We start from the raw sequence: 72,089 nt of genomic DNA on the forward strand, positions 1-72,089 counted from the left end.
CTTCTGCACATGTGCACTTAGTAACCATCAGTAGTTATACCATAGAATGGCTTTTATGTGGCGGTGAGTAGTCAGTCAGCTCAGTCTTTGCTACCAGCACAGGGAAATGACATATATCAGATGACCCTGTCATTGGGGGTCATTCTGAGTTGATCGCTCTCTGGCTACTTTTAGCAGCCGTGCAAACGCTATGCCGCAGCCCACTGGGAGTGTATTTTCGCTTTGCAGAAGTGCAAACGCTTGTGCAACAAAGCGGCTGCAAAATCATTTTGTGCAAAACAAGACCAGCCCTGTAGTTACTCTTCGTGTGCATTAATTGTAACAATGGAGGGACGGCTTTTGACGTCACACACCCGCCCAGCGTCCGCCCAGCCACGTCTGCGTTTTTCTAAGCACTCCCTAAAAATGGTCGGTTGCCACCCAGAAACGCCCACTTCATGTCAATCTTCCTGCGTTCTGCTGTGCGACTGAAAGCTTCGCTAGAACCTGTGCAAAACCACAAAGTACTTTATATCCGACCTGTACGTCGCGCATGCCGATTTTTAGCCTGATCGCTGCGCTGCGAATAACAGCAGCTAGCGATCAACTTGGAGCCCCCATGTTAAATCTGTTACTTATATTTCAATAAGAGTATTTAATGTAACCAGGACACAGGGAGTGTTGCATGCTTCTTTACTGGAGAAGAACAGGAAACTAGAGAACACAGAAATAGATTCATACACCAACTAATACAAATACAAAATAAGATCCGTTGTAACCTTCCACCAGAACACATATACAGCAGTGGGAACTATATACACCACACTCCCCCCAACTTAGATAAACGCAGACATGAAAATGTTAGCACGAAGCAATGTATTTGTTACCCCAGAAGGCTACAAATCAAGACTTTGAGGTGCCTTACGAAATCTGTCTGGATACCGATGTTTAACTCCCAGAGTGACTGGATGCTCCACAGAAATCACACTAGAAGGTTCAGGATCAGTTGTTACTAAGGGAACCTCATGCTCAGGTGACTCCATAACAGGTTTGGGAACAGTCTCCGTATCTGACTCAGCGTGGTACATTTGCTCCACAGTGTCATGAACAGTCTCTGTATCAGTTCCAGAGGGGTATACATAAACCCCCACATCACTGGCTTGGCTATGTCTAGCTGCCAACGTACAGTCAGTTTGCCTCCCAGCCTCAATGATTTGATCAATGTGGTGACGCCACAATTCTCCTCCAACTTCAATCACGTACATCAGAGGGCCGGATTTGGAAGAAACTATTCCCGGTTGCCATTTGTCTCCTCTATAATCACAGACCAGAACCTCTTGGCCAATGTGGAAGAACCGAGTAGGTTTCTGATAAACTGATTGAAACTGCTTGTTATGTACCTTCCGCCTTACATCCGGTTTTATCAAATCCCACTGAGACCGTAAGTTCCGTTGCATAAATAGCACCGCGGGAGGCTGACCGGTAGTGGAGTGCTCAGTCCTACGATACATAAACAAGAAGTTGTCAATCTTGTGTTGCAAAGGTAGATGTTCATGGTGCATGGACTTCATAGTTTTTTTGAATGTTTGGACAAATCTCTCAGCCAAACCGTTAGTGGCTGGATGGTGTGGAGCTGATGTAAAATGTTTAATTCCATTGTCTTGCATTAACTTTTTGAATTCCATGGACACAAACTGTGGTCCATTGTCACTGCATACTTGCTCTGGTAGACCATTTCTAGCAAAGATGGTTCGCAGCACAGAAATTGTTTTCTCAGAAGTAGTGGATTTCATCTTTATTACCTCTGGCCATTTTGAATGAGCGTCCACTGCAATAAGAAACATACAATCCATGAATGGACCAGCAAAGTCAATATGTACCCACTGCCATGGAGATGAAGGCCATTCCCAGGAGTGTAATGGGGCTAAAGGTGGTGCATTTTGAACTCTCTGACATCCTTAACACCCTTTTGTCAAAGTTTCAATTTGACCATCGATTCCTGGCCACCACACATAGCTTCTAGCAAGATTCTTCATTTTTACTGTGCCTAGGTGACCATCATGCAAATTTTCCAAAACTCTGTTTCGCAGTTTAGGTAGTATTACCACTCGCGACCCACACAATAGAGTTCCTTGACAGACAGAAAGCTGATCTCTCCTGCCCGAAAACCCATAATATTGAGCATCGCCATGTTTAGGCCAACCTTTGAGAGTTAAGTCCATTACTTTTGATAGTACCGGATCTTTTCTTGTTTCCCGATTGATCGTGGCATTGGTAATAGGTAGCTGTTCCATCAACATATTGTGATACACTTCCAGGGGGTCTCGATCACTGTCCTCCTCACTTTGGGGCAAGGGAGAACACGATAGACCATCAGCGTTGCCATGTAGTTTTGTTCCTTTAAACTCAATGTCGTATGTATGAGCACCCAGGAATAATGACCAACGTTGAAGCCGAGCTGCAGTCATGGTTGGGACTCCCTTGTGGGGGTTAAAAATTGATACCAGTGGTTGATGATCCGTAATTAATGTAAACCTTTGCCCATACAAAAATCAATTAAATTTCTTCACTCCCCATACTAAACTTAAGGCCTTTCTGTCAATTTGAGCATAATTCTTCTCTGCCACTGTCAAAGACCGTGAAGCAAACGCTATTGGCTTCTCGCTACCATCTCTCAGTTGATGTGATAACACTGCTCCAATGCCATACGGTGAGGCATCACACGCAAGCCTGATGGGTAGTTTCGGATCAAAATGAGTAAGGACTTTATCAGATGTAATCAATCTTTTTTGTTTCTGAGAATGCTTTCTCACAGTCTTTTGTCCACTTCCATCGTGCATTTTTCTGTAGTAGGGCATTTAGCGGGTGTATTACTGTGGAGAGGTCTGGTAAGAACTTGTGATAATAATTAACTAGGCCCAGGTAAGATCTCAGTTGTGACACAGACTGTGGCTGGGGTGCTTGTTGTACTGCCTCAATTTTATCATTTGATTTGAGCAGGCCTTCTCTATCAATCACATGTCCACAATATGAAATGCTTTCTTGGAAAAATGCACATTTATCTTTATTTACTTTGAGTCCATATTCCTGTAGTCAGGTTAATACTTTTTCCAAATTATTTAAATGGTCCAAATCATCTTTGCCTGTTACAATTATATCATCCAGGTAACATTGCGGTACCTGGTATTCCTTGTAGGACTTGATCCATTGCTCTCTGCCATAATGCTGGGGCAGAAGAAAGTCCAAACACAAGACCGTTGTCAGGAATCGGCGCTCTGCTACGTCTCCCTTACCAGCGCGCTGGTGTGCGGGCCTCCGGAGGTCTTGGCCCCAGTTGCGGCTGCGTGGGTGTAGTAACCGTGAGTGTTCTATTTCACATTGCTGAGTACTCCTGAGTCCGGTCCTGTGTGGGTTTTGCGGCGTGCCGATGTCCAGCCTGTGTGGATGTTACCATGGCACCTGCACGCAGCTGATTCAGATGTTCAATCCAGCTAGTATCTCCGCCTGCAGTTTGTGTCCAATCACTGCTGGGCAGGAGGTATAACTTCCAGCTTGTGGCTCTCTCACAGTGCCTCGGACAACAAGTCACACACCGTGTGCATGAATTCTTCTGGTTCCTGTTTCCAGCGATCCCCGTCGTTACTTCCATTTGTTCCAGTCTTCATTCTCACAGCTCTCCTGTTAAACTCCGGACTCCAACTCCCTCCAGCCACAATCACCAGCAGCACAGACTCTCCTCAGGTGTTCGTATTACCATCCCATTTATACACTGGCTATCTGTGTTCCATCTGTGCATTTCAACAGCATTCTTATTGATGGCTTAGAGACTGTTTCCTGCTTGTGCCTAGTAAAACTATCTGGACTTGTGTGCTTAATAGAGACTGAGAGTTCCTTATACTTACCGGAGTCTCACCTTTCAAGTTACTTAATCTTACGTTATACAGAGACTGTGTGCTATCAAGTACTATTGGACTAGTTATATCATCTGCTTTCAGTTTTGTTATTTCACTTTTCATTTGCAAGAGACCTCATCTATTTAATCCAGTTATCAACCATTGTCATTTCATCACCGGCTTTTGGTTTATACGGTGTTATTCCATCTGCTCAGTGTCAATAAAACATCAGCGCCTATGCGCAAGACTATTATATTGCCTCCAAGTTTTATCCATCAGACCAATACTGACCCACTAGCGCCCCCGCCGGGGACAGACAAACCTAGAGACCTGACCACCGTTATATTGTAATAAACCTTTGTGAGTATTGATGGATAAATATTTCTTAGATGCCTCCTCAATTTCCATTTGCAAGTACGCTTGAGCTAGGTCAATTTTGGAGAAGCGGTCGCCCCCTGAGAAAGCTGCAAAGATGTCCTCTATTTTAGGCAAAGGATACTGCACAGTCCGTAGTACTGGATTTATTGTCATTTTGAAATCTCCGCAAATACGGACACTTCCCATTTTGTCTTTCTTTACTATCGGAACTATGGGCGTAGCCCATTCACTCCATTCCACTGGGGAGAGTATACCAGAGTCTTCCAGTTTCCGTTGTTCCTCCTCAATCGCTGGTCGGATGGCATAAGGTACTGTGCGAGCTTTACAAAACTTTGGAAAGGCATGTGGATCCAACTCTATACTGGCCTTAATGTCCTTTAACGTGCCTATCCCTGGTTGGAAAATGGGTTGTGTGGCAGCTAACAATTTAGAAAGTTCCTTAATAGCTGCGTCATTGTTGGATACATCAGATGCAGTAGATTGTATCCTGTGACTGGAATGCCAATCAAATTGGATTTTCCTTATCCATTCGCGGCCCAATAATGCCGGTCCACCATGTGGAAGTATGTACAAATACAGCTTATGGGTATTGCCTTTGTATTTCACATAAACTTTTATTTTTCCCAATGGGGACACCAGTTCACCCGTATATGTGCGGAGTGTTACGGATTTTTTCTTTAAAGGAATAGCAGCAAACAGGCATTTGTAATCACTTGCATTTAGCACTGACAGAGCAGAGCCTGTGTCTAATTCCATTTTTAAGTCAATACCTGCTACTTCCAAAGTGACCGAAATCACTTGACGCTCTTTTGCTATCATAGAGTACATCTCTAGGCTGCATAACCCTTTTTCTGTACCCGTACTATCAGTAGAGTCTGATTCATTTTCTGCTACTTTATGCACCTGGGATGTTGTATATTTTCTCCCGGGGACTTTGGATACTTGCGAGCGGTTTGGTGTTTTCCCCGACAGGCACACCCTTTCAATATGGCCTCTTTTCTTACATTTTTTTACACACTTTGGCCAAAATTTACTAATATTCGTGTTTTAGCCGTTTTTAAGGGTGTTTGAACTCGAATGGTATCGGGTGCATTTTACTGCAACTTTTTGAATCCTGATACGATCATTCACTAAGCTGCCGAGTTTTGCACATTAGTTTTTTCCGATGTCGATGTGATTCGTAATGTCAGGCAGTGTTTAACGGGAGTGATGAGTAAAACACTGCCTGAAAAAAACACAAGGAATCCTGGCCGGATCTGTGAGATCCGTGCAGGGCTACATTGTGCACATTTAAGAAAAAAAAATTAAAGTGTTAAAAATCCATAAAAAAATTGCGTGGGGTCCCCCCTCCTAAGCACAACCAGCCTCGGGCTCTTTGAGCCGGTCCTGGTTGCAAAAATATGGGGGGGGAAATGACAGGGGTTCCCCCATATTTGAACAGCCAGCACCGGGCTCTGCGCCTGGTCCTGGTGCCAAAAATACGGGGGACAAAAAGCGTAGAGGTCCCCTGTATTTTTGGAACCAGCACCGGGCTCCACTAACCAGGTACATAATGCCAGAGCCGGGGGACACTTTTATTGTGGTCCTGGCGGCCCTGGCATTACATCCCCAACTAGTCACCCCTGGCCAGGGTACCCTGGAGGAGTGGGGACCCCTTAAATCAAGGGGTCCCCCCCTCCAGCCACCCAAGGGCCAGGGGTGAAGCCCGATGCTGTCCCCCCCATCCAAGGGCGGCGGATGGGGGGCTGATAGCCATGTGAAAAAAATTAGAATATTGTTTTAGTAGCAGTACTACAAGTCCCAGCAAGCCTCCCCCGCAAGCTGATACTTGGAGAACCACAAGTACCAGCATGCAGTGGAAAACCGGGCCCGCTGGTACCTGTAGTACTACTACTAAAAAAAATACCCAACAAAAAACAGGACACACACCGTGACAGTAAAAGTTTATTACATATATGCACACCTCCATACATACTTACATATGTTCACACGAGGGTCGGTCCTCTTCCCCATGTAGAATCCATGGTGTACCTGTGAAAAAAATTATACTCACATAATCCAGTGTAGATCGGTCCTCTTCTGTTCTTTGTATAATCCACGTACTTGGCAAAAAAAGAAAACGAAAAACCCGATCCACGCACTGAAAGGGGTCCCATGTTTACACATGGGACCCCTTTCCCCGACTGCCGGACCCCCCGTGACTCCTGTCAAAGAGGGTCTCTTCAGCCAATCAGGTAGCGCCACGACGATTGGCTGAAGGGACCCTCTTTGACAGGAGTCACGGGGGGTCCCGGCAGTCGGGGAAAGGGGTCCCATGTGTAAACATGGGACCCCTTTCAGTGCGTGGATCGGGTTTTTCGTTTTCTTTTTTTGCCAAGTACGTGGATTATATAAAGAACAGAAGAGGACCGATCTACACTGGATTATGTGAGTATAATTTTTTTCACAGGTACACCATGGATTGTACATGGAGAAGAGGACCGACCCTCGTGTGAACATAGGTAAGTATGTATGTATGGAGGTGTGCATGTATGTAATAAACTTTTACTGTCACGGTGTGTGTGTCCTGTTTTTTGTTGGATATTTTTTTAGTAGTAGTACTACAGGTACCAGCGGGCCCGGTTTTCCACCGCATGCTGGTACTTGTGGTTCTCCAAGTACCAGCTTGCGGGGGTGGCTTGCTGGGACTTGTAGTACTGCTACTAAAAACAATATTCTGATTTTTTTCACATGGCTATCAGCCCCCCATCCGCCGCCCTTGGATGGGGGGGGGGGGGGGCACAGCCTCGGGCTTCACCCCTGGCCCTTGGGTGGCTGAAGGGGGGTACCCATTGATTTAAGGAGTCCCCACTCCTCCAGGGTACCCTGGCCAGGGGTGACTAGTTGGGGATGTAATGCCAGGGCCGCCAGGACCACAGTAAAAGTGTCCCCCGACTCTGGCATTATGTACCTGGTTAGTGGAGCCCGGTGCTGGTTCCAAAAATACAGGGGACCCCTACGCTTTGTCCCCCGTATTTTTGGCACCAGGACTAGGCGCAGAGCCCGGTGCTGGTTGTTCAAATATGGGGGATCCCCTGTCAATTTCCCCCCCATATTTTTGCAACCAGGACCGGCTCAAAGAGCCCGAGGCTGGTTGTGCTTAGGAGGGGGGACCCCACGCAATTTTCCCCCCCCGTTTTTACATTAATCAGACCCTTTCCCATAGATAACCATGCACAGATCTCACTGATCCGTGCATGGTTATCCAACCTCGACTGGAAAAAGCAGGTCTATTATTTTGCTGCTTTTTTTAATGATTCTCAAAAAAAATACACCCGCACTTGAGCACTCAGAGACTAACACCCAAATACGAATGAATAGTGGAATACCCGTGTTGTATGAAATAACAGCCGCATTTGACCGATGGTCTATTCATTCGTATTTCTCAACATTGTCATTCAAACCATTCCGAATAGTCAAAACACTGCCAAGATTGGTGCTTAGTGAATTCCCGTGTTGGGACTTAGAAAAAAAACAAACACAAAATCGGACAAACTCGATTTTTTTGTAAATATTGGCCTTTGTCTTTAAACCAGCACTGACTGACATCATGTGAGGACTTCCCAAAGCAAACACAGGACTGTTTCTGATACCAATAAACTGGAGTGGGAGTACATTCTGGTGCCTTTTGTTGCAATTCTGATGCATCCCTGGTTGCGGTCTCCAGTGAAATAGCTATGGACAGTGGTGGTCATTCCGAGTTGTTCGCTCAGTATTTTTTTTCGCATCGCAGCAGCGATTTTCCGCTTATTGCGCATGCGCAATATCCGCACTGCGACTGTGCCAAGTAAATTTGCTATGCAGTTAGGATTTTTACTCACGGCATTACAAGGTTTTTTTCTTCGTTCTGGTGATAGTAATGCGATTGACAGGAAGTGGGTGTTTCTGGGCGGAAACTGGTCGTTTTATGGGCGTGTGGGAAAAGACGCTACCGTTTCTGGGAAAAACGCGGGAGTGGCTGGAGAAACGGAGGAGTGTCTGGGCGAACGCTGGGTGTGTTTGTGACGTCAAACCAGGAACGTCAAGCACTGAACTGATCGCACTGGCAGAGTAAGTCTGCCGTAATGTTAAAGGGGACGCTGTCTGCTGTAATGTGTAAAAAAGGGGGAAGCTGTCTGCCGTAATGTGTAAAAAAGGGGACGCTGTCTGCCGTAATGTGTAAAAAGGGGGACTGTCTGCTGTAATGTGTAAAAAGGGGGATGCTGTCTGCTGTAATGTATAAAAGGAGCTCTACCTGGTGTAGTGGTGCTACTGTGCAGCGTAATTTGAATAATGGAGACTACTGTGCACCGTAGTATGAAAAGGTATTATTTTGTGGCCACACCCCTTCTCCATGAAGCCACTGCCCCTATCTTACATGGGGGGGCGCCAATGTCGTTTCTTGCACACAGCGCTAAAATGCCTAGTTATGGCACTGCATGTATATATTATACATAAACATTGGTGGGCAGTGGTGCCAGTAATATATACATTGCTGACTTGTGCCAGCAATGTATATATTACTGGCTTACATCATTGGTGGGCAGTGGTAATATATACATTGCTGGCCTGTGGTATACACATTGCTGGTAGCCAGTGGTATATACATTGCTGGTGGCCAATGGTATATACATTGATGGTGGCCAGTGGTATGTACATTGCTGGCCTGTGGTATATACATTGCTGGTGGCCAGTGGTATATACATTGCTGGGGGCCAGTGGTACAGTACATTGCTGGCCTATGCCAGCAATGTATATAACCGAGGGAAACAGGTCATGCAGCGACTCAATGATAGCTTTGCTTGAATGATGATCTGTGCCGCTGCGTCTGGAGCACTGAGCACGCAGGAGCTTGAGGGAGCAGGTGGACCGCGGCACCGGAGCAGGTGGGAATTGGGACGAGAGCAGGACGAGTCCGTCGGGCAGATTATGGTTCATCTTCCAGCCATCATCACTCGCGGCCGTACACACTGAGCAATGATGGCTAGAAAATTAACCATCATCTTCAAGCATGCTGGTTTTATCAGCTGACGGACTACCTCGCTGGCGATGCATCATCGCCAGTTGTCAGTTGCTGGGCGACTTTGACCACAAAATCGCTGAAAACTGTAAAAAATTAACGATTTTGAGGCCAAAATCGCCCAGTGTGATGGGCCTTAAGCTGTGCAGTAACTGGGGATATACCAAGCGGTATAGTGGGAGCATAATACAGTGTAAATGGAGGAAGGAGGAGACAATATATTCATAGTAGATTTACCTCTGCTTGAACATTTTTACTTTCCACACAAGGGGGTATATTTACTAAAATTCGTATTTTCCCGTCTGAGGTCAAAGTTCAATCACGAATGACATCGAAAGTGTAAAGTTGCAACTTTTTGTATTTATTACGACTAATTTACTAAGCTGTCGTATTCTGCGTTTTCGGATTTACCGATGTCGATGTCATTCGTTTTTTTTGGCAGTGTTTTACGTGAGTGACTTGTAAAACACTGCCAACTTTAATACAATGAATCTCGGCCGGATCTGAGAGATCTGTGCTGGGCTTCATTGTGCACCTTTTGAAAAATTGTAATCAGTGTTAAAATAAAAATAAAAAATTGCGTGGGGTCCCCCCTCCTAAGCCAAACCAGCCTCGGGCTCTTTGAGACGGTCCTGGTTGTAAAAATATGGGGGGAAAAATGTCAGGGGTTCCCCCATATTTAAACAACCAGCACCGGGCTCTGCGCCTGGTCCTGGTTCCAAAAATACTGGGGACAAAAAGCGTAGGGGTCCCCGTATTTCTGAAACCAGCACCGAGCTCCACTAGCCAGATACATAATGCCACAGCCGGGGGACACTTTTATCTAGGTCCCTGCGGCCCTGGCATTACATAACCAACTAGTCACCCCTGGCCGGGGTACCCTGGAGGAGTGGGGACCCCTTTAATAAAGGGGTCCCCCCCCCTCCAGCCACCCAAGGACCAGGGGTGAAGCCCGAGGCTGTCCCCCCCATCCAAGGGCTGTGGGTGGGAGGCTGATAGCCTTTTTGTCAAAAAATGAATATTGTTTTTAGTAGCAGTACTACAAGTCCCAGCAAGCCTCCCCCGCAAGCTGGTACTTGGAGAACCACAAGTACCAGCATGCGGTGGAAAACCGGGCCCGCTGGTACCTGTAGTCCTACTACTAAAAAAATACCCCAATAAAAACATAAGACACACACCTTGAAAGTAAAACTTTAATACATACATCCACACCTCCATATACACATACTTACCTATGTTCACACGAGGGTCGGTCCTCTTCTCCATGTAGAATCCATGGTGTACCTGTTGAAAAAATTATACTCACAAAATCCAGTGTAGATGGCTCCTCTTTTAATCCATTTGTAATCCAGGTACTTTGCAAAATAACAAAACGGACACCCGACCTCGCACTGAAATGGGCCCCATGTTTTCACATGGGACCCCTTTCCCCCGAATGCCAGGAACCCCCTCTGACTTATGTCTAAGATGGTTCCATCAGCCAATCAGGGAGCGCCACGTTGTGGCACCCTCCTGATTGGCTGTGTGCTCCTGTACTGTATGACAGGCAGCACACGGCAGTGATACAATGTAGCACCTATGCGCTCCATTATAACCAATGGTGGGAACTTTGTGGTCAGCGGTTGACCGAAAGTAACCTCAACGCTGACCATAAAGTTCCCACCATTGGTTATATATCATTTTTTTCCCCATATTTTTTCAACCAGGTCCGGCTCAAAGAGCCCGAGGCTGGTTTGGCTTAGGAGGGGGGACCCCACGCATTTTTTTTTTTTTTTAAATAACACTTTCCCACCCCTTCCCACTGAAAAACATGCACGGATCTCATGGATCCGTGCATGCCTATCCAATCACGGGGGAAAAAAGCAGGTCTGTTTTTTTAGCACTTTTTCACGAATTGTATTTCAGCACGGCAGTGTTTGGCTATTGTCGGCAGTGTTTGTGATTTGCACTTTTTAGTAAATGACCGATTTCTACCAAATTGCAGGCGTATTTGACCGATGGTATATTGATTCGTAATTTTTTCCTAGGACTTCCAAAATATTACGAATGCCCTCATCACTGCCGAGATTTTTGCTTAGTAAATTCCCGAGATGACACTTTGAAGAAAAAACGTCATCTCGGTCAAAATCGGGACCATGGTAAATATACCCCAAGGAATGTGCATCTGTGTCCTCATACACCTGGTGACTATACACCATATGGCACGAGACTGATAACACATTGGGGGGACATAAGATTAGATATCTTGATTGGTTTGTGTCCTGGTGAATAATGGCATTTTATATAATTTAAAAAAAATTGTGACTCGGCCGCGACGAGCGTCTTTACATGCAACTTTTTCCATTAAAATGTGTCTTATTCGCAAAATGATGCGGAAACAATTTGTATGCAGATACAGTCACACACAGAATGTAGGCATGCCACATATCATGGTGCTCAGCAGAGTCTGCTCGTGCGTCATATTTGCATAGCGATGTGAATAAGAAACATTTTTGGCAAGATAAGACGCCCGATGCTAACAGAGTTGCACAGAACCGGTCAGCTCACTCACACCTGGCATCTCCGCTGCGTGGCGTATTGAGGCAAGATGTATGAGGACACATCTGTATGAAAGATCTGCCATAGATACTGTATGTATTTATTTTAATGAAACCTAAACGACCATAAAAATGACTGCATTACATAGATAGTCTGACTTATTTATCCGGCCACACATCTAACTACTCTCATCTACACTCAGGAAATCAATAGGCACATACTCAGTGACTACACCCATTAGCATCTCTTGCCATGGACAAGCAGGCTTTTTGCCCAGGGCGCCATTGTCCCGAGGGCGCCGCTGCGGTAAGAGCCGCATACTAATCCCCCATCCCCGGCTGCAGCAGGCACACTAGAGGTCATAATTGACTCCTAGTGCCTGTGCGGCGCTACTATTTGGAGACACGTCATGATGTCTCTCCCATAGTAGAGAGGAGCTGGCAGCCGGAGACAGAGAACAGCACATCAGAAGCGGTAAGTATTGTGTGGGGTTTTTTTTTTATGTGTGTGTGTGTGTGTGTGTGTGTGTGTGTGTGTGTGTGTGTATGTGTGTGTGTGTCACTACTGGGGCATAACTACTGGGTGCACTGGCATAGCTACAGGGGGCACAACTACTGGGGGCACTGGCACAGCTACAGGGGGTACAACTCCTGGGGGCACAGGCACAGCTACAGGGGGTACAACTCCTGGGGGCACTGGCACAGCTACAGGGGTCACAACTGCTGGGGGCAAAACTACCGTACTTCTATATATATATATATATATTGGTGGTCAGCAAAATTCTGCACTGCCCTCCTACTATATACTGCGCACAACTAAAATACAGCACAGATATGGATAGTATACTTGATGACACAGAGGTAGAGCAATGGACCACTGCACCGTACTGCTATATATATATATATATATATATATATATATATATACTGGATGTCAGCAAAATTCTGCACTGTCCTCCTACTATATACTGCGCACAACTACAATGCAGCACAGATATGGATAGTATACTTGACGACACAGAGGTAGAGCAATGGACTACTGTACCGTACTGCTATATATATACTGGTGGTCAGCAAAATTCTGCACTGTCCTCCTACTATATACTGTGCACAACTACAATGCAGCACAGATATGGATAGTATACTTGACGACACAGAGGTAGAGTAATGGAATACTGTACCGTACTGCTATATATATATATACTGGTGGTCAACAAAATTCTGCACTGTCCTCCTACTATATACTGCGCACAACTACAATGCAGCACAGATATGGATAGTATACTTGACGACACAGAGGTAGAGCAATGGACTACTGTACCGTACTGCTATAGATATACTGGTGGTCAGCAAAATTCTGCACTGTCCTCCTACTATATACTGCGCACAACTACAATGCAGTACAGATATGGAGCTTTTTCAGGCAGAGAACGTAGATATTTGCAGCACACTTAGCACAGATATTTGCAGCACACTGAACACAGAAACTGAGAGAACGCTGCACGTCCTCTCGCTATCATCTCCAATGCACGAGTGAAAATGGTGGCGATGCCTGGCTCTTTATATGCAATACGAATCTCGCGAGAATACGACATTGGGATGATGACGTTCGGGCGCGTTCGTGTTAACCGAGCAAGGCCGGAAGATCCGAGGCTGGCTCGGACCCGTGTAAACAACGTGAAGTTCGGGGTGGTACGGATCTCGAGGAACCGAACCCGCTCATCTCTAGTCTGGAGTAATTATTTGCATCTATTTCTCATCTTAATATGAGGTACATATATAGAGACAGTCAATCATCAAGGTTTATGATATGTCAACATCATTATGAAATACAGTATTGTAAATTGTGCTTATCATCCCTTAGTTGATGCGACTGATTCCTGAACAAAGCTCTAAAAACACTAGCTGTTGTAAATGTTGTTTCATGTTTAAATCTATGTAAAGGAATATAGTAATCCTGTATTAGCCTTGGGAGAGTATGAGAGAAAAGGAGAGAAAAAAAATTACCACCCTTGGGAGTAACAAAATCATATGTTCTATGTAACGGAGGTCTCTCTTTCAGGGTTGCACTTCCAGATCACGTAACGGGAGGTGCGTTCCAGGGAAGCCAGTTTGCGTTCCACGGTAGCACTTACGGGCCCTCATTCCGAGTTGATCGCTCGCAAGGCGATTTTAGCAGAGTTACACACGCTAAGCCGCCGCCTACTGGGAGTGAATCTTAGATCTTAAAATTGCGACCGAACTATGCGCAATATTGCGATTACAAACGAGTTAGCAGTTTCTGAGTAGCTTCAGACTTACTCTGCCTGTGCGATCATTTCAGTGCTTTTCGTTCCTGGCTGACGTCATAAACACACCCAGCGTTCGCCCAGGCACTCCCACCGTTTCTCCGGCCACTCCTGCGTTTTTTCCGGAAACGGTAGCGTTTTCAGCCACACGCCCCTAAAACGCCGTGCTTCCGCCCAGTAACACCCATTTCCTGTCAATCACAATGCGAACGTCGGAGCGATGAAAAAGCCGTGAGTAAACTTACTTTCTTCATAGTAAAGTTACTTGGCGCAGTCGCAGTGCGAACATTGCGCATGCGCACTAAGAGAATTATCACTGCGATGCGATGAAAAACTCCGAGCGAACAACTCGGAATGAGGGCCACGGCCCGTACCGGATATGCCCCGTGATGAGCATCCATGCAGGAAATGCTCCATCTATCGGAGCACCTGCATCCAGGGTCACATGATTATACTTTGAATCATGTAACAGCGAAGGCCCAATGAGCTGTTTACTGTATATAATGAATACATTAATGGTGATCTTACTGTTTCCCGGGTAACACGACTTAACAAGCAGTCACATGACCACAAAAAAATTGTTTATTTAAAAAGTAATCATAAATACTTTATGCTTCCAACTTCGTTGTTTAATTTTTTCCATAAACTTGCTATCAGCCGATGTTGGACCGCATGACATCATTACACAATAACTTTACCACTAAATATGAAGTAACTTATCTAGAAATAATGACACAGGCCACTGAAATGCCATTAAAATCGGTCAACTGTTATTTATTTAATTATAATATTTAAACTAAGTATAGTGGCAATAAGAGAGAACGGCCAGATCAACAGTGACATTACGACTTATTGCCGCTACGCATGTCCACGACATGACTATTTATTTCATTGGCTTCATCAATAAATGCTGAGTCTCCAACTCTCTCCCCAATACACCATAATAAGGCCGGCCAGACTGCCAAGCCCAATGACCGCCGATAAGGACGGCCGGAGTATACAATGTATTGGGCAAAGAGCGCACCTCCGAAAACAGCGGCGCAATAGCCACTGTAACTGCCGTTCTTTTCCACCACACACCGGCCCGACAGGAGCTGGTGCCACCACCATACTCTAACTCGTCACTACAACACAACGGACTAAGCGCTAACTAACTCAAACTAAGCTTTGAAGAATTCGAATAATGCATTCCTAACCGGCAACGAATGGAAAGGACGGGCCAGGGGCGGGGAGGGGAACGATCTGTCCCGAAGTAAAAACCTGCAAAACCTGCCACAGAGGCTGCGAGCCAATAGCAACCTCCGGGTTCTCAGGAGAAAAGCAGGGCAAAATCCAATGGGACCCCACCGTTTAAACGGTGACGAGTGGCCAAAAAAAGGCTACAGGTTGAGTCCAGTCGAGGAAAAACAAAAAGATTGGGAAACAAGCCGGAGCCGAGGCACCTCCGCCGAGCACCGCCATAAAAACATAGCGGCCAGAGCGAAGGCACCCCGAGACTAACCCATTGGCCCGCCCTCCCGTTGCCCCCCGAGCGAACTGAAAAGAAAAGCAGAAAAAAGGCCGGCCTAAAACAGGAAAAAGGTGGATTAGCAGACATAGCGTTGGTAGGCATTGGATTTCCAGCGACCAATCGATTTAATCTCAGTCTCAGAAAAAAAACCAATGAAGCGGCGAAAGGAATGTGTGCCATACAGTGATGGCGACAATCCCAATGTAAGGATGCATTGCTTAAATACCCACCAGAATTGTTACACCGTCAAAGGAGACCCATCGAGGTGGACGAGCCACGCTCCGCCACCACGTGACCGAGACTCACCAGGCGCGTGTGCTAAGGTTACAGGAGAGATGCTGGTGTTTGGCCAGGCAGGCAAGGTAATCCAACACCCACGCCCCAACTGATCCATCATAGAATGGCACAATTTGCAGAGTAAAGCATCTGCCAGTAACACTTATGACTCAAGCAAAGGGGGAACCGCTGACCAATGCAACGACAATGGGAAACAGTTCCAGCAACAAAAGGTTGCTGGTTAAGCCCTGCTGGAACCAGGAATCCGGCCAAGGGGCAGCGGACCATGCACCATCGAGGTACGCACCGTACCCCCAGGAACCCGATGCACCGATAAACAACTGGATACCTGTGCTGTGGACCACATCAGACAGCCAAATGGATACACCATTGAACTCGTGTAGAAAGGCATCCCAAACTCGCAGATCCCTGCAAATCTCGGATGACAATCCAATGAAGTGATGCGGCCCACGAACGCCAGCCGTCGCTCGCTCCAATTTGCGACAAAAGATTCTACCCATGGGAATGACCCTGCATGCAAAACTGAAAAGACCAAGAAGGGACTGGCACTGGCGCAAGGTAACCCTGCCACATGCCAATGCCCTCTCAATCCCCCCACGCAGCTTGGCAACTTTGTCCAAAGGCAAACGGCAGCAGCCCACCTCAGTATCCATTTCAATGCCTAGACACAAGAGGCGAGTGCAGGGACCCTCACATTTGTCTGGAACGATCAGTACCCCGAACTCAGAAAAGAGTGCTTTCAGAAGAATAGCAGCCGTGCACACCTGTCTGAGTTGGAAGGCCGTACGCACAGGAAATCGTCCAGGAGGTAGTGGGCGTCTCCCGGTTTGCCCGTCCCAGCACAAATGCACCAATGGAGAAATTAACTAAACGCCTCGAAAAAAGCACAGGAGACGGTAGGCATTTGTCAATGTTAAATCCATTGTCCCGCCGAAAGCCTATGAAACGAAACGAATCAGGGTGCAATGGCAAAAGATGAAATGCAGATTCCACATCAACTTTACCCAATAACTCACGGGGGCCCGCCGCTCTGACTAATTTCAAAGCATCATCAAACGACTGATACATAACCGAGGACAGCGCCTTCGGGGATCGCATCGTTAACTGACGCGCCATGTGGGTAAGACAGTTGCTGGATTAGCCTAAATTTACCAGGAAACATATAAACAGCGCTAGATTGAAAGTGTATATAATTTTTTTAATAAATGAATAAAAATATATAAATATAAAATATAACAGTGTTTACCGGTACCGGAACTATTGCACATACGGCTCTATAGTAAATGCCAGCTTGTTTATAGTTAATTATTAATCATGCACAGATGGTAAAATGGTCCCATTAGTACGGACTTCATGTAGTTAGAATCAGCTGAAATGGTAACTTCTTTTCAGTGCACTGAAGTAAATTGGTTACTTGTTCACTTTCAAGGTTTTTTGAAACAATGTTAATTTGTAGTGAACGCTTGGACAGGAACGTCTCTGAGGAAGCCGCCGACTGGACAAAAGGTGGAGAAACGCGTAAGACATCCTGCACAGTGTCCGGTACTGACACTCACCACCCGGTAAACTCACCCTTACGAAGTCCCGATCGGATTCTCCGGATATGGCACCATTAATGTGCTGAAGGCACCAAGAGCCGGGAGTTCCCTAAAATCACCCATTGCTGGGAGTCGGGTAATATCTTCAAAAGGTGATATGAATTACCGATGCGCTTAATTATTTTAAACATCTATGATCACAGTTCCTTTCCAAGCGTTCACTACAAATTAACATTGTTTCAAAAAAACCTTGAAAGTGAACAAGCTGGCATTTACTATAGAGCCGTATGTGCAATAGTTCCGGTACCGGTAAACACTGTTATATTTTATATTTATATATTTTTATTCATTTATTAAAAAAATTATATACACTTTCAATCTAGCGCTGTTTATATGTTTGTTGGTGTTGTGCTATTTTAAGGGTTGAGTATTCCCTTTTAACAGCTGCTGTAGGATTGGTGTATTAAATAAGCATTGGCTGAAAATATATACATAGCTCTGATTAGCCTTAGCGCTGAATTTTTGTTTTTGTTGTAAATTTACCAGGAGTTTTCTTAGGGACCAATCCGACCGGGGATAATACCAAATTCGGCAAAGGGGTTGCAGCAAAGTGGCCGGCCATGCGTCCCAGCTGCACCTCCCTGGCCACTTTCCCTTTTAGAACGTGGGGAAGATCTCTGGCCGAGCGCAAGTTCTGAGGAGCTGAGTAAGGGACCTTGCTGCTAATTAGAAGGCGAAATCCCTTGGTAAAACCTGAAAGCAAAAAATTGGGCCTGAGGGCGGAGTGGGTACCAATTGAGCCATTTGCACATGTCGTCCAGGCTGACGGGGGAGGGGGCTTTACTTAGCACTAGTAATTCCGGAGGATCTGCCACCCGATCCCGCACCAGCAGGCTTGGGACATTCCTTAGCCGGGTGGTATGCTCTGCAGCGCAGGCAGCAGTGTCGAAAACTACATTTAGACCCGGATACGCAATTGCCGTTGTTAAAGGCAAAACAACAACCTTTGGACCTACTTCCTGTTTCGGCCCGAAAGGAACCCCTATCGTATGGCCTAACAGTCTTGGCCGGAGAGGCTTCCGGAAGCTCGAGGGAGCTCTCTGTAACCACAAGCCACACCTCAACGTCCTTCACGCCGAAGGCCATGATGTGCAGCCCGTGTTGTTTGCGCCTGAACTCCGTGTCATACCGAAGCCATGCGAGAGGCCTGTTAGAAAGGAAGAGACCATGAATCATGTGCAGATAGCTCACAATGTTCAGGGCCTCTTCCGGGCGAGTCTCCAGGTAACAGGCTGAGAAGGTGTAGAACCCCTTGAGCCAGTTAACATAGGACCTATAAGCGTCCTCACCTATCCCACTCTTCTTCTTGACCGCCACCAAAGCCTTGCAGGTCTTGGATGTTAATGCAAAGACATCTACGTAAAGACCCAATATTGATACAATCCCATATCCGTGGGCAGAGACCACGCAAAACCTTGGTGTATGGGCAACACACAACGTCGCTGGGCTGCCCTCTTCCGGATTGCTGCTACTGCTCCCATGCCTATGGCATCGCGAACGCTTACTACGCTTGCGGGAACGCCCATGCCTCTGGCATTTACCCTTGGAAAGCTCCGCCTGCCATTTGCCACATGCAACCTTGCCCACCTCACCCAGCTGCCCTAGTGCGCAATCACCATCAGTCTCAACTGACGAGGAGGGTTTGGAGTCCCGTCTTGCTGCAGCCGATACGGAAGACCGGTCATTGTCGCCGGAGTCACTCTCTGCCATGTCCACCGGATCTGAAACACGAGAGGGAAGAGAAGGTGCCAGCGAAGAGCCTGGCAATTGGTTAGGAGCAGACGCCGGCGCGTCGGACCCATTGGCAACCTGTGGTTGCTGTCCCGCAGCAGAAGCGGGAGAGGCGCATAACGACATCAGTTGAGTGACAAGTGGGGTCAGCGAAGACTGCAAGTCACTGAACTGTCCCGCTGATCCGCTCACAGAGGCCTGCGCAGTCAATAGAGGCGTCAAAATCCCTATCACGGAGACCAGTAGTGCAGTACAGTAGCCGTGTTCCCGGTCACAGGACCGGGACCTGCTGATGGTGTAACAGGGAGCGCAACACTACTCGCCGAAGATGCACCACCGGCCAAAGGGCCTGCACCTCCATCTGGAAGTGCAGGACCTTGAAATGAGCGTATTGTACTATGCCCAGTGACCGCCAGAGGCAGGCCGGCATCATCTGGGGGATTCACGGGCTGACGGGGGGTACCCCACGCTCGGTGATCAGGAGTGGCCGCCGATGCCCGAGAGTCTGCCGCAGCCACGCTAAATGCCGGAGACACCTCTCAACTGGGCACAATAGCACCACCACGCCTCCCGACATGCCTAGCCTGGGCCCGTGACAAGAAGGGCGCACGTGCTGTTGACCCCGCAGGTGCCCCACTACCCTGAGAGAACCCATCTGCAGCACCATTATTAGGGACTGAATCACTGGAGGCTGGCACATTACGCCCTCCAGGGGACAGGCCCTGCCTGCCCTTGTGGCTCCTCTAACATGTACTTCCATACCCCTGGGGGCTGACGCAGCAGCACCTCCTCCAGGGGCAGAACGCCACTGATACCTTCCAAGGAACAGCCCCTGCCTCCCCCTTGTGGCCCCTATAACATGTGTGGCCAGACCCCTGGAGGCTGACGCAGCAGCATCTACAGTTGTCAAGCTCTGCTGAGAACCTCCACGGAACAGCCCTTGCCTCCCCCTTGTGGTCCCTCTAACACGTGTGGCCAGACCCCTGGAGGCTGACACAGCCGCATCTCCAGAGGTCAAATGGCGCTGAGATACCCCACGCGCACCCCGCCACCGGCCCGACCCGCGCACCACATGTGGTGGCGGGGACCGAGGCCAATGCGGGATCAGCGCTGGTGGCAACCGGGACCCGCCGGAGGCCACCCAATCGTGTCACGGGTCCCCCGGTGGAAGTAGCCGCAAGACCACTGGTGAAAGCACCAGCGAGCGCTCCAGCGGCAGCAGGTAATACAGGAGGGCTGGGGGACTGGTCGGCGGCGCTGAACGGTAGGCTCCGCTGCAGCCGCCCCAGTCGCAGCACTTAGAAAGCGGGCAGGGTTGAGCGGCCTTCTGCGCGGGCGAGCGGCCATTTCAGCAGGGGAGAGAAGAGGGGAGGACAGAAAATGAAAGAATAGGGAATAGCAACAAAAGAAAAGGTATGATAGAGGATAGAGTAGAATAAGGAAAGAATACAGTCAAGAATGCAAAGAATTGTAATATAAAAGACAAGTGAAGAATAAGTAAGATCACAGTCGATATTCTGAGGCACAACCTTCTCTGGAAAAAATCCTGAGAAAAAGAGACAGAATGAAGCTCCTGTCTCCTCAAAATGTCTGCTAGCTCCTCCCTAACACTCCCACTATTCTAATTAAATCCAACCCCCAAGCCTATTAACTGTTTGATAACCTACTCATTGTGCAAAAGCCCATGCAGTCCTAACTAGAGATGAGCGGATTCGGTTTTACTCGGATTTACTCGGTTCTCAAAACGGCATCTTATTGGCTCAATGATGTCACGTGTGTCACAACTGAGGGCCTGAGCTGACGGGAGGCAGCCTCAGTTGTAGGGGCTGAGATGTAACGGAACCTGGGAGGTTGTATCAGACCCCATGACATGTAAGTAACATGTAGAATAACTGCCCGAAGGCGTGACCACGACAACCAGGATAAAAGTCAATGATGTTTATTATGACAAACTCCGTAACACAGCAGCAGTAAAGGAAACATAAAAGTCAACAGAGGATAAATACAATTCCTGGGTACTACAGGGTGGCAAGGGCCACAGGCACTGGTAGTGTGAGACAGTTCTTATAATCTTCTAGTTGGAAAGTCCTTACCAGGCCTGACTGTAGCAATGGAGAGAACCCAGGATCGTACCAGCTGGTGTTCCAGGAAAGGCTGGGCTGGTGAAGATAAAACGGCTGCTGTGGATACTGGCTGGAACCAGACTGTTGTTGGTACGGAGTGGATACTGGCTGGAACCAGTTAAATAATAAACGAACTTGAGAGCGATGAAATAATAATACCGGTGGAGAGTGGTAAACTGCAGAAAGGACACCGGCCCTTTAAGAGAAGCTGTACACTGCTGGAAGCTGGGCTGGAAGCAGGTGATTGATAATGAAGTTTGGAGTTTGAGAGCGGTGAAATAATAATACTGGTGGAGAGTGGTAAACTGCAGAAAGGACACCGGCCCTTTAAGAGAAGCTGTACACTGCTGGAAGCTGGGCTGGAAGCATGTGATTGATAATGAAGTTTGGAGTTTGAGAGCGGTGAAATAATAATACCGGTGGAGAGTGGTAAACTGCAGAAAGGACACCGGCCCTTTAAGAGAAGCTGTACACTGCTGGAAGCTGGGCTGGAAGCAGGTGATTGTTGTAACTGGAAACAGGTGAGTCCAGAATGGATCGGAGAGTCAGGCTACACCGCAGATGGAATGCTGGTGCGGGTCTCTATAGCAGAAGTCTGGAGACAGGAGCTGGAACCTGGAAGACAACCACAGGAGAGAGACAAACTGGAACTAGGTTAGACAACCAAAGCACTGACGCCTTCCTTGCTCAGGCACAGCTTACTTATACCTGCAGCAAGGAAGGGGTTGGCTAGGCAATTATGCAAATCAACAATACAGACAGCAGATTGGTGGAAATGATCAGATGACAAAATCCAAGATGGCTGCGCCCATGCAGACACTTGGAGGGAAGTTTGGTTTGTAATCCATGTGAGAATTGAAACAGTAATGGCGGCGCCGGCCACAGGAGACAGGAGACGCCAGACTGACAAGCGCACATTTAACCACGCGGGCACAGCGGAGGCCGCGGCTGATGAAATCACCACTCTGACATTCTGCATGTGGAAACTCAGGAACAGCGGGATCCGGTCCTGGAACGCTGAGCCAGCCTTAGGAGGCATCTGAAGGGTAAGTAATGGCGTCCAGATACCCGGATCGTGACAACGTGTTTTGGATAACCAATCAGATGCTGTTTTGAGAACCGAGTAAAACCGAGTAAAACCGAATCCGCTCATCTCTAGAACAGCCTTGAAGTTTACCATCGCTTGCGCTATTTGCACTCACTCTTCATTGTATGTATAAATAATTTGTCCTGCTGATATATATGTTTTTATTTAATTTTACAAAGTGAATTGATTAATTGTAATTGTGACCCAGGTGTCCCAAATTACCATATCACTTCCCCTACAAAAGGGGTAATGGTCTCACCATCAAGATACCTTTGAAAAAGCTGCCTAGAGCTGCGAAACCGGTCAGGTTATTGGACTAAGAAAGGTGGACTTTCCAGAAACAGTCACCAACCAGGACAGTATCCAGGAATTTGTTACCAGCCAATGCCGTAACTATTCATTTTAGCGCAGTGTGCAAGAAACGTCATTGGCGCCCCCCCCCCTCTTATGCAAGACAGGGGCAGTGCGCGCCGCTGGCGTGCAATAAATATATAGGGCGTGGCTTCACGGGGAAGGGGCGTGGCCACAAATTAATAGCAATTCATACTACGGTGCACGGTACTCTCCATTATTCAAACTACGCTGCACAGTAGCGCCACTACGCCAGGTAGAGCCCCTTTTTACACATTACGGCAGTCAGTGTCCCCCTTTTTACACATTATGGCAGACAGCGTCCCAGTTTTACACATTACGGCAGACAGTGCCCCCCTTATTACATATTGCGGCAGACAGCATCCCCCTTATTACACATTACGGCAGACAGCGTCCCCCTTAATACACATTACGGCAGGCAGCATCCCCCTTATTACACATTACGGCAGACAGCGTCCCCCTTACTACGAATTATGGCAGACAGTCCCCCTTTTTACACATTATGACAGACAGCATTCCCTTTTGACACATTATGGCAGACAGCGTCCCCCTTTTTACACATTATGGCAGACAGCATCCCCCTTTTTACACATTATGGCAGACAGCGTCTCCCTTATTACACATTATGGCAGACAGCGTCCCCATTTATACACATGACGGCAGACAGCGTCCCCCTTATAACACATTACGGCAGACAGAGTCCCCTTTTTACACATTATGGCAGACAGCGTCAGGGCCGTCTTAACAGCAGTGTGGGCCCCCTACCCATCCTCCAGCGGTAGGGGTGGGGTGTGCTATCAGTGGCAGCTTTGATGTCCCACGGGCGGTAGGGGGTGTTCTATCTTCCGCTCAGCATGTAGGACCTGGAGCAGTCATTTCTGCTAATTACTCCTTTACTGCACAGATGGGACTAAACTGTAGAGGGGCCATTGGGCTGAATAAAGAAGCCCTGGTACATGACTTCCGGGGTGGTAGGGGGTGTTTAATACATAGGGGAGGGGTGGATAATGGAGTGGGCTTAATATTCATCATTTTCTGGTGGGAGGGCAGCTTGCTTGACTGCAGATATCTCAAGTTCCTGAAAATATATTTCTTAGCTTTGAATGGCATAAAAAACTAGAGAGTCCCATCTTTCAGAAGGTTCTGGGAACTTGGGGATCAGAGGTCAGGAGCCAGAGCAATCCTCCAATGAATATATAAAACGGTATACCAGGCGTGTGGAGCTGGAGCAGGGACCAGCTGCTGGAAGGCTGATATCTCTGGTTCTGGGCACAGTAGAGACAAGCTGACAGTGTCCAGCAAAAGGGGAGAGTCTCAGATTTTGGATTATACCCTCAGAAAAACTCTATGTCAGACAGAACCTGAGATATCTGGCTGGGAAGAGCAATTAACAGGCTCGGATGGGGACCACTGCTTTCACGTTAAATATCTCCTGTTCCACAAGGCCGATTTTCAAAAATCTGGTAACCCTGGAAAGAGGGGACCCTCAGCTATCAGCCTAGGGCCCTTATACTCCTGGGGCCCTTGGGCAAGAGCCCATTGAGCCCATACGTAAAGACGGCCCTGGACAGCGTCCCCCTTATTACACAATACGGCAGACAGTGTCCCCCTTTCACAATTGGTGATAAATAAATATACATATGTGGCACTGCAATGCTGCTACTCACAAGTCAGGGGATGGAAAACTGCAGCCTGCCCGAGTGAATTCTACTCCTCTCAAAGCTACTGTAGTCCAGGTCCTCGCAGTGCTTGGTGGGGCGCAGGGAGACCGAGTAAGTCAGGACAGGCTCCCGAGTTGCGGGGGTGGCAATACGGCATCCAGAACAGAGAGAGGCGGTTGACTGTGAAGGGAGAGACCAGGGAGTTGGCAGCTGTGGCTGCGCTCCCGAGTCCCCTGCAGAGGCGGCGGCGCAGGTGGGAGACTGTGAAGGGAGAGACCCGGGAGCTGGCGGCTGCGCTCCCACGTCCCCTGCAGAGGCGGCGGCGCAGGCGGGAGACAGGTGCTGGCGGAGACCTGACAGCGTGTCGTGCAGGGGTGGGGGAGGAGGAGAGGGAGATGTGGCTCTCAGGGACCCGTTCAGATAGGCGGCGCTGGAGGGACTCTATATTGAACGCTGCTAGTGTGGATGTGGCCGTGCGGGCGGGGGTCTGGGACTCAGGGTCGACAGCACAAAGGTCGACACACTTTAGGTCGACACCAATTGGTCGACACACATTAGGTCGACAGGGTCAAAAGGTCGACAGGGTCAAAAGGTCGACAGGAACAAGGTCGACATGGAAAAAGGTCGACATGAGTTTTTTATGTTTTTTTGGTGTCGTTTTCTTCGTAGAGTGACCGGGAACCCGAATTAGTGCACCGCGTCCCCTCGCATGGCTCGCTTCGCTCGCCATGCTTCGGGCATGGTGCCTTCGCTCCGCTACCGCTTCGCTCGGCACACTTTACCGTTCCAATCGTAGTCCACGTGGATCGTTAAGTATGAAAAGGTTCAAAAAAAGAAAAAAATCATGAAAAACTCATGTCGACCTTTTTCCATGTCGACCTTTTTCCTGTCGACCTTTTGACCCTGTCGACCTTTTGACCCTGTCGACCTAATGTGTGTCGACCAATTGGTGTCGACCTAAAGTGTGTCGACCTTTGTGCTGTCGACCTGGAGTCCGGATACCGCGGGCGGGAGGGGGGGTGCTGCCGATGGTGCGCCTTCAGTGCATGTGCGCTGTGGGCAAGGCACCATCGGCACACACCCAGTTAGAGCACTGTTACCAGCTCCATGCTGCAATTGTGAACAAGGACTCCAGTGAGAACAGGCTGTCGTTGCCACATGAGCCTCAGATTGTATTCCCATACAGGAACACAGGAACTGGTAACATACACATAACTGGAATATCCATACTGTCCAATTGATCCATGGGCCTGGAAATAAATCATTCATTCAAGCCCGAGTGAATATAAAGTGGCCAATTACTAACGGTTACAACCAACCTGACTGTCTGGATATACAAAGTTCCACCGGTGGTCCTAATAGAGACTAATAGTAAATCATTTTTTACATGTTTTAATTTATACTGTTTTTTATCTTAATAAATGTATTTTAAATACTTGTAAAATTATCAGCGCTGTGGTTTATCTGTTTAACCGTTTATAGCATATGCAGAGGGACTGACTCTCCCTCACCTTTTTCACAGCGGCTAAGAGATGACACTAGTCACAGTGCCCATAAGTCATATATTTTTTTTATATATATTTTCACATTGTTTAACACAGATGCAGGAAAATAGATAGATCACATACATGGACTGGCAATTAATAAAACTTGCAGTATCAAACATAGAAACAGAATTTGACGGCAGATAAGAACCACTTGGCCCATCTACTCTGCCCCTTGTTTACCATGTTGGTCATTCCGAGTTATTAGCTCGTTGTTTTTTTCTCGCAACGGAGCGATTAGTCGCTAATGCGCATGCGCAATGCCCGCAGTGCGACTGCGCCAAGTAAATTTGCTATGAAGTTAGGTTTTTTACTCACGGCATTACGAGGTTTTTTCTTCGTTCTGGTGTACGATCACAGGAAGTGGGTGTTTCTGGGCGGAAACTGTCTGTTTTCTGGGTGTGTGCAAAAAAACGCTGCAGTTTCTGGGAAAAACGCGGGAGTGTCTGAAGAAACGGAGGAGTGTCTGGGCGAACGCTGGGTGTGTTTGTGACGTCAAACCGGGAACGAAACTGACTGAACTGATCGCAGTGTAGGAGTAAGTCTGGAGCTACTCAGAACCTGTCTATTCGCAATTCTGCTAACCTTTCGTTCGCAATATTAATATGCTAAGATTCACTCCCAGTAGGCAGCGGCATAGCGTGTGCAAAGCTGCTAAAAGCAGCTTGCGAGCGAACAACTCGGAATGAGGGCCCATATTTTTACCTCAAACTTTATTTGATCCTTTTTTCTTTGAAAGGATTATTATTATTATTATTATTATTATTATTATTAACCTTTATTTATATGGCGCCACATGGGATCTGCAGAGCCCAATTACAGAGTAAACAAATAAGCAAAACATGAAGACAGTGACTTACAATTCAATAGAATATAGGACAAGTAGAGGGTATATAAACAGCTGCATCAGTAAACAGCACTGAAATAAGTATCAGGGCGGCAGAAAACAGATGGATTTGGTGCCATCATAGGGAGTGTGACGACCCCGGTTTCATATGTGTCTTATTTTCACCTATCGCTCCGCTTTGCTTTGAAAAAGACAGTGTTTACAGCCTGCACATGGTCCCGGGGTCGCTATGGGTACTGGGATCACAGCAGTAAGCACGCAATAGGTACAAGAGCAGCTTTATTACATAAACACTAAATATACATGTACAACCGTCAGAGCTGGCCCTAACCAATATGATGCCCTAGGCAAGATGTTGGCTGGTGCCCTCTAGCACCACCGCTAGTTCCGCGTTTGACCCTGTACCCCTTTCCCAGCACCGTCACCCATAGGCGTGCACAGGGGGGGTGCCTGGTGTGCACAGGCACCCCCTAATGTCCGACACCCCGATCTCACATGCCTGATGTAACGATCGCTGAGCAGGCTGATTACTGTCCCTTCTGCGTTGCACCCTGTCAGGACTGCATTACTGACCGGACGCCTGGGTTAATCAAGGGTGCCACTGCCACCGGCTTTCAAACTCCCGGCTCCACCTCCATGTACAAAAACAGCGTGATGTGACGTGATGATTTCATGCTGCTCACACGCCCACCCGTCACACAACCACCTCTATCCTTCTATTCTATGCCAACGCTAGCCACTGATGAGGAGCAGCATGCAAACAGCGTTCAATACTAGTGATGAGCGGATTCGGTTTCCGAGAAACCGAACCCCCCCGAACTTCACCCTTTTTACACGGGTCCGAGCCATACTCGGATTCTCCCATATGGCTCGGTTAACCCGAGCGCGCCCGAACGTCATCATCCCGCTGTTGGATTCTCGCGAGATTCGGATTCTATATAAGCAGCCGCGCGTCGCCGCCATTTTCACACGTGCATTGAGATTGATAGGGAGAGGACGTGGCTGGCGTCCTCTCCGTTTATATACGAGACAGTTGATCTGATTGCTTTGCTTGTTTATTTTACTATTGTGGGGAGGATTGGGGTGCAGCTGTTAGTAAGAGTACAGTGCAGAGTTTTGCTGATAGTGACCACCAGTTTTTTATCCGTTCTCTGCCTGAAAAAAACGCTCCATACCATATCTGTGCTCAGTGTGCTGCATGATATATCTGTGCTGAGTGCTCACACTGCTTAATTGTGGGGACTGGGGAGCAGCTATAGCAGGAGTACAGTGCAGAGTTTTGCTGACAGTGACCACCAGTATACGTTTGTCTGCCTGAAAAACACTCCTGTGGCTTTTTTTTTATAATAGTAGTTTAGCAGTCTGCTGACAGTGTCCACCAGGTCCATTATACTGTATATAGCAGTACGGTAGGCCACTGCTGTACCTACCTCTGTGTCGTCACTCGTCATCCATAAAGTATACTATCCATCCATCTACATTGTATACCTGTGGTGGCTTTTTTTTTTATACTAGTAGTTTAGCAGTCTGCTGACAGTGTCCACCTGGTCCATTATACTGTATATAGCAGTACGGTAGGCCACTGCTGTACCTACCTCTGTGTCGTCACTCGTCATCCATAAAGTATACTATCCATCCATCTACATTGTATACCTGTGGTGCCTTTTAGTTGTGCGCATTAAAATATGGAGAACAAAAATGTGGAGGTTAAAAAAATAGGGAAAGATCAAGATCCACTTCCACCTCGTGCTGAAGCTGCTGCCACTAGTCATGGCCGAGACGATGAAATGCCATCAACGTCGTCTGCCAAGGCCGATGCCCAATGTCATAGTACAGAGCATGTAAAATCCAAAACACAAAAGTTCAGTAAAATGACCCAAAAATCAAATTTAAAAGCGTCTGAGGAAAAGCGTAAACTTGCCAATATGCCATTTACGACACGGAGTGGCAAGGAACGGCTGAGGCCCTGGCCTATGTTCATGGATAGTGGTTCAGCTTCACATGAGGATGGAAGCACTCATCCTCTCGCTAGAAAAAAGAAAAGACTTAAGCTGGCAAAAGCACAGCAAAGAACTGTGCGTTCTTCGAAATCACAAATCCACAAGGAGAGTCCAATTGTGTCGGTTGCGATGCCTGACCTTCCCAACACTGGACGGGAAGAGCTTGCGCCTTCCACCATTTGCACGCCCCCTGCAAGTGCTGGAAGGAGCACCTGCAGTCCAGTTCCTGATAGCCAAATTGAAGATGTCAGTGTTGAAGTACACCAGGATGAGGATATGGGTGTTGATGGTGCTGGGGAGGAAATTGACAAGGAGGAGTCTGATGGTGAGGTGGATTGTTTAAGTCAGGCACCCGGGGAGACACCTGTTGTCCGTGGGAGGATTATGGCCATTGACATGCCTGGTCAAAATACAAAAAAAATCAGCTCTTCGGTGTGGAATTATTTCAACACAAATGCGGGCAACAGGTGTAAAGCCGTGTGTTGCCTTTGTCAAGCTGTAATAAGTAGGGGTAAGGACGTTAACCACCTCGGAACATCCTCTCTTATACGTCACCTGCAGCGCATTCATTATAAGTTAGTGACAAGTTCAAAAACTTTGGGCGACAGCGGAAGCAGTTCACTGACCAGTAAATCCCTTCTTCTTGTAACCAAGCTCCTGCAAACCACACCACCAACTCCCTCAGTGTCAATTTCCTCCTTACCCAGGAAAGCCAATAGTCCTGCAGGCCATGTCACTGGCAAGTCTGACGAGTCCTCTCCTGCCTGGGATACCTCCGATCCATCCTTGAGTGTAACGCCTACTGCTGCTGGCGCTGCTGTTGTTGCTGCTTGGAGTCGATCGGCATCCCAGAGGGGAAGTCGGAAGACCACTTGTACTACTTCCAGTAAGCAATTGACTGTCCAACAGTCCTTTGCGAGGAAGATGAAATATCACAGCAGTCATCCTGCTGCAAAGCGGATAACTGAGGCCTTGGCAGCCTGGACGGTGAGAAACGTGGTTCCGGTATCCATCGTTAATTCAGAGCCAACTATAGACTTGATTGAGGTACTGTGTCCCCGGTACCAAATACCATCTAGGTTCCATTTCACTAGGCAGGCGATACCAAAAATGTACACAGATCTCAGAAAAAGATTCACCAGTGTCCTAAAAAATGCAGTTGTACCCAATGTCCACTTAACCACGGACATGTGGACGAGTGGAGCAGGGCAGACTCAGGGCTATATGACTGTGACAGCCCACTGGGTAGATGTATTGCCTCCCGCTGCAAGAACAGCAGCGGCGGCACCAGTAGCAGCATCTCGCAAACGCCAACTCGTTCCTAGGCAGGCTACGCTTAGTATCACCGCTTTCCAGAATACGCACACAGCTGAAAACCTCTTACGGCAACTGAGGAAGATCATCGCAGAATGGCTTGCCCCAATTGGACTCTGCTGGGGATTTGTGACATCGGACAATGCCAGCAATATTGTGCGTGCATTACATCTGGGCAAATTCCAGCACGTCCCATGTTTTGCACATACCTTGAATTTGATGGTGCAGAATTATTTAAAAAACAACAGGGGCGTGCAAGAGATGCTGTCGGTGGCCCGAAGAATTGCGGCCCACTTTCGGCGTTCAGGCACCGCGTACAGAAGACTGGAGCACCACCAAAAATACCTGAACCTGGCCTGCCATCATCTGAAGCAAGAGGTGGTAACGAGGTGGAATTCAACCTTCTGTTATGATTCCCGTACTCCAGACCAGAGGAGATCTTTATGGCAGAGGTCTGAGTACTGGAAAGATATGCTGGTACGGGAGCAGGAAAGCCTAGTAACCCCTGGCGCCCTAACTCCGTTGTCTCGCCCGTGTTATCAGAAATCCCCTGCGAGACTATGGTTGCTTGAGCCCATGGCAGCCGCGTTCGAAGGGCGGATTATGTCTGCCCAACCCCGATGCCCCCTCAGGTCTTAATGGGAGACAAAGGGAAATCCGAGACAGGGTGATAACAAGGGGCCCTCTGACTAAGCAACCAGGCCAGGGATTACAAGCTAACTAACTTAACCAAAAGTATGTGCGGACAAACCGCCAGGGAAAAGGACAACCAAAAATCCACAGATCCGTTACTCCTATCCAGCACCGCTGGATACCAGAGTGGATTTGTGGGAGCGGAATCCTCCGCAAAAGCTCCAGAACACAATAAACTAAATAATAAATAATAAGCGGTCAAGCCGCAACACACGGCTACGCCGCGACTCACGAACACCACAGGATGTTAAAGGTGCTCGGTCAGACTCCAGGAATAGATGACAAATTCCGAGTACTGGATCACTGAGGACAGGAACAACCGGATTGAGCAGGACTGGAAACTCTCTGTAACTGACACAGCAAACAGGAAGCTATCACCGGCGTCTGTGAGAAGTCCTAGGAGTGCTTTTAATTGGGAGCCCTCCAATCAGGATCCGGACAGGGTAATGATTACTCATGCCGTGCAGCTGCATGCTGCACGGCCAGGCTACCAATAAACTGATTATTTAAACCCAGCAACGGGGAACGCGGTCCGGCAGTGGCGTCCCCGTTGCTAGGGTCAGAGCGGCTCTGTGCGCCCGGCGTCTAGCGTTGCTAGGGAGCCGGCGGCTGTCTGCCTGCGGCTTCCCTAGTTGCTAGGCGCCGGGCCGTACTGACGGGCGGACCCTCGGCACCTAACACCTTCTATATGCTTCAGAGGATGGAGGAGCAGCAAAAGGCCATTAAAGCCTATACATCTGGCCACGATATAGGCAAAGGAGGTGGAATGCACCTGTCTCAAGCGCTGTGGAGAATGATTTCAACGTTGTGCAAGGTCCTGCAACCCTTTGAACTTGCCACACGTGAAGTCAGTTCAGACACTGCCAGCCTGAGTCAGGTCATTCCCCTCATCAGGCTTTTGCAGAAGAAGCTAGAGAGATTGAAGGAGGTGCTAAAACAGAGCGATTCCGCTAGGCATGTGGGACTTGTGGATGGAGCCCTTAATTCGCTTAACCAGGATTCACGGGTGGTCAATCTGTTGAAATCAGAGCACTACATTTTGGCCACCGTGCTCAATCCCATATTTAAAACCTACGTTGTATCTCTCTTTCCGGCAGACACAAGTCTGCAGGGGTTCAAAGACCTGCTGGTGAGAAAATTGACAAGTCAAGCGGAACGTGACCCATCAACAGCTCCTCCTTCACCTTCTCCCGCAACTGGGGGTGCGAGGAAAAGGCTAAGAATTCCGAGCCCACCCGCTGGCGGTGATGCAGGGCAGTCTGGAGCGAGTGCTGACATCTGTTCCGGACTGAAGGACCTGCCAACGATTACTGACATGTCGTCTACTGTCACTGCATATGATTTTGTCACAATTGAAAGAATGGTGGAGGATTATATGAGTGACCGCATCCAAGTAGACACGTCAGACAGTCCGTACGTATACTGGCAGGAAAAAGAGGCAATTTGGAGGCCCTTGCAGAAACTGGCTTTATTCTACCTAAGTTGCCCTCCCTCCAGTGTGTACTCCGAAAGAGTGTTTAGTGCAGCCGCTCACCTTGTCAGCAATCGGCGTGCACTTAAGCAGTAAATAGTCACCTCTCAGGGCACTTGAGCATGATCCTCTGCACAGTTATTACGATCCGCTGGGTGATCTGATGCAAGACTTGCTGATCCCAGCTGCTTTTGGCTTGATGGTCCTCAACTGCAAAAGGTAGGGCGTGCTGACCAGTCATCTGGCTCCATCCAGCACACCAGGCACACACCTGGGACAGCCCCCGATAGAGCAAACGCTTATCTGTGTATATTGGACCCTCTCCGCAGAGCCAGGTCTCAAGATAAATTGGTTGACAGGATCTTCCAACTCCTAGCAACAGCCTAGTTCCAAACCTCCTCACAAGGCAGGAGCTTCACTCAACTCAAGTGTATTTCTGGAAATCACTGTAACGTAGCATTTTGTATGCAGATACAGCCACAGTCTCACAGAGAATACAGGCATACCTCATATAATTTTAATCATCCGAAGCTTCTTATGGGTCCTAGTCACATAGCAAGGCTCCATCTGTAATACATGTCATAGACATTTTGTAAGGAACAACTCAGGGTCCGAAAGATATTCCCTGAGGCAGATTAGGATCGAACAACAGCCCAGGAAATTTATGGAAGCAGCCCTAATGGGGGTGGAGTCAGAGGGGGAGGGGCCTGTCAAGAGGACAGGGTCACTCCTCAGAGGTCCTGATTCAGAGATAGACACAGTTGTGGCCTTCTTTGCTTTACGTTATGCTAATGTTTACCTGCGACTTTATGCGTATGCTGCTACAATGCCCTTCCCTGATGTACAGCTGTACGTCTGAATATACAAGGACTGCTATGCCCACTTTCAGTGTCTTCTCACACTGCTGTTATGCCTTTAATCTACTTCTGATTTTATTGATTTTTCATTCTACAAACCCCTTTTTTTTTACCTTATATGTTTCAAAGTACACTGAGGGGGAGCACACACTACATACAGCACAGTACAGAGAGGGAGCACACACTACATACAGCACAGTACAGGGAGGAGGAGCCCACACTACATACAGCACAGTACAGGGAGGGAGCACACACTACATACAGCACAGTACAGGGAGGGAGCACACACTACATACAGCACAGTACAGGGAGGGGGTGCACACACTACATACAGCACAGTACAGGGAGGGAGCACACACTACATACAGCACTGTATAGAGAGGGAGCACACACTACATACAGCACAGTACAGGGAGGAGGAGCCCACACTACATACAGTACAGTACAGGGAGGGAGCACACACTACATACAGCACAGTACAGGGAGGGGAACACACACTAAATACAGCACAGTACAGGGAGGGAGCACACACTACATACAGCACAGTACAGGGAGGGGGAGCACACACTACATACAGCACAGTACAGAGAGGGAGCACACACTACATACAGCACAGTACAGGGAGGAGGAGCCCACACTACATACAGCACAGTACAGGGAGGGAGCACACACTACATACGGCACAGTACAGGGAGGGAGCACACACTACATACAGCACAGTACAGGGAGGGAGCACACACTACATACAGCACAGTACAGGGAGGAGGAGCCCACACTACATACAGTACAGTACAGGGAGGGAGCACACACTACATACAGCACTGTATAGAGAGGGAGCACACACTACATACAGCACAATACATGGAGGGAGCACACACTACATACAGCACAGTACAGGGAGGGAGCACACACTACATACAGCACTGTATAGAGAGGGAGCACACACTACATACAGCACAGTACAGAGAGGGAGCACACACTACATACAGCACAGTACAGGGAGGGAGCACATAAACTACATACAGCACAGTACAGGGGTGGGTAGCACACACTACATACAGTACTGTACAGGGAGGGGAGCACACACTACATACAGCACAGTACAGGGAGGGGGAGCACACACTACATACAGCACAGTACAGGGGTGGGTAGCACACACTACATACAGTACTGTACAGGGAGGGGAGCACACACTACATACAGCACAGTACAGAGAGGGAGCACACACTAAATACAGCACAGTACAGGGAGGGAGCACACACTACATACAGCACAGTACAGGGAGGGAGCACACACTACATACAGCACAGTACAGAGAGGGAGCACACACTAAATACAGCACAGTACAGGGAGGGAGCACACACTACATACAGCACAGTACAGAGAGGGAGCACACACTACATACAGCACAGTACAGGGAGGAGGAGCCCACACTACATACAGCACAGTACAGGGGTGGGTAGCACACACTTCATACAGTACTGTACAGGGAGGGGAGCACACACTACATACAGCACAGTACAGGGAGGGGGAGCACACACTACATACAGCACAGTACAGGGAGGGGGAGCACACACTACATACAGCACAGTACAGAGAGGGGGAGCACACACTACACACAGCACAGTACAGGGAGGGGGAGCACACACTAAATACAGCACAGTACAGGGAGGGAGCACACACTACATACAGCACAGTACAGGGAGGGGAGCACACACTACATACAGCACAGTACAGGGAGGGGGAGCACACACTACATACAGCACAGTACAGGGAGGGGGAGCACACACTACATACAGCACAGTACAGGGAGGGGGAGCACACACTACATACAGCACAGTACAGGGAGGGAGCACACACACTACATACAGCACAGTACAGGGAGGAGGAGCACACACTACATACAGCATAGTACAGGGAGGGGGGAGCACACACTACATACAGCACAGTACAGGGAGGGGGGAGCTCACACTACATACAGCACAGTACAGAGAGGGAGCACACACTACATACAGCACAGTACAGGGAGGGAGCACACACTACATACAGCACAGTACAGGGAGGGGGAGCACACACTAAATACAGCACAGTACAGGGAGGGAGCACACACTACATACAGCACAGTACAGAGAGGGAGCACACACTACATACAGCACAGTACAGGGAGGAGGAGCCCACACTACATACAGCACAGTACAGGGAGGGGAACACACACTACATACAGCACAGTACAGGGAGGAGGAGCCCACTCTACATACAGCACAGTACAGGGGTGGGTAGCACACACTACATACAGTACTGTACAGGGAGGGGAGCACACACTACATATAGCACAGTACAGGGAGGGGAAGCACGCACTACATACAGCACAGTACAGGGAGGGGGAGCACGCACTACATACAGCACAGTACAGGGAGGGGGAGCACACACTACATACAGCACAGTACAGGGAGGGGGAGCACACACTAAATACAGCACAGTACAGGGAGGGAGCACACACTACATACAGCACAGTACAGAGAGGGAGCACACACTACATACAACACAGTACAGGGAGGGAGCACACACTACATACAGCACAGTACAGAGAGGGAGCACACACTACATACAGCACAGTACAGAGAGGGAGCACACACTACATACAGCACAGTACAGGGAGGGGGAGCACACACTACATACAGCACAGTACAGGGAGGGGGAGCACACACTAAATACAGCACAGTACAGGGAGGGAGCACACACTACATACAGCACAGTACAGGGAGCGGGAGCACACACTACATACAGCACAGTACAGGGAGGGGGAGCACACACTAAATACAGCACAGTACAGGGAGGGAGCACACACTACATACAGCACAGTATAGGGAGGAGGAGCACACACTACATACAGCACAGTACAGGGAGGGAGCACACACTACATACAGCACAGTACAGAGAGGGAGCACACACTACAAACAGCACAGTACAGGGAGTGAGCACACACTACGTACAGTACAGGAGGGGGCACATACATACAGTACAAGGAGGGGGTGCACACACTACATACAGCACAGTACAGGGAGGGAGCACACACTACATACAGCGCAGTGAGGGAGGGAGCACACACTACATACAGTACAGGGAGGGGGAGCACACACTACATACAGCACAGTACAGGGAGGGAGTACACACTACATACAGCACAGTACAGGGAGGGGGAGCACACACTACATACAGCACAGTACAGGGAGGGAGCACACACTACACACAGCACAGTACAGGGAGGGGGAGCACACACTACGTACAGCACAGTACAGGGAGGGAGTACACACTACATACAGCACAGTACAGGGAGGAAGCACACACTACATACAGTACAGGGAGGAAGCACACACTACATACAGCACAGTACAGGGAGGGAGCACACACTACATATAGCACAGTACAGGGAGAGGGAACACACACTACATACAGCACAATACAGGGAGGGGGAGCACACACTACATACAGCACAGTACAGGGAGGGAGCACACACTACATACAGCACAATACAGGGAGGGAGCACACACTACATACAGTACAGGGAGGGGGAACACACACTACATACAGCACAATACAGGGAGGGGGAGCACACACTAACTACAGCACAGTACAGGGAGGGAGCACACACTACATACAGCACAGTACAGGGAGGCGGAACACACACTACATACAGCACAGTACAGGGAGGGGGAACACACACTACATTCAGCACAATACAGGGAGGGGGAGCACACACTACATACACCACAGTACAGGGAGGGAGCACACACTACATACAGCACAGTACAGGGAGGGAGCACACACTACATACAGCACAATACAGGGAGGGGGAGCACACACTACATACAGCACAGTACAGGGAGGGAGCACACACTACATACAGCACAATACAGGGAGGGAGCACACACTACAAACAGTACAGGGAGGGGGAACACACACTACATACAGCACAATACAGGGAGGGGGAGCACACACTAACTACAGCACAGTACAGCGAGGGAGCACACACTACATACAGCACAGTACAGGGAGGCGGAACACACACTACATACAGCACAGTACAGGGAGGGGGAACACACACTACATTCAGCACAGTACAGGGAGGGAGCACACACTACATACAGCACAGTACAGGGAGGGAGCACACACTACATACAGCACAGTACAGGGAGGGAGCACACACTACATACAGCACAATACAGGGAGGGGGAGCACACACTACATACAGCACAAGACAGGGAGGGCGCACACACTACATACAGCACAGTACAGGGAGGAAGCACACACTACATACAGCACAATACAGGGAGGGGGAGCACACACTACATACAGCACAAGACAGGGAGGGAGCACACACAAGTAGAGACACAGGGGACCCGCGCAGCGGAATCTGTATCTAGGAATCTAGTGGCCAATCTGACCCTGATTACATACATAGCCACCACATTATTACATGAATAGCACCACATTACACGTATAGCACCACATTACATGTATAGCACCACACTACACATATAGCACTGCACAACACGAATAGCACAACACTACAGGTATAGCACTGCACTACACGTATAGCACCACATTATGCGACTAGCACCACATTACATGTATAGCACCTCATTACACAAATAGCACCACATTATACGTAGCCACCGCATTACATACGTAGCCACCGCATTACATAAATAGGCCCATCATCATAGACAGACATTGGGCAGCTATAGGGCTGAAGGACTTTGCATGAGAGATTGTCCCAGGGCTGGCTGTGAGTGCTGCCTGATCAGCTGGTATCCTGAGAATAAGATACATCCTGCTCCTGTCCAGTCCCCAATCCATACACTGTGACCGGGGACGTCCTAACCCTTACACCATTATGATAATGGAAATAATGTAATTAAAAATAACCTCTCTGCCGGGTCCCCTTCAGTGCTCAGTCGCCGCTCTGGCCAGTTCAGTGAGAGTGCGGGAGCTGGGGTGGCGAGTGTAGTGATCCCGGCTCCGACCATCACTATTCTGCTGCTCCCAGGCTGGGCTCATTGAAGAGACCTTTGCCAGGTCCAGAGAGAGGATGCTGCTGGGCTGGTTAATGTTCTCCAGATCCCCCATTGGTAGAACAGCTTCACCACTTTTGATGGCTAGCGGCATCTGGAAGTGTCCGCTAGCCTAACTTCTGGATAGCGTTCCAATGAACCGCATGTACTGGAAGTAGTGTGAGCCAGCCCAGCCTGAGTGTGAATCAGCCTGGCTGAGGGGGGTATGGGACTGGCCCATAGGAATCTGTCATGGTGTCCTGGTGGGCCAATCCGCCCCTGGGCACAACCATATAACAAGAGGGACAATTACCTAAATACAATTTGTAGATAGGTTCTGCATTTAACCATATATTGGGCCCAATTCAAACCTGATCATAGCAGCAAAACCATGTGCACTGCAGGAGAGGCAGATATAACATGTGCACAGAGAGTTAGATTCTGAATTAGGCCCATTGTCCTGTTAATGTCCACAATAGAATGGGATACACAGCTCCATTGAGAATGCAGGCAGTGGGCTATAGAGGGTAAAACTCAGTTATATCCTGAATCCTTAATTTACATACTGAATGCAGAAACAGGATGGGAAAAAGTCTGATGCTGAGTCGCAACAGGGAGTATTGAAAAGAAGATAGGTTAAGTAAGAGAGGTAAATGCGCATGAGGGAAGAGGGCCCTGCTCATGAAAGCTTACATTCTGAAGAGGCGGAGCACACAGACAGGGGTTACACAGAAGTGGTAGAAAGTGAGCGTGGGCTACAGAGAGCTTAGGATGAGAGATGGCTGGGTATGGTGAAAAGTGGGTCTTGAGAGCCCGTTTGAAATTTTGTTGAGAGGTGGAGAGTCTGAGGGGGAGAGGTAGAGAATTCCAGGAAAAGAAAGCAGCATGTGCAAAATCCTGGAGGTAGAAGTGGGAGGAGGTAATCAGGAGACAGGAGAGTCTGCGTGGATTAGCAGAGCGAAGAGGATGGGCGGGAGTGTAAAGGGAGATACGTCAGAGATGCAACTGGGAGAGGAGTGGGTGAGGGCTTTGTAGGTGAGTGTTAGAAGCTTGAAATGGATTCTGAAGGGGAAGGAGAGCCAGTGAAGGGTGAGTAAAAGAGGGGAGGTGGATGTATTGCGTTTGGTGAGGAAGATAATCCGGGCAGCAGCATTGAGGATCGATTGGAGTGGAGAGAGATATGTGTTAGGGATGCCAGTCAGGAGGAGATTACAGTAGTTTAGTCAAGAGATGACAATTGAGTGGATAAGGGTCTTAGTGGCATCTTGGGTCAGAAAGGGTCTGATCCTGGAAATATTTTTTAGTTGAAAATGGCAGGTTTGTGAGATGTGCCGAATGTGTGGTTTGAAGGAGAGGGAAGAGTCAAGGATTACTCCAAGACATCGCACTTGGGGGGTAGAGGAGATAGTAGTGCCATCAATAGATAATTCCAGGGGTTAAAGTGTGGGGGAACGAGGTGGAACTGAGTTCCACCACCTGTAATGGCAGGGGAAACTAGTTCCACCTCCTCCATTGCCCTGCACAGTAATTCCAACAGAAAAGCCCACCCCATCATCTGCGTCAATCGATGATACAGGCGGCACTAGTGTTGCTGATATGCTGCAGCCACCTACTCCTTCCTCAGGTCCTGGTGGCTCCATGGTCCTCCTCCAAGAGTTCCACCATCTCATCAGGACCACTTTAAGCCCTGGATAATTCAATTGTGAGAGGTGAGGTTGTGCGGGAGGGTGGGAAGAAGATCAGCTCAGTCTTAGACATGTTAAGTTTAAGAAAGTGCTGGTACATCCAAGTAGATATAGCAGCAAGACAGTTGGAGATACGAGTGAGGAGAGCAGGGGAGAGGTCAGGGGAGAAAGGTAGATTTGAGTATCATAAGCATAGAGATTATTTTGTAAGTCAAAAGAGCTAATGAGTTCACCAAAAGAGGATACATAGAGAGAGAAAAGTAGAGGGCCAAGAACAGAACCTTGGGGGACACCTACAGTTAGTTGAAGTGGGGGGGAGGTGGGGTCATGAGAGGAGACAGAGAAGGAACGGTCAGAGAGGTAGGAGGATAGCCAAGAGAGGGCAGTATCACACAGACCAAGGGAGAGAAGGATTTGCAGAAGGAGATGTAGGTCCACAGTGTCAAAAGCAGCAGAGAGGTCAAGGAGAATAAGCAAAGAGTAGTGACACTTGGAATTAGCAGAAAGGAGGTTATTGCAGACTTTTGTGGGGCCAGTTTAAGGGGAGTGGAGAGGACGGAAGCCAGACTGGAATTGGTCAAGCAGTGAGTGAGAGGAAAGAAAGGCAGTAAGGCAGTTATAGACAATACAATCAAGGAGTTTGGAGGTAAAAGGAAGGAGAGAGATGGGTTGTTAGTTGGAGAGAGTGTGTGGATCAAGTGTAGGATTTTTTAGAATAGGGGAGGTGAGTGCATGTTTGAAGGCAGAGAGAACAGTGCCTGATGAGAGGTAGAGATTGAGGAGGTGGGCAAAATGGGAACAGGCAGAATGATAGAGGTAGTGGGTGGAGTGGGAATGGATGAGGCCCATGACTTCCTCACCAGATACATGTGAGAAAGATGTCAGAGTTGGTAAGAGGGATGGGGTGGGGTGGTAAAGGAGAGGAGGTGGCTGGTTGCTTATGGTATGGTGGGATGTGATGTCCTGACATATGGAGTTCATTTTTGGGACGTGAACTAAGTGGCAAAATCAAGAACAGAGATTGAGGAGGGGAGATGAGGTGGGGGTGGGCAGAGGAGTGGCAAAGGGGTGCCAGGGGTTTGAAGAATGGGAGATTTGTTTCTTGAAGTATGATTGTTAATGAGGGAAAGGGCAGCACTGAAGGATGAGAGCATAAGTTTGAAATATAGGAAGTCTGCTCTAGAGCGTAATTTCCTCCACTGTGGCTCAGCAGTAGGTGAGCATTTTTGCAGATATCTGTTGCATTTGGTATGCCAGGGTTGTGGTGTTGATCTGCGAGGGTGAAAAGTGGTTAGTGGAGTGACAGTCAAGAGCAGAAGTAAGGGAAGCATTGTATAGGGAAGTGGTTTGTTTAGGGCATAAGAGAGATGATATAGTAGTGAGTCAAGCAGAGAGGATAGGGAAGTAGTGTCAATAGCATAAATATTACATTTAGTGATGGTAGACTTAGGAGGTAAAGATGGAGACGCAGAGAGAGATAAGTTAAAGGATAGCAGATGGTCAGAGTGGGGAAATGGGGAGTTGGAGAAATCAGAAATATCACAGTGGCGAGTGAAGAACAGATCCAGTGAGCTCCCATTCACAAGGGAGGGCAATGAGGTCCACTGGAAGAGACCAAGTGACGGTGTACAGTTAAGGAGTTTATAGGCAAGGGATTTAGTGGGGATATCATTTGGGATGGTGAAGTCGCCTAAGATATTGGAGGGGATGTCACAAGAGAGAAAGTGAGGAAGCCAGGAAGCAAAGTAGTTAAGGAATTTGGAGGGAATGCCAGAGGGTGCAGTAAATGACAGCTACTTGAAGATGAATAGATTGGAAGAGGTGCATAGCATGGACCTCAAATTTAGAGAATGTAAGGGATGGTTCTGGGGGTATAGTTGGTATGAGTAGCTAGAGGGTAAAAAAAAAAAAAAAAACACCTCTTAGACAACACCCGGGTCAGGGTGTGTGTAAGAATGTGAGGCCCTCAGCAGAATGAGCTGCAAGAGAAGTAGTATCAGAGGGAGTAATCCAGGTTTCAGTAACAGCTAGGAGATGCAGCAGGTGAAAAGGTCATTTGTTACAAACATCTGGCATTCCAGAGGTCACAGGATAGGGGGTGAATTTGTGGGAGAGATGCAAATGAGATTATCAGGGTTACTGCAGCATTGAGGTGAGATACATTTGGATGGAAGGGATAAAGTTGGCATAGTGTTGGTGCTGGCATCTAAGCTAGGAGGAGAGACTGTAGGAGGAGAGCAAGGAGGGAGTGCAATATGATATACAGTAGATGGAGATGAGGTAAAGTGACAGAGAATGGAGGGAGGGAACATGGCTGAGTGGTGGGTTAGTAGGGCCATGGTGGGCACTAGTGACTGAAAGTGGGGTGACAGGAAGGGAAACCAAGAAGGGGAGAGAGCAGGAGATGTAGGAGAGTAGGGGGGAGGGATACAGGTGGAAGGAAGGGGCAGAATAAAGGATTAGGTAGACAAGGGGTGATGAGGAGGGTTGATGAAAACCTGGACATATTATGGGGAGGTAAATGGGTGAAGGGAAAAAAATATTGGGAAAAGGAGTGGAGACTGTATAATAGAGACAGAGCAGTAGAATTGCAGGAGTTCAGGTAAAAGTACAGTGTAGGAATGTGTCTATGTTAGGCTACAATATTAGAGTTACAAGCAAAATTGTTAAGATTATAAGATTGCATAAATTGTGTTTTAAAGTGGACTGTTAGAATTGAGAGAGTTTGTGAGAGTAGGGAAAAAACCAATGGTAATTCAGTCAAAAATAAGGCAAAAATTACAATTGTACAGGTGAGAATTCAGATGTTTGTGGTAAACTATTACAGAGTATTATTCTGTTAGTGATGGCGTCATGTTGAGTGCGAGGCTGGAAAGTATAAAAAAATATTTAATAGTTACCTCATCTCTCATCAGGATATCGGGCTGTGGTCTGACCTCCTCCTGCTGTGATTATTTCCGCTCTGTTATTACTACAAACCGCTCTCTGACCAGACTGGACCTGTCATGGAATGATCTGAGGGACTCTGGAATAAAACTTCTGTGTGAGGGACTGAGACACCCGGCCTGTACCCTGCAGGATCTTATGTAAGAACTGTCTTTGTATTTATATAAATGTCCTCTTAATACAGAACATAAGACCTAAATTAGAAATGTACACATACCCGATATATTAGGTACATCTGTGATGGTTGTAGATCTGTGTCTGCAATGATGGTTACAGTTTCCCCTAAGCAAAACATGATTGAGATGCTGCAGCTGTTTGGGTGGAGGCAGCGACAGACAGTGTTCCTGAAACCTAGGGTGTGCTGGCAATGTTTTCTGGCCGTAGCTTCATTATTGTAAATTTACCAGTCATCCTGAGTAACCCTCAGCTTACTCAGATGACCAATGCTCACACAGAATATTGGATGCAGCATTCTCGGACACAGCAGAGGACCAGAGAGAACAGCAGGAGGTGTCTATGAACACAAGATGACTCCTGTGGCATTAGTATAATTTAGCACAGATGCAGCGTATAAAGTCACAGCGGCTGTAGTTACTGTGTCCATCTCTGAATCAGGTCCACAGACCACACAAGGCAAGAACACAGAAAACAGAGATAATGTAATTTGCTTTTATGTCTTCTGAGCTGAGTACACACAAGGATCTACAGTACATTTATTGTTAACTAAATTTTCTTTTTCATCCACTAGGGGGCACAATATCCATTACACTGGGTATAGGCTGGAGATGGGAGACTTTGGGCACCAAACAGTTAAAACTTTTACCAAGCAGCCTCCACTTCCCCCTCTCCACTATACCCCACCCCCAGCCATGGGCCCACCAGTTTTTTGTTTTGTGCTGGCAGCAGCAGGCACCTTTCGGATGGGGCTACTATTAAGTGACACCCCCGGTTATGTTTTAAAGATTTTTTCTATTTTTACTGAATGAGTGGTCTGTTTAGGCATCCTATAGGATGCCCGCACAGCCACTCCGACACCTAGTGCCACGATTGGGTCGGTGACTTCCACAGCAGGACCCCTGAGCAGGTAAGAGAACGCAGCTGTTCACTGCCGGTGAGGGAGACCAGTACGCTGCTCCATTCCACTGGACCACCATGGCACAGGGTAACAGGCACCACTGCTGTGGTGAGACCACAGTCTGTCGGGTGGTCTTCAGTATGCCAACTGTCGGGATCCCGGCGCACAGTATACTGGCGCCGGAATCCTGACAGCTGACATACCGACACTTTTTCCCACTTGTGGGGGTCCACGACCCTCCTGGAGGAAGAATAGAATAGCGTGCCCGCAGCGTGGTGAGCGCAGCGAGCCCGCAAGGGGCTCATTTGTCGGTATGCCGGCGGTCAGGCTCCGGGCGCTGGTATGCTGGTCACCGGGAGCCCGGCCGCCGGCATACCATACTACACCCGTCTGTCCCTGGAGGTTGTCACCCATGGGGAGCCAGGCACAGTCTGTTTCTCCTTCCCTCACCCTTGAGCTCGCTTGCAACATTGTTGTCAGCCTGCCTCAGGCAGACCTTTTTCTCACTCTCTCACTCTCTCCCCTCAGAGACATGCTGGGCAGCCATTTTACATGCCTCCCTCAGCACTTTTTACAGAGAATATTGGGCTCATCTCCCTGTATACCCAGAGCCGGCCCTAACCAATATGATGCCCTAGGCAAGATTTTGGCTGGTGCCCCCTAGCACCACAGCTAGTTCCGCCTCTGACCCTGCACCCCTTTCCCAGCACCATCACCCCCCACCCATAGCAGTCCTTTTTTTTGTTTTTCTACCCCCTGTAATTTAAATAAGAACAGTGTGCACATTTGGCCTTACACATATGCCGCACATTATTAGTGCCCTTATACACATAATGACACACACAGTGCCCCTTACACATATGTTACACATTATTAATGCCCTTATACACATAATGACACATGTAGTTCCCAGCGTGAGTCAACTGGCAGCTCTGCTAACGTCAGGTGCCTATTTTTTATGAAAATGCATCTTATTTGCATTGCTATGTGGCTAGGATACACAAGCAGCTACTGCTGATTAAAATGATATGTGGCATGCCTATATACTGTGTGCGACTGTGGCTGTATCTGTATACGAAATGCTGCACACAGAATATAGGCATGCCGCATATCATTTTAATCAGCAGAAGCTGCTGATGCCCCTAGGCATACCAGATGCCCTAGGCAATTGCCTAGTTTGCCTATACCTAGGGCCGGGTCTGTATATACCTCACTTTAAAAGTCAGGTTACATATATACAGCTACTTCCCGCTGGTTCGGCCGGTTTGTTGAGCACTATTTGCACATTGATATTTAACAAAATGTTGTGATTGTTTCTGTGTGCATGTATTATATTTCTTATTTGGTTGTACTTGTCAATTTATATATTTATTATATTTAAATATATATAAACACAGCGTGAACGGCGGCACTCGGTTAATAAATCAAACAGGATGCAGGTGTAATGCAACAACGTTTCTGGGTTTTATTGTCCACCCCTGAGGACGGGGTGGACAATAAAACCCTGAAATGTTGTTTCATTACACCTGCATCCTGTTTGATGTATTAACCAAGTGCCGCTGTTCACGATGTGTTTATGTTGGACCTCGCTCTGGGGTACCTAGGAGGGCACTGGAAAAGTTAAAGGTACATTGGGAGTGTTACCACAATAATTTGTATAAATATATATACATATAGATATACATCAGTCATCCTCTGGTTACCAGGTGTGCTCTCCATAGATTCAAGCTCTCTGGGTTCACAGTCCTAGGCTACAGATACCCAATTCCCTAGTAGGCTGATGTGCCTGCCACATGACATGACACCCCCTGGGGGACGCTGGGAAGTAGGCCAACTTCTATACTTCCCCGTTTTCAACAGAAAGAAGTTATTGTCCTTGGTAATACACATATAGGAGGGCAATCTCCTACCTCGGGGGGACAACCAGGAGTCAACCTCCAGGGTGTTGACATCAGTAGTGGTGGACAGAATAGCCTTTTCAGCTACGTTCCTGGTGGGTTGAAGCTCATTGTAAAGATGCCTTTGAACCATTCTCTATGCCAGAGTTACCCTTTTTAGTAACACACAGGTCAGCATTTCTTCCGTTGGTTGCAGCCTTTAAAACCAAAGAAGCGGTTCGGACAGTGTAAAGGTTAGCATTACTGCCTCATAGCACTGGGGTCATGGGTTTGGTTCCACTACGTCCCTAGGTGTATGGCCTTTAGGCCTTTTTATTACACAGGAACTTGAACCCATAGCGGTCTACAAACTAGATCACTTCCATTAGCTGGCCATTCCTCCAATTGTTCGTTTAATATACAGTCGGACAACATGACAGTTGTCACTTTCATAATCCTCACAGCTGAGGTGCCTTGTGGGAGGTAAACCATATTTCTGATAGGCAGAGCATTATCTATCTGCTCTGGTGGTGGTGTTTATTCCCAGTATGCAAACTTTCTCTGTCGCCAGGACATGCATTCAGGTAGGTGGTCCCTGCATCTGGAAGTGTTTACTTTCTGGTTCGCCGTTAGGGTCCCAGGCCAGATGTAGTCATGATATTGTCTCCAAGAGAAAAAGAATCCACTCACGTGGAATGTAGCACATACTATGACTCACTAAAGGTCCATACACACGGAGCGATATAGCAGAGCGATTTTGACTATATAGTCAAAATCGCTCAGAAAGTTAGTGCATATCGCTCTGTGTGTACACAGCCAGCGATAGTGATGCACGTTCCCGCCAGGTCGCTATCGCTGCTAAAAATAAACTGTGCAGGCAAGTCAATTTTGGCTAGGTCGCTGGAAAAGAAAAAGCATCCCCTTTCTTAAATGAGTCACCCATAGCCAAAATCGCTGGTAAAGTTTGTCAAAATCTCCTACTGCCAGTTCAAGGGAATACACTCAGTCAAAATTTCTCATATCAAAATCTCTCCATGTGTATGCACCTTAACATGTGAAGGTAACCAATCTGCAATCCCAGCAGCTGCAAGTAAAAACCAGACAGTGTTCCGGTATACAAACTATATGTTAAAAAAGAGATGTATGTAGAACTTGGATCTTGGAAGAAATTTTTTGTTCATTTCTTTTCCTGTAATCCCCATATTTTACCATAAACCAAAATTGCATAAATTAGTGACTGCTCCACCAGGACACCCAATAATTTCTGGAGTTAATTCAGTTTCTTCTAGTCTTTTTCATTGTATATAGATTATTATTTACAAACACGTGTGACAACTCTTAACTCATATATCAGAGATATTACCCATTTTCTGAGTAAAATACTGGATGTGATGTGGAAAAGTGCATTTGCTTTTTTAACTTTGGATGTATCGGCATTATATACAAATATGCCACATATATTATGTTTCTCTGCAATTAGAAGCCAATTTGAAAGAGATGGTGATCTCACAGTGGAACACAGAGATTTTGTAATGGAATGTATTGAATACACTTTGACTCACAATTATTTTTTATTCCAAGATACATATTATTTGCAGACCATGGGGACTGCTATGGGTGGCAGGTTCGCACTCAGTTATGTCAACCTCTGCATAGGTGACTTTGCGGGTCTTCGCCGGGATTCTAGAGGGGCTCTGGACTGGTCAACTAACGACGGTCAGCACTTGCTCGCTCGGTTTGTCCTTGTACGGATTCACGGTGAGCCTGCTGCCTTCACCGTGCCGATCCTGTGTCCGTGGAGAGGGTGTCCGGGAATCCGGAGGGTGTCCGGGAATTCCCGAACCTGTCCGGGAATCCACAGCGAGACACACCAGTCCACTTGTCGGGCCGCACCTGCAGTCTCCCTCCTCGACGCCCGTCAACCTGCACTCACTTACCCGTCTTGCTGCGCTGTTACTGCAAGCTCGTCTTCGGTGCTCCAGGGCTCCTCTTGCATCCACTGACCGCTTTGATGTAGTTGCTTTCCTTGGTGTCCGCCAACGCGTTTCAGCCGGGTCTGGCCTGCCTATGGTTCCTCAGCGGCGCACCCTCTCCACAGACACAGGATCGGCACGGTGAAGGCAGCAGGCTCACGGTGAATCTGTACATGGACGAACCGAGCGAGCAAGTGCTGACCGCCGTTAGCTGACCGGTCCAGAGCCCCTCCAGAATCCCGGCGCAGAACCGCATCCCGGATTCCTCACGAACACGGCCGCAATGGTAATGACTTTAATCCACTAGACCTCAACAGAGATACGGGACGCCGGTCTCTTTTACTTCATTAAGGATCAAAGACTGTCAATTCAATGTGAACTATTACTAGGAAAAGGACGTTTTGAAGTTATTACTCCTTGCATCAAAAAGGGCACGTTCAGTAATAGAAAGAGGTTGTTGGACTTTCACTTAAGAGAAGGACGGCATTTGGACTTTGTTTGGAACGCATACCCTGTCCAATTAGCAATCATTAAAACACCTTTTAGTTATACTTTTCCACTCACTGGTATTATTGATCTCAAGTTAAAAAACAGCACAGGTATTTCCGATATAAACAGATTTAGACATATGAACATCAGGGGTAGAGCGCAGTTAAATTTCTCACATTTTGTTCTCGCATTGTGTACCCATTATTTAAGACTTTGAGGATACTAGGAGTTTTAATCAATTGGAACTTTTATGCAAGGAACTGAATATACATCCAAAGACAAATAAAATACAGGAAGATTCTTTGATGTTTGTTTCAAAATATAATGAGAATTCTTTGGATATAAATAATATAATTATGAAGAATTTATTGACAGCAAAATGTAATCCCACCTTGAGAAACTGTATCCCCATAAAACCAATGGTGATCTATAAAAAGAATAAAAATCTAAAAAATGTATTGGCTTCCAGCCTTTTATAAAATAATCTAAAGAAAATTAGTAACGAAAACAGCTAGTGGCTACCTAATATACCTGAGGGATTTTTTAAATGTGGAAAAAATTAATGCATCACGTGCAATCATGTACATAAAGTACGAATCAGCATTTATTTATCTAATATTAATTGTGACATAAGGATTAAACCATTTATAAATTGCAACACAAAATTTGTAGTTTATTTTCTCTTCTGTGAATGTCTGTGTTGTTATTATTATGTGGGTAGGACGATACACCCTCTTAAGAAAAGATTTTTAGAGCACAGAAGAAACATTATCAGGGGAAAGGAAAATCATAGCATCCACAGACACTTCACACAAGTGCATCAGAATAAGGTAGATACACTAATCGTGGTGGGGGTGGAACACATAATTAATACCGACCGTTGTGGAGATAGATATAGACGACTTCATCAACAAGAAATATATTGGATGTACGAACTCAATACTATCTCCCCTGAAGGGTTTATATGGGACTATAGTTTGTAGACTACAGGGATATTTCAGCTCTTTCATCCCTTTGTATTATTTCCACCCCATATCGCCTAATATCCACCTCTCTAACCTGTGTGTCATTTATACATTATTTATTTGATTTTAATTATGTCTGTCTTTGTGATAAATGGCTTATTCAGATGCGTACCTAACCTAATTTACATATTTCTATATATGGCTCAAAAACTGCGTGTCATAGTGTCATAGGGCAGTCAGTAGCGGATCTTGCTATGGGCAAGCAGGACTTTTGCCCGAGGCGCCGCCTTTCTGGAGGGCGCTGGCGCCATCCGGAGGGCGCCGCACCATGGCAAGATCCGCCACTGCTGCCCGCTGTGTCCCCCATCCGCCTCCGCTGCCCGCTGCCGTCCCCGTTCGCCTCCTGTGAAGGGAACTAGACGCTATGCGTCTAGTTTCCCTTCGTGGAGAGTAACTTTGCTGAGCGGTGCGCGATGATGTCATCGCGCACCGCACAGCAAAGGTCCTCTCCACGAAGGGAAACTAGACGCATAGCGTCTAGTTTCCCTTCGTGGAGAGGACCTTTTGCTGTGCGGTGCGCGATGACGTCATCGCGCACCGCTCAGCATTCAAGCGGCGCTAGCAATGTACAGGGGGCGACCACGCCCCCTGTATTAGGCCACACCCCTTTCCTGCCCGGGGCGCAGAGCGCCCTTGAACCGGCCCTGCCCCCGCTGCCCGCTGTGTTCCCCGCTGTGAAGGGAACTAGACGCTATGCGTCTAGTTTCCCTTCGTGGAGAGGACCTTTGCTGTGTGGTGCGCAATGACGTCATCGTGCACCGCACAGCACTGTGGGACTGACACAGACGCTAAGGGTCATAACTGACCTCTAGTGTCTGTCTATGCCAGATCCGAGCAGAGGAGTGGCGGCGGCGGAGGTCTGCAGTGGTCGGGAGCGGGGATAGTAAGTATTTTTTTTTTATTTTTCAGCGGCGCTACTCTACTGTACAGGGGGCGTAACTGACCACGCCCCCTGTATGAAGCCACGCCCCTGTTTTCCGCCCGGAGCACCAAAAGGGCAAGAATCGGCCCTAAGGGCAGTATTCAATTTATGTCAGATCCTTTCCAATGGAAAGGATCCGACAGTTCAGTATTCAATTTGAGGCCAAATCTGACAGGTTTTGGCAGTGCCGTAACTAGGCATTTTGGCGCTGTGTGCAAGAAACGGCATCGGCGCCCCCCTTTATGTAAAATAGGAGAAGTGTGCGGTGCAGGCGCACGTGAAAAATATAGAGGCGTGGCCTTATGGAGAAGGGGTGTGGCCACAAAATAATACCAATTCATATTACGGTGCATAGTAGTCTCCTTTATTCAAATTATGCCGCTACAACAGATAGAGCTCCTTTTACACATTTCGGCAGACAGCGTCCCCTTTTTACACATTTGCTTTTTTTAGCACACTCCCAGAAAACGCTCAGTTACCACCCAGAAACACCCACTTCCTGTCAATCATACACCGATCAGCAGAGCAACTGAAAAGCATCGCTCGCCCCTGTGTAAAAGGTTGCTCTGTGGAGGATAGCTGTTCTTTGAAGCGGAGTCGGTCGGCAACCTTGTCGTGAAACTGTATAGGTCCCCTTTGTTGATATTGAGGTGCTTGTATCCTCTGACCTCATCCATGCTGGCTACTGAGGTACTGGGATTCATGTCTGGAATCCTGCTGGAATCTATGACTGTGAAGTAATGTGTTAAATTGCACTGCAGTGCACGGTGCTGTGTGCTGGAAACTGAACGTGCCCTTGGTAATTCACCAAAGATCCTGGTGACACTGAAGATACACCAAAGGTGCTGGTGATACTAGCAAGACACTGCAGTGAAGACAGGTAATAGCTCGTTCATCTTGCCGTAAATATGCATAAAAAGAAAAGGTTAAAAAAGTGCGGTGCCCTGGCTCTGGCAGGTGCGGTCCCAAGTACAGCTCCTGAATGGATAACAAATGGAAACAGCCCGGCACTCTATTATAAGTCCAAAGTGCCCCGGTGCCCTCAGTATAAGATCCCTATAGTGGGTGCAACAGGCCGTCCCTGACACCACACAGACGTGTCTACGCGTCATCACTCAGCACAGCACAGCGTTCACGGCGTGCTCAGGAGCGGCTGAACTTTCCCTGTTTGGCGGGTCTCCTTCTTCTTAAGGTGAGTTGCTTTACTTGTACACATTTGCACACATCTTGACAAAGGGATTGAAGTCCTCGAAACGTTGATGGATACTTTATTGATGTTCTAATACAAACTATGTTTTCACAAGACCCTGAGTGCCGCAGATTCTTTTGTTTTATATATATATATATATATATATATATATAAACTTTCATATGAAAATAAAAAAATTACATGGTGTTGAATAGACACCTGTCCTTGTGTTTCACTATTCTGCAAGATCCAAGCGCTGCATGTTAGTGTCTCCAGCTGCTGAGATTCTGCTCCAGCTGCTGAGATTCCTCATCCTTTCTGCCGGATGCTGTGGCAATTCCATGGACAAACATTGTCCAGATTATCCACGAGTTCTGGCGGATGGGTGACAGGATAATCTTGGTAGACCAAAATTGACTACGATAATGATGCTATAATGTTCTTCGATGTCTCTACCTTGATGTCTGCCTCTATGACCAAATCTCCGGTCTTTGACCCCTGCCTTTATCTAGATCTGGCCTGTCTCGTTTGGACAAGGCAGCTCTGGTGACATCTATCTTAAGACCAAAGGTTTTTTTTCAAGGAGGAACATTACTACCATGCTGAAAACATGAAACTGTCCTCGACTAGTTTATCACCGCATCTGGTGGACTAACTTTGCATGCTGTTCTCAACCTGCAGTCATCATGAGTCTCACGACTCCCTGCATTTCTCCAGGGAGGACTCTATCTACTGTAGGTTTGAGGTTATACTGTAGTCTTTTAAGGTCCAGGACTCCGACCTCTCTGTACTTTCCAATGCCAGCTAGCTCTTGTATCCTGTTCATTTGGCCTCCATTGAGGCCCCTGTTGCTTTGTGCCATCTGTTTTTAGCTGACTTCATTCTATAGTCTGCTCCCTTTGAGCCTACACTGAGTGGAGCTTAGATGACTCTCATTGAAGACTGTTTTCTTCCTTGCCATTTCATCAGCTGGAATAGTTTGGTTTCTCTTCTTGTTTTTTTGGACAGATCAGAGTGTCCTTACCCAGGGTGGTCTCTAGGTTTTACATCAACCAGGAGGTCGTGCTTCAGCCTTCTCTGGAGGTTATGCGGTCTCCTCGCATTTCCGTGGACAGGACCTAGAATATTTGCTGAATTAATTTACTCTTTGTGTTGTATGATTTTCACAGAAGGGGCTGGCCAGCTTCAAAGCAGTACTGGGCCAGATAGTTCCATCTGACCATCCATCAGACCTATCGGCGAAGGATCTTCCTGCTCCGACTGGGGTGGCACCTCATTCCACCCGGTTGGTCGGAGCTTCTTGGGCAGTTCAGCATAATACTTTGATAAAGGTTCGAGTTGAGGACCAAAAAGTTGGTGAGCAATTTATTTTGATTGAAAATCTTCATGAAACTCCTAAGTTTTGCAACTGTTTATCTCAATAAAATCATTTGTTTTTGAACTATTTGTAAAATGTCTGGAGAGTGCTGCTATCCTTTCCAGCTAGGTGGAAAACACTGCACTGTACTATGGGTCCGGCACCTTAGGGTCGGATTTTGAATTGGCACCCCAGCTGTTGCACAGGTTGGGTGAGAGTGTGGGACTTCCCTTCTATATATATATATATATATATATATATATATATATATATATAAACTTTCATATGAAAATAAAAAAATTACATGGTGTTGAATAGACACCTGTCCTTGTGTTTCACTATTCTGCAAGATCCAAGCGCTGCATGTTAGTGTCTCCAGCTGCTGAGATTCTGCTCCAGCTGCTGAGATTCCTCATCCTTTCTGCTGGATGCTGTGGCAATTCCATGGACAAACATTGTCCAGATTCTCCACTAGTTCTGGCGGATGGGTGACAGGATAATCTTGGTAGACCTATATTGACTACGATAATGATGCTATAATGTTCTTCGATGTCTCTACCTTGATGTCTGCCTCAGCATCCAATTCCTCACCCCCATCAGTGTGTACATCCTCATCTTCACAGACTATAAATTCCTCCCCGCTGGAATCCATCCTCACAGCTCCCTCTCTACTTTGTGGAGGTAATTGCTGGTAAAGGTCTTCCTCGTGGAAATTGTAATTCATTTTGATGAACATCATCTTTTAAACATTTTGGGGAAGTAACCTCCTACACTGATTTCTGACAAGGTTTCCGGATACGCTAAAAACTCTTTGAGTACACACTGGAGGGGGGGCAACTTAAATAAAACAAAGCCATTTTGCCCAAGAGCCTTTTTCCTGCCAGTATTGAAACGGACTGTCTGACATGCCTGTTTGGATACTATCACTGAAATAGTCATCAACCATTCTTTCAATGGTGACAGCATCATATGCAGTGACAGTAGACAAGTCAGTAATTGTAGGCAGCTCTTTCAGTCCGGACCAGATGTCAAAACATGTTCCTGACTGATCTGCATCACCGCAGCAGGTCTCTTAGGAAAATTTAGTTTTCGCTCACAGCTGCAGTTGCCGAAGAAAATGAAGGAGGAGATGTTGCCGTGTCACGTTCCACTTGAGCTGACAGTTTTCTCACCAACAGCTCTTTGCATCTCTGAAGATTTGTGCCCGTTGGAAAGAAGGATACAACATATGACTTAAACCTAGTTTCAAGTAGGATTGCCAAAGTATAGTGATCTGATTTCAAGAGGTTGACGACCCTTGAATCCTGGCAAAGCTAATGAAGGGCTTCATCTACAAGTCTTACATACTTAGCGTATTTGCTCCTTCACTTTCTCCAACCACTTTTGCAAAAGCCTGATGAGGGGAATGACCTGACTAAAGCTGGTAGTGTCCGAACTAACTACACATGTGGCAACTTCGATGGGTTTTAGAACCTTGCACAACTCGGAAATTATTCTCCACTGCGCTTGACTCAGATACATTCCCGCTCCTTTCCCTATGTCATATGTGGATGTGTAGGCTTCAATGGCCTTTTGCTGCTCCTCCATCCGCTGAAGCATATAAAAGGTAGAATTCCACCTTGTTACTACCTCTTTCTTCAGATGATGGTAGGGCAAATTCAAGTGTGTTTGCTGGTGTTCCAGTCTTCGACATGCAGTTGCTGAATGTCAAAAATGTCCAGAAAATTTTTAGGGCCACCGACAACATCTCCTGCACGCCACTTTAATTTTTTTTTTAAATTCTGCACCACTAAATTAATTGTGTGAGCAAAACATGGGATGTGCTGGAATTTGCCCAGATGTAATACTTTCACAATATTGGTGGCATTGTCAGATATCACAAATCCCGAGGAGAGTCCAAGTGAGGTAAGCCATTGTGCAATGATTTTGCTGAGTTTTTCTAAGAGGTTCTCAGTGGTGTTGCCTCTTACTGAAATAGGTAAGCTTGCCTCTGAATGAGTTGGCATTTGTGAGATGCTACTGCTGTTGATGCTGCGGAAGGCAATACATCTACCCAGTGGGCTGTGACAGTCATATAGTCTTTAATTTGCCCTGTTCCACTTGTCCACATATATGTGGTTAAGTGGACAGTGGGTATAACGGCATTTCTGAGGACAATAATAACACTTTTATTAATGTCCTTGTACAGGCTGGGAATTGCTTGTCTAATGAAGTGGAATCTAGACAGGATTTGTTACCGGGGACACAGTACGTCAATCAACTGTCTATATTCCACTGCACTAATGGCAGATACCGGATGCACATCGATAACACCAGCATAGTCATTATGGACTCAGTAGTCTGCTTTGCAACTGGGTGACTGCTGTCATACTTCCTTGCAAAGGATTGTTGAACAGTCAGTTGTTTTGTTAAACTGCAAGTGGTCTTCCTGGTCCCCTTCTGGGATGATGATCGACTCCCAGCAGCAACAGCACAAAGGGTAGGTGAAGCACTCAAGGAATTGGATACAGGATTACTTCTGATCCTGATTGAGAAGGAAATTGACAATGAGGGTGTTGGTGGTGGGGATTGCAGGCGCTTGGATCCAACAGAGAAAAGGGATCTAGGTGTCACTGGACTGGTTACATTCTTATCCAAAGTTTCAGAATATATTTTAACAAATTGTGATGTATGCGATGTAAGTGGCATAACGGAGAAGGTTCCTACGTGGTTACAGTCCCTACCTCTACTTACAACGGCTTTAAAAGGCTACAGTAATTGTCTGGATGTGGGGAGAAATTATTCCACACAGAAGAGGTGGATTTTTTAGTCTTTTGCCCAGGTATGACAATGGTCTTTTTCATACCATGGGCAACAACTGTCTCCACTGGAGCTACTCCAATATCCTCCGAATCCTGGTGTTCTTCTACAGTGAGGTGACATCCTTAATCTCAATGTCAGCACGTTGACTGGCACTGCTCCAACCAACACTTGCAGAGGGTGTACAAATGGTGGAGGAGCCTCCTTTTTCCGTACAGTATTGGAAAGGACAGGCTTATACATCGCAACTGCGGACACAAATGGTCTCTCCTTGGGGCTTGGTGATATTTCTGAATGCACAGTTGGTTCCTGTGCCTTAACACGTTTCATTTCTTTTAAACTCTTCTACAGGGAGGAGGGCTTACATGATCACTATAAGATGCAGATCCTCCAATCATAAACACAGGTCAAGACCTCAGCCTTTCCTTGCCACTTCGTGTAGTGAATGGCATATTAACAATTTTAAGTTTCTCGTCAGCTACCTTTACTTTTTTTATATATCACCGTAAAAAATATGACTTCTTTGATTTTACATGTCCTCTACGCCATTGGGCATCAGCCTTAGCATATGACGTTGAAGGACTTGCATTGTAAATGTTAGCACTAGTGGCAGCAGCTTCAGCACTAGTAGTATGAAATAGAGATGAGCAGGTTCGGTTCTCAGAAAACCAAACCCTACCCTACTGGACTTCACTCTCTGAGCCCGGATCCGAGTCAGGCTCAGGTTTTCCTGCCTGACTCAGAAACCAGAACGAGGCAAAACGTCATCATCCCGCTGTCGGATTCTCGCAGGGTTTGTATTCCATATAAGGAGCCGCGCGTCGCTGCCATTTTCACTCCGGCATTGGAGAGTATAGAGAGAAGACGTGTTTCCGTTCTCTAAGTGTCCTCAGTGCTTGTCTTGTGCTGCATCTGTCCAGTCACAGTGGTTGTGTCCTCTGCTGCCATTTGTCCAGTGCTGCTGCATAGGGTGCTGTGTTGTGCTGCATCAGACCAGTGGTGGTGTATTGTGCTGCATCAGTCCAGTCACAGTGATGGTGTCCTCTGCTGCCATATGTCCAGTACTGCTGTATAATAAGTCCCTTACAGTGTTGCTGTGTTGTCCTGCATAGTGTCCTGTGCATCAATCAGTCCAGTGACCAGTCACAGTGGTGTCCTCTGCTGCCATATGTCCACTGCTGCTGTATAGGGTGCTGTGTTGTGCTGCATCAGTTCAGTGGTGGTGTATTGTGCTGCATCAGTCTAGTGGGGGTGTCTTGTGATGCCATAAGTCCAGTGGTGGTGTCCTGTGTTGTATATTATTTACTCCAAATAAAAGTGTTATATACATTACTTATATTATTATCCAAATAATTTTTACAGGGTTTGCCCTGTGTAGTGTAGGGGTACACTCACCTGTGTTGCATATTATTATAATAGCTTCAAATAAAAGGGTTATTATTACCCTAATTAATTTTACAGGCTTTGCTGTGTGTGTGTTTGGTTTAGGTGTACGCTCTTCTGTGCCACCAATATTGTGCGTGTATTACATCTGGGCAAATTCCAGCACGTCCCATGTTGTTTGTGCTGCACACTTGTGTCGCTTAGCTTAGTCATACAGCTATCTTATTCCAACTCTTTTTCATCTTTGCATGATGTGCTGTTTGGGGCCTTTTTTTTTATATCTGCCCTCCTGTCTGACACTGCAGTGCCACTCCTAGATGGGCCAATTGTTTGTGTCACTTAGCTTAGCCATACAGCTACCTCATTGTACCTCCTTTACTTCTTTGTATGGTGTGATGTTTGGGGCCTAGTTTTTTTAAGTGCCATCCTGTCTGCAACTGCAGTGCCACACCTAGATAGGCCAGGTGTTTGTGCCGCACACTTTTGTCGCTTAGCTTAGTCATCCAGCTACCTCATTGCACCTCTTTTTCTTCTTTGCATCATGTGCTGTTTGGGGCCTATATTTTAAATCTGCCATCTTGTCTGCCACTGCAGTGCCACTCCTAGATGGGCCAGGTGTTTGTGCCGCACACTTGTGTCGCTTAGCTTAGTCATATAGCCGCCTCGGTGCAACCTTTTGGCCTAAAAACAATATTGTGAGGTGTTCAGAATAGACTGGAAATGAGTGGAAATGAATGTTATTGAGGTTAATAATACCATAGGATCAAAATTAACCCCAAATTATGTGATTTTAGCTGTTTTTATGTTTTTTTCAAAAATCATCCAGATCCAAAAGCAAAGCACAAAAGGGTGGTTTTGGCAAAAACAAGCCAAAACCAAACCGCGAGCGGGGAATTAAAGCCAAAACCAAAACACAAAATACGAAAAGTGCCCGCCGCACATCTTTGGTAGGAAGTGGTTCCTAATCTCTCAATTGTTTGTCCTCTATTTCTATCAACATAAAGTGGGGTACAGCAACAGTCTCATACAAATGAGTCAGAAATATATATATTAATTATACACTGCGGTTGACTGCATCAACAGCGTTGCAGAAATGAGTCAGAAATATGTAGAAGTATTTTTTATATCACACACCGGCAGTTACAGTGTCACAAAAATGAGTCAGAAATATATATTATAATTACAGTGTGGTTGACTTCACCGACAGAGTCGCACAAATGTCAAAAATAAGAGGATTTTGGTACTTACAAGGTAAATCCTTTTCTCTGAATCCATAGGGGTCACTGAAGTACTCTTGGGATATGGATGGGGCTTTAGCAGGGATATGCACATTTAAATATTTAAATTAGTCACCCTCCACCCCCTCCATACTCCCAAGGGCACCTCAGTGTTTTTTAGTGAGCCGAACAGGAGCGATAGAGAGGATGAACAATGGAAAATTACATATAATATTATAACATAACAGACAACAATAAAGTTGACACATAACATAATGGACAACTAAACAGTTGACACGACAACAGATAACAATCATCTTAACATTTGAACAAGTCGGTGAGAATGTGCTACCATAAGATCTACTGAATTTACCACAAGCCAGGTGAAACAGCTTTGGGTGCACGTCCAGTGACCCCTATGGATTGAAAGAAAAGGACTGTCCTTTTAAGTACCAAAATCCTCTTTTCTTTTTCATCCACTAGGGGTCACTGGAGTACTCTCGGGACCTACCAAAGTTTCCACCTTCGGCAGGAGAGCTGTTTGGCACCTATAACACTAGACAACCAAAGCTAGATGCTGATGCTGCAAATGTATCAAACTTGTAAAAGCACACAAACGTGTGCAGTGATGACCATGTAGCCGCATGGCAAAGTTGTGTCGTAGAAGCTCTACGACCTGCTGCCCAGGTTCCCACATAACGCATGGAATGAGCTGAAACTGATGCAGGCGGTTGTAGGCCAGCATGAAGGTATGCCTGACATATGGTCAGCTTAATCCATCTGGCCAAGGTCTGTGCCAACCTATCTTGACTGCATCATAGAGAACAAACAATGTATCCATTTTACGTACTGTAGATGTTCGGGCTACATAAATGCGGAGTGCGCGTACTGCATCCAAAGTAGCTGGAGTTCCTGCACCTGCTGATAAAACAGGAACTACGATTGATTGGTTGATTGATGTGAAAAGAAGATACTACCTTTGGTAGAAAACCGGGAAGTTCCGCTCTATCAACGTGAAACACCAGATACGGTGGCTTGCATGACAAGGCACCCAATTCTTAAACACGCCTTGCAAAAGCTAAGGCTAATAGAAAAACTGTTTTCCATGTTAGAAATTTAACATCCACATGTTGTAAGGGTTCAAAAACTGAAGTCTGTAAAAAAATCTAAAACAAGATTCAAGTCCCATGGCTCTGTAGGTGGTATAAATGGAGATTCAACTCTGAGGACACCTTTCAGGAAAGTGTGAACTGCTGGCAAAAGGGCCAAATGCCTTTCAAAATAAATTGACAAGGCAGATACCTGCACCTCTAGTGTAGATAAACGTAGTCCTCCATCTAACCCCGTCTGTAAAAATAGTAAAAGATGGGATAACTTGAAAGAAGATGTCCAAAACTTCCGAACTTCACACCACCCTATATAAGCTCGTCAAATCCTGTGATAATGAGCTGCTGTAACTGGCCTCCTAGCACGTAATATGATTGTTATAACCAACTCTGGAATGCCCTCTCGTCTTAAGAGAGCAGTTTCAACAGCCACCCCGTAAAATGCAGCCGCACTAGATCGGGGTAAAGGACCGGACCATGTTGTAGCAGGTCTGGACGTAGCAGGAGCGCCCACGAATTGTCTGCGAGTAGACCGCGAAGATCCAAGAACCATGCTCTCCGAGGCCAATTAAGCGCCACTAGTATGATGGTCGTGGGTGTGGTGTGTCCAATCTGCAATCTAAATTGCAGTGTAAAAATAAAGCAGCTAGTATTTACCCTGCACAGAAACAAAACAACCCACCCAAATCTAACTCTCTCTGCACATTTTATATCTGCCTCCCCTGCAGTGCACATGGTTTTGCCTAACTACTAACAAAGTTCCTGCTGCGGTCAACTCAGAATTACCCCCTACACCACACAGTAGTGCAGCTAATACACATTGCACCAGGTAGAACCTCCTAGACACTTTGCGCCAGGCAGAGCACATTAGACACTTTGCGCCAGCCAGAGCACTGAGACGCATTGCACCAGGTAGAGCACTGAGACACATTGCCTAGCCACAGATGCCTAGCGGGAACACAACATGATATGCTCCCCAGCAGTGCCAGCTACACATGACATGCCCCCCAGCAGTCCAGCAGTGCCAGCTACACATGACATGCCCCCAGCAGTGCCAGCAACACGTGACATGCCCCCCAGCAGTGCCAGATACACGTGACATGCCCCCCAGCAGTGCCAGATAGTGTCCCCACAGTGCAGATATGGCCCCACAGTGCCAGATACATAAATGCCCCCACAGTTCAGATATGCCCCCACAGTGACAGGTACATAAATGCCCCCAGTGCCCGATCCATAAATGCTATACCTGCGGTGCTGGGAGCCGAGAGGGGGAGTCCTGCTGAGGGCTCGGGTGGACTGCTCAAACTCCTGTGTGCGCGCTATGCGCACTGTGTGGCGCCGGCAATATGGCGGTGCCAGCATGCGGCGCCCATTAAGGGTGGCGCCCTGTACGGCCACTCTATTCGGACATGCCTGGAGCCGGCCCTGATCAGAATTATCCAATTCCAGACTCCAAACCTTTTTCCTGCAGGAGATTGTGTATGTTGAGCCACCAGAGTAGTGATACTCTGGCCCTTGGAGACAACCGCACCATCTGATGAATTAGTAGATGCGAGCTTGACCACTGTGCAAGACGATCCAGTTGAAAAGGACGTGAGTGAAATCTTCCGAACTGGATTGCTTCGAAAGATGATACCATCTTTTCTAACAGTCGAATGCACAAGTGCACCAAGACTGTACGTGGTTTGAGCACTAACTGTACCAGATGTCAAATACTTTGGGCTTTCTATCCTGGCAAGTAAACTCATTGATCCACCGTTACCAGAATCATTCCTAGGAACTGAATTCTTTGAAATAGATTCAGGCTTGATTTCTTGAAGTTGACAATCCAACCATGCTGAACTAGTACATTGTACGTCAGTAAGGCATGGTGAAGGAGTATTTGCTGAGATGGAGCCTTGATGAGAAGATCGTCTAAGTACAGAACTATTATCACTCCCTAGGATCTGAGCTATCGTCACAGACCAAATGGTAGTGCCTGAAATTGATAATGGTTTTGTTGTACTGCAAATCGGAAGTACATCTGATGCGGTGGCCAAATTGGAATGTGTAAGTATGCATCCTTGCGATCCAGCGAAATCATGAATTCCTGTGGTTCTAAACCTGCAATCACTGACCGCAGGGATTCCATCTTGAATCTGCAGTAAGTGACGTTCTGATTGAGCCCCTTCAGGTTCAATATCAGTCTGACAGAGCCGTCCGGCTTTGGTACTACAAAAAGATTGGAATAATAACCCTGACCCTGTTGGTGAACTTTAACTAGAATCAAAACTGCGGAATCTATGAGAGACTGAACAGGTAGGCCTGTCTTGAAAAATCGAATTGGTGGTAGACAATCGAACTCTATTTTGTAACCTTTGAACACTAAATTGCAGATCCACCCATCTGTGGATGTCTGAAACCACGCCAAGTGAAACGTCTGAAGGCATGCTCCCACAACTGAAGATCCGAGATGGTCTGGAAGCCCGTAATACCACTGGCTTGTCAGCAGCCTGTGTGTTGTAATGACGGTTAGTGGTTTGTTTAAAACCACATCCTCTACCACGTCTACTCTGTATGGTTGTTCCTCTAGCACGGCCTCGAAAGGACTGAGTTCTAAAGGATTTGAACGCTGGTCCAGCATATTTCTGTTTTGGAACTGGTGTGGGCAATGGCAGGAAAACAGACTTTTACCCCAGTGGCCTGAGAAATTAATTTGTCTAATTCAGGAGCAAACAGCATATCGCCAGTGTAAAGCAACGCTTCTATTCCTTGTTTTGATTCTGCCTCCGCCTGCCTAGAACGCAGCCAAAGCACCCGTCGGGCCGCAACTAGTGAAGCTGAAAGTCAAGAACTAACCTGCCCAACGTCCATAGAAGCCGTACCTAAATGCACAGCAGATTCACAGATGTGATCAGCAAGAAGTACAAGTTGGTCTAAGGGGAGATCCTGTTGTAGGCACAACTTGAGCTGTGTTGCCCATGCAACTAAAACCTTGTTATGGAATGGTTAACTTGTTGGAAACTTTTGACACCAAGGAGTCCACCATCGGTGGAGTTTCCCATTTCATAATCATAGACTCTCATAGATTCTGGAAGACTCTGGATAAACGGTTTTCTATGCCTAGACGGTTTCTGTCTAGCTACCCGTTCCTGGTAGCTAGACAGAAACCGTCTAGGCATAGAAAACCGTTTATCCAGAGTCTTCCAGAATCTGAATAAAGAAAACACACAGATGCTCTCTGTTTTTTTGCAAACAAAGCCTCTTCATTTGAAAGAGGTTCTTCAGTCTCAGTAAAATTCAAAACCTGATGTACTGCCCTGATGAGATTATCAATGGCCAGGCTATCAGTAACCTCACTATCTGTCTCCAGGTCCAATTCACCTTCCCCATGTTCCTCCTGAGATAACAGGTCTGGCATGGAATCGTCAGAATGCAACACAGCTGACACATGTAGGTTATGATTCTAACGATGACTACTTTTTGGGTTTGCACTAGACCTGTACTATTGTAAACCCTGTAAAGTCCTTGACATCTCCTGAGCCCACTCCTGCAGCTCAGACGGTATCAACCTAGCCTCAGTTCTGGCTGTCTCACGCTCCTTACGCACAGCACCAACTCTGATTGAAAGCCAGTATTCACACCTGCCATCATTGCCCAAGGACGATCAGGGTAAAGGTCCATATTTGTACCACTCCTTACACACAGCAGCCAAATCTGATTATAAGCCAGTCATCACACCTGCCATCATCGCCCAAGGAGGATCAGGGTAAAGGTCCGTATTTGTACCCGTATTTGCAAAACACACAGTGCAAGTGGTAGTTCCATCAGGTAACACACTCTCACAGACCTTGCAGCCAAGATGCTTTTTTGCTTTTGCATTAGCTTTACTCATTATGTACACAGACAGACAAGTATACAAAGACAGAGCCAGTAAAAATTAAACTAAAGTGTGTATAAGCCAGAAGTTCAGTGCACGTTGGGACACACTAAAATCAGTTAAATGTGTGCTTTACTGAATTCCTACTAACACTAACACCCCTGCTCCTACAGTGGCTGAGTGTTGTAGTACCGACACCCAGCCCTGTGCTTTATCTTATACACTAAATCCTATGTATAATAACGCAACCGTGTCAGGCGCGCCTAGTACCTAAGCACAGTGTACATATATTTATAACACTATGTATTTCATGTTTAAGAGCCTGATAGCAGATATGTACAGTGCCTACTCTAGCCTCATCTCTAGTCTTGCTGCGGATATAATCCCCCACGCAGTCTCCCTCCTGAAGCGTTGCAGTGCTTGCGGACCGCGGCAGCAGGCAGAGCTGTCCGCGGTCAGAGTGATCAGAGCCGCGGCAGCTTTGAAGCTATCTGTGGCAGTAAGTGTGGCTAGTGGTTAGCAGGAGAGGGCTGATCAGGGGAGCAGCGGTGGGCACCCAGCGTCAGAAGCTTGGCTGTCCGCAGCTGGGTGAGGGAGTGCAATGGGTCACATTTTAGTTAAAAAAAATGTACAGTCCCCACATGGCTACCACCCCAATTACCCATCATGATAAAGTAAAGGAGCTGCAGCAATGTGAGCTGCCTGCCCGCTCATTACCTGCATGTAGAGGAGGCTAGGACGGGGCTTCTCTCAGCAAGCTCTGTCAAGCTCTTTCTGCAGCCTTATGCTGAAATCAGCAAAGGCTGATTCTGGTCTATGGCGGTGCCCCTCTCCTGTGCAGCGATAAGCCAACTGCTGTAGTCAGCAGCACCAACAATCCCAGACCCAAGCTTCTTAATAATCTGGGAAGGGATTGAGTGTAAAAAAATAAATAAACCTTAGTCATAAACAGAAGTAAAGTGTGGAGAATCCTCCAAATGTGCCTTCCCGACTGAGGCACAAAAAACACTGGGGTACCTTTGGGAGTATGGAGGGGGTGGAGGGTTACTAATTTAAATATTTAAATGTGCCTTTCCCTGCTAACGCCCCATCCATATCCCAAGAATACTCCAGTGACCACTAGTGGATGAAAATAAATATATAATAATTACACACTGCAGTTGACTTCACCGACAGCGTTGCACAATACTTTTATGAGTAGGAAATAATATACTACTGTCTGACCGGCAGTGTCACAGTACTTACTGAAAATAAAATAAAAATTGTATAGTACACTGTGGTACAGCAGAAACAAAAAATATGTATTATTTTTATATTTATAATTTTAGGCTTTTTGATTTTACTTTTATTATTTTAATTTTACACTGGGGCAGAGGCCCTAGATGGATGGACAGACAGATCACCCTTTTCAGAAACAGCAGGCAGAGAGTGCACCTCTTTTACAGATGCAGCAGAAAGATAGAGCACCCCTTTCAGATGTAAGTGAGAGAGGACCCATTTTGCAGATACAGCAGACAAAGAGAGAACATCCCTTTTTGAGATAAAGCAGACAGAGAGAGCACCCCTTTCAGATACAGCAGACCGAGCACCCCTTTCAGATACAGCAGAGAACCCCTTTCAGATACAGCAGAGCACTTGCCCCACACCACGCCAAACACAGTATTGGAAATGGACACGTCTGTCCAGTACACTCTCCACAGCCGAAGTGAAAATAGCGCCGATGCACTGGACTTATATAGAATCTGACACCCAAGAGAATCCGACAGCGGGAAGATGACATTTGGCTTCACTTTGGGATCCGAGTAAGGTGGGAAGTCCCGAGCTGGACTCGGATCCCGCCTCGGATAGCAATGTTCGGGGGAGATCAGTTCGCAGGGAACCGAACCCGCTCATCCCTAATTTTTTTATTGAGGAAAATTATCCAATATTACATAAGTGAGTGGCAAAAGTATGTGACCCCTTGCTTCATACACATGCATGCATGTGCTTCATGAACACGTTAAGTACAGTAATCAATGGGAATGGCAGGAGGACACACCTAATATTTTGGGGGGAAAGTCAGGGCCAGATTAACAATGGGGCAGATGGATCTACTGCTCCAGGCCTCCACATAAAAATAGGCTCATTATGCTGGCAGCAGGATGATTACCAGGCACACAGCTGGGCAAGCAATTATAAATCATAAGTATTAAATAGTTTTTTGTAGTTTTCTCACAAAATTATCAATTTTTTCTATGTTTATATATTTAGAAAAACATTGTGCAAATAGTGATGTTATTTTTCGGGTTTTGGTTTTGGATTCGGTTCCGTGGCCGTGTTTTGGATTCAGACGCGTTTTGGCAAAACCTCCCTGAAATTTTTTTATCGGATTCAGGTGTGTTTTGGATTCGGGTGTTTTTTTTTACAAAAACCCCTAAAAAAACGCTTAAATCATAGAATTTGGAGGTCATTTTGATCCCATAGTATTATTAACCTCAATAACCACAATTTCCACTCATTTCCAGTCTATTCTGAGCACCTCACAATAATATTTTTAGTCCTAAAATTTGCACTGAGGTCGCTGGATGGCTAAGCTAAGAGACCCAAGTGGCCGACACAAACACCTGGCCCATCTAGGAGTGGCACTGCAGTGTCAGACAGGAAGGCAGATTTAAAAAATAGTCCCCAAACAGCACATGATGCAAAGAAAAAAAGAGGTGCAATGAGGTAGCTGTGTGACTAAGCTAAGTGACCAAAGTGGCCGATACAAACACCTGGCCCATCTAGGAGTGGCACTGCAGTATCAGACAGGATGGCAGATTTAAAAAAATAGTGCCCAAACAGCACATGATGCAAAGAAAAAAAGAGGTGCACCAAGTTCGCTGGATGGCTAAGCTAAGCAACCCAAGTGGCCGACACAAACACGTGGCCCATCTAGAAGTGGCACTGCAGTGTCAGACAGGATGGCAGATTTAAAAAATAGTCCCTAAACAGCACATGATGCAAAGAAAAAAAGAGGTGCACCAAGGTCGCTAGATGGCTAAGCTAAGCGACCCAAGTGGCCGACACAAACACCTGGCCCATCTAGGAGTGGCACTGCAGTGTCAGACAGGATGGCAGATTTTAAAAAATAGTCCCCAAACAGCACATGATGCAAAGAAAAAAAGAGGTGCAATGAGGTAGCTGTGTGACTAAGCCAAGCTACCCAAGTGGCCGACACAAACACCTGGCCCATCTAGGAGTGGCACTGCAGTTCTCTAGCGAGAGGATGAGTGCTTCCACCATCATGTGAATCTGAACCAATAGCCAGGGCCTCAGCCGTTCCTTGCCACTCCGTGTCGTAAATGGCATATTGGTAAGTTTACGCTTCTCATCAGACGCTTTTAATTTGGATTTTTGGGTAATTTTACGCAAATTTTTGTAGTATACTTGACGACACAGAGGTAGAGCAGTGGACTACTGTACCGTACTGCTATATATTATAAACTGGTCGTCAGCAAAATTCTGCACTGTCCTCCTACTATATATACTGCGCACAACTAAAATGCACCACAGGTATGGATGGATAGTATACTTGATGACACAGAGGTAGGTAGAGCAGTGGTCTACTGTACCATACTGCTATATATTATATACTGGTGGTCAACAAAATTCTGCACTGTCCTCCTACTATATATACTGCGCACAACTAAAATGCACCACAGGTATGGATGGATAGTATACTTGATGACACAGAGGTAGGTAGAGCAGTACTACTGTACCGTACTGCTATATAATACTGGTGGTCACTGGTCAGCAAAATTCTGCACTGTCCTCCTACTATATTCTACAATGCAGCACAGATACAGAGCGTTTTTCAGGCAGAGACCGTAGATATTTTCAGCACACTGAGCACAGATATTTGCAAGCACACTGAGCACAGATATTTGCAGCATACTGAGCACAGATATTTGCAGCACACTGAACACAGAAACTGAGAGAACGCTGCACGTCCTCTCCCTATCATCTCCAATGCACGAGTGAAAATGGCGGCGACGCGCGGCTTCTTATATAGAATACGAATCTCGCGAGAATCCGACAGCGGGATGATGACGTTTGGGCGCGCTCGGGTTAACCGATCAAGGCGGGAGGATCCGAGTCTGCCTCGGACCCATGTAAAATGGGTGAAGTTCGGGGGGGTTCTGAGGAACCGAACCCGCTCATCACTAGTTTACAGCATACATGCCTACATGGCTGTGGCCAGAGGTGTAGCTTGGTGCCATGGTGCCCGGAGCAAGGGTATGTTTCGGTGCCCCCTGACTTGTACTGAATTGGGGGCATGTTACATTTGAAAATAAAAAATATGTAAAAATCCTAAACTGGTGACAGGGCCGATTCTAGACCTTGTGGAGCTCAAGGTGAAAGTATCCTTTGGACACTCCCATGTTAAAAACAGGGATAGTGCGCGCTGAAAGCGCGCAGTGCCGTAACTAGGCATTTTAGCACTGTGTACAAGAAATTACATTGGCGCCCCCCCATGCGAGATATGGTCAGTGCGCGCCGTAAGCGCGTGAAAAATATATAGGGGAGTGGCTTCATGGGGAAGGGGCGTGGCCACAAAATAATAGCAATTCATACTACAGTGCACAGTAGGCTCCATTATTCAAATTACAGTGTACAGTAGCGCCAGTACAGCAGGTAGAGCCCCTTTTATACATTACAGCAGACAGTCCCCCTTTTTACACATTGCGGCAGCCAGGCCCATTTTTTACACATTGCGGCAGCCAGGCCCATTTTTTACACATTGCGGCAGCCAGGCCCATTTTTTACACATTGCGGCAGCCAGGCCCCCTTTTTACACATTGCTGCAGCCAGTCCCCCTTTTTACACATTGCGGCAGCCAGTCCCCCTTTTTACACATTGCGGCAGCCAATCCCCATTTTTACACATTGCTGCAGTCAGTCCCCCTTTTTACACATTGCGGTAGCCAGTCCCCCTTTTTACACATTGCTGCAGCCAGTCCCCCTTTTTACACATTGCGGTAGCCAGTCCCCCTTTTTACACATTGCTGCAGCCAGACCCCCTTTTTACACATTATGGCAGACGGTGTTCCCGAGAGAGGAAGAGAGAGATAGAAAGAAAGAAAGAGAGATACTTAGCATCTGGCAGTCAGGCTCCTCGTGCAGCTCACTCGGTGCAGGCAGGTGAGAAGGAGGAGGAGGGAGGGGGACCGGAGCCGCAGCAGCGCTATTTCATTGGTAGTAAGCGCCGCTGCAGCATCCCCCTCTCCTTCCATATTGGCTGCCCGGCGCTGCTGTGGATGCTGGGATGGAGGAACTGCATCCCAGCATCCACAACAGTGCCGGGCAGCAAATACGGAAGGAGAGGGGGCTGCTGCAGCGGCGCTTACTACCAATGACATAGCGCTGCTGCGGCTCCAGTCCCCCTCCCTCCTCCTCCTTCTCCGCTGCCCAGCGCTGCTCTCCTCCCGAGTGCGGCGGCGGCGCAGACTTCAGAGGCGGCATGTAATGAGTCAATTTGACTCATTACATACCGCTGGCCGTGCGCCCTCAGGGCAACTGCGCTGTGTGCCAAGCCCACTTGGCACACACATAGTTATGGCCCTGCAGTAGTAGAACATATGCACATTGCAGAGCTTATATACATTATGCCACACAGTAGAATCGCTTATACATGTTTTACGCCACACAGTAGAGTTGCTTATACATGTTACGCCACACAGTAGAGCTGCTTATACATATTACACCACAGTAGAGCCTTGTATACACATTACGCCACACAGTACAGCCCCTTATACACGCTACACCACACAGTAGAGCCCATTATACATGCTACACCACACAATAGAGCCCCTTATACACACTACACCACAGTAGAGCCCCTTATACACAGTACAGCCCCTTATACACGTTACACCACATAGTAGAGGCGCTTACACACATTGCACCACAGAAGAGCCGTTTATACACTTTATGCCATAGTTGAGCCACTTATATATGTTATGTTGCAGCTTCCATTGCAGAGAGAGGTGCTGCAGCAGCAGCTGGGGCAGAGAGGGGTGCTGCAAAAGCCGGGGAAGAGAGAGGTGCTGCAGAAGCCAAGCCAGAAATTGGTGCTGCAGCAGCTGGGGCAGAGAGGTGCTGCAGCAGCCGGATAGAAATAGTTGCTACAGCAGCCAGGGCAGAGAGTGGTGCTGCAGCAGCCGGACAGAAGGAGGTGCTACAGCAGCAGGAGGCAGAGAGAGGTGCTGCATCAGCTGGGGCAGAAAGAGGTGCTACAGCAATTGGGGCAGAAAGAGGTGTTACAGCAGCCGGGGCAGAGAGTGGTGCTGCGGCAGCCGGACAGAAAGATGTGCTGCAGCAGCAGGGGCAGAGAGAGGTCCTGCAGCAGCTGGGGCAGAAAGAGGTGCTACAGCAGCCAGGGTAGAGAGAGATTCAGCAGCAGGGGCAGAAAGTGGTGTTGCAGAACAGAAGTAACCCTGCTGCATAGCAACAAGAAGACAGTGAGACATATAAAGAGGGCGGTAGAGCTCCGGCATGTGCTGGCTGTCAGTGGCCCTCGTTCAGCTTGGATGGTAAAAGTCCAAAAATTGCAAACGGGCGATTTCTGGACTTTTGCGACTGGGCTGCGTTCGCACAGCGAATGCGTGACTTTAAATGACAAAGGCGGGTACCGGCGATGTACCATTGTGAGGGAGTGGTCCGGCCAACACAGGTGAAGCCGGACCATTTATGGGCAGCTGCATGACATCTCACGCAGCCGCTCTGATGGAAAAGATGGTGGCAGTGCGCCTGTATGCACAGCATGGCTGTGTATGCAGAGAGGCATCCGCCATTCCAGTGTCAGCGATGTGTTCACAGATTGCGATCACAATGCTGAGCAGGACTTGGCATGCTGAGTGACCTTGCTCTGTGCTGGGCGGCCCCCAACATGCAATCACAAGCAGAATCTGCTACTGAACCTGAATAGGGTCCAGTGTCTCCTGCTGTCCTCTCTGGCCTGACCTGTTTCCTACCTAGTCTCTGAGTTTGAGTCAGAGTGCGCTCCCTCTGTGCCCTTTAACTTTTTTGGCGCCCGGAGCTCGCGATCCACCAGCGCCACTCTCGCTGCACCCCTGGCTCTGGCCACATTAACACAGCACTGGTCACATCTCCTACCATTCTTAGTATAGGCCCTTGAAAATGTTCAGCTCCTGGCCCATGTGGCCCTTATGCCGGCCCTGGGGAAAGTGAAGACTGTGCTGGACTTACACAGCAAAAATGCACATTTCTGGAAATGCTTTATCAAGCCTAGAATAAATCTATAAATACTAAGAAGTGAAAAATGTAATAAAGACACCACCAGTGTCCATTCACTCTCATCATTCATGTATGCTATAAATACAGATAATTTGAGTCATACAGTATATTCAATGAAAATACTGTAAAGTGTAAATGAATAAAGGGTAGGATAAAGTGTTAGTAGATTTGTGAGGATATAGTGTTAGTAGATTGGGGAGGATATAGTGTTAGTAGATTGGGGAGAATATAGTGTTAGTAGATTGGGGAGGATGTAGTGTTAGTAGATTGGGGAGGATATAGTGTTAGTAGATTGGGGAGGATATAGTGTTAGTACAATAGATTGGTGAGGATATAGTGTTAGTAGATTGGGGAGGATATAGTGTTAGGTTGGGAAGGATATAGTGTTAATATATTGGGGAGGATATAGTGTTAGTAGATTTGGCAGGATGTAGTGTTAGTATGTTAGGGAGGATATAGTGTTAGTAGGTTGGGGAGGATACAGTGTTAGTAGGTTGGGGAGGATGTAGTGTTAGTATGTTAGGGAGGATATAGTGTTAGTAGGTTGGGGAGGATACAGTGTTAGGTTGAGGAGGATATAGTGTTAGTAGATTGGGAAAGATATGGTGTTAATATATTGGGGAGGATATAGTGTTAGTAGATTGGGTAGGATATAGTGTTAGTAGGATGGAGAGGATAAATTGTTAGTAGGATGGGGAGGATATAGGGGGTAATTCAGATCTGATCGCGGCTGTGCATTTTCGCACATCAGGCGATCAGATCCAAACTGCGCATACGTATGCACCGCAATGTGCAGGCACGAAAGACAGCTGCAAAGGGGATCGCAGGTCAGCGACAGGGTTATGCGATGGATCCATTCGCATGGGTGTTCGCAAGGAGATTGACAGGAAGAGCGCATTTGTGGGTGTCAACTGACCGTTTTCAGGGAGTGTTTGGACAAATGCAGGTGGGACTAAGCGTTTGAAGGGAGGATGTCTGACGTCAAATCCGATCCCGAAAAAAGCTGAAGTAATCGGAGCAGCTGAGTTAGTCCTGGGCTGCTCAGAGACCGCACAAAATCAGTTAGTACAGCTCTGCTACACATGCGTTCTCACACTTGCACAGCGAAAATACACTCCCCTGTAGGCGGTGACTATCTGAACACAGGACAGCACAAAGCGCTGCCTAGTGATCAGATCTTAATTACTCCCATAGTGGGGGTCATTCCGACCCGATCACATGCTGCAGTTGTTCGCAGCCATGCGATCGGGTCTGAACTGCGCATGCGCCGCATCCGCAATGCACAGACACATCAATACCCGGCGACGGGGGATGCCAGGCAGCGTTGGATTTTATGAAGAAAGCGATCACAGCACCTATTGCATGGTGATTGACAGCAGGAAGGCGTTTCTGGGTGGCAACTGAGCATTTTCTGGGAGTGTTGAGGAAAACGCAGGCATGTCCAGGTGTTTGCCGGACGGGTGTCTGACGTCAATTCCGGGACCTGACAGGCTGAAGTGATCGCAGTGGCTGAGTAACTACAGAGCTACACAGAAACTACACAACAACTTTTTGCATAGCTCCCCTGCACAAGCGATCACACACTTGCTAATATAAAATACTTTCCCCCGTAGGCGGCGACTATCTGATTGCACGGCT

The sequence above is a fragment of the Pseudophryne corroboree genome, chromosome 3 (assembly GCF_028390025.1).
Source record: "Pseudophryne corroboree isolate aPseCor3 chromosome 3, aPseCor3.hap2, whole genome shotgun sequence".
In the NCBI taxonomy this organism is placed as follows: domain Eukaryota; kingdom Metazoa; phylum Chordata; class Amphibia; order Anura; family Myobatrachidae; genus Pseudophryne; species Pseudophryne corroboree.